Source organism: Pinus tabuliformis, chromosome 2_1, assembly GCF_031772625.1.
Source record: "Pinus tabuliformis cultivar Carrire ecotype Pingquan chromosome 2_1, CPIR1, whole genome shotgun sequence".
NCBI classification, from domain to species: domain Eukaryota; kingdom Viridiplantae; phylum Streptophyta; class Pinopsida; order Pinales; family Pinaceae; genus Pinus; species Pinus tabuliformis.
The window spans coordinates 745,403,871-745,475,959 of record NC_142299.1 but is presented as its reverse complement, the minus strand read 5'-3'; the positions used below and the strand labels follow the sequence as shown (position 1 = coordinate 745,475,959).

Sequence of the window (72,089 nt, the reverse complement as noted above, 5' to 3'; positions counted from 1 at the left end):
TCAAATATACCTTTGGGATAAGATCTGGTCTTCTCCAATTTATTTCTAAATTAAATATCCATATTTCAATTCCCAAGGTGTCTTCTCAAATCTACCTTTGGATAAGATATGGTCTTTTCCAATTTATTTCTAGATTAAATATCCATATTTCAATTCCCAAGATGTCTTCTCAAATTTACTTTTGGATAAGATATGGTCTTCTCCAATTTATTTCTAAATCAAATATCCATATTTCTATTGCTAAGGTGTCTTCTCAAATCTACTTTTGGATAAGATATGGTAAGGAAAGTTAAGGGCATTAAATTAAAAGGATGAGGGGGTAGTCATGGAATTAATGGTAAGTAGTTGAGGTAGATGAGAGGAAGAGACATAAAGGGAAGGAGGATGAAAAGATAAGAGGGGAGAGAACCTTGTTCTTTATTTTTGGCATTGGAGGAGTTTTTTTTTTTGGAGGGGTGTGGAGGAGGAATGTGGAAAAGGAGAAGGGAGTGAATGGAGAGAAAAATGAGAGAACTATAACTTGGATCCATTGGAGAGTTTTGGTTTTAACTTAGACACACTACAACTGGTTGGACTTGGGCTTGGAGGGCTAGGGAACCTGTGGCTAGGAAATAATTCCTAGTTGGCTAGGAGGTAAATTCAGTCGGGTAGCCAGGAGGAGCATCCCCACAGAGTCAGGTGCATCCCCACAACCAACTTGAACAAATATTCTTCCATTTGTTGATTTATTTATGTAAATTGATGCAAATGATTTTTCTTACATGTTTAACATGTCATTGATCAATTTTTACTTGTATGTTTTTATCAAGTAAATGTAGAGTTATAAACATGTTATTTTATTCTTATTGTAATTAAATTAAATGATAATTTTGATTTAGTTAGAAGACCTAGGTTAGGTCCTCACATATGTTGTCAGAGTCAGATTCAAAATCTGGACCTTAAACCCACCAATAGTCAGTACTCGACCATCTTGACTTAGAAGATGTGCTAAGAGTGGGATTTTTGAATTCTTTTAAGGTGATATTTTTGAGGCAATATTACTTTTATAGGATGAAAAAAATATATATCTTGAAAAAAAAATCATCCTCTTGTCATAGAGGATTCTTTTGACCAGAGTTTATGCTATTCATCTCCACATTTGAACAAAATCCATACTTCTTAAGCAAGAATAAGAGTCCATGGGGCTCCCATTAGATCACTTATAAATTCCTTTCAGGATCTAACTTAATTATGTTTATCGCTTCTCCATCAATTCCAATATAGTGGTTCCCCTTCACTAGTCTACAATGTATAACAACATGGTCAGCTATAGAGCCCAATGACACGAAAACCTTGTCTACAAGAAACCAAGAAGAAGAAGAATATTATTTGAAGAAGCTCATGAATAATGTGAACTATGGAATGCCCACTAACAGCCAAACAAATAAAATGAAATCGATAAGAGTATAGTTATGTCTTTCAAAGCTCCTATAAACCCAATCAATGATATGGAAAAAAAAAAACCAAACCTCCAATGGCGAGGATGAGTAGGGTGAGGAACTTCTCACATTCATTATGGTGCTTTATGCCTAGGTATATCCCCATCCATGCAACCCCACATAATACACGAGAGTGAAGAGAGATTGACCCATAAGACAAGGAAAGTGTTGGAACGTGACCGATTGACTCATTGCCTCAACACTTCTTCTTTTGGTGCTTTCCATAGTCAAACTCATTCATCATATTCATGCAAACACTTACATTCATCATTAAACTTTGTTGTGAAGACAATGGAAACATAAGCAATGGAATATAAGCATAATTAAGTACACAAACACTCTATCATAGGTGCCGATGCTTTAAATTTTAATGAAAATAATATCTAAGGGAGCAGCATCAAAGGGATTTGCCAAAAATGATGAGAACCCATGCTTCAACGCAACGAAGAGGGTGAAACCAGACCCTTTGGATTTTGATCCATGGTCGAGTCCTTCCCTTAGATATTATGTCAAGGAAAATGATTATTTTGCATATGATGTGGAGCTTGTTTCACTTATTTTCAGACTCGACATCTTTAATTTTACTTATTTTGCTGGTGTAAATCAGGGTTCTAGTGCATTTTCCATAACATCAAAACTCCACTTTCCTGTAAATTATCGAACTATGTAAGTGCTCGAGCTTAGGGAATGTCATTCAATAGTAACTGCAAAGGTTAACACTATGATAGAATGGATAAAGGCTAAATGCTTTTGACTATTGGATACAGATGTTGCAACATATGCCAACAGAAATGAAAGGACCTACAGAAATGAAAGGACCTCCATCACTTCATAATCTAGTTTGTTGTAGAACACTTCAATGGCACATTGTAAAAGTATGTGTGCCAGACTTTTGAGAAGCCATTTTTGTTTGTTATTCTTTAATTATTTTAAATGTGCATTACCATTTCCGTTAACCTAAAATAAATTCGTACTCAACCCCACATGTATTAACTTAAATTTGGGCTTTCAAAATAATAATAGTGAAAATGTGATTTCTAGTTCCACAAAAATATGGTTAGGATCATATGAATTAAACGCTAAGAAAATAAAATTTCGCAAAAAAAATCTTTGAAAACATAGTTTCTTACATCACGGCTTCTATAGTCCAGATAAAAAGTTAATATGTAATTGACAAACATTGTGGAGGTCAAATTAGGTCTTTGTCAGTTTGGTAGCTTTTAAATCGTTTAATTTCATGTCAAAGTTTCAATATTCTCATATTATATCTCGGAAGGATCATGCCTTAGACATATTATCTGAGTTTTCAAGTAATTAAATATTATAGAGATGGCCATATAATTGTAGGCTATATTAACAAAAATAAAAAAAAAGGGAATGCTCAAAATTATTTTTCTATTTAGCAATTTCAGAGATTGGCAACAGTTTCTCTAAATCTATTAATGAATCAAGTTTCATCGAAGTTCTCAAAAAGGCACATGGATGTAGTAAGGGACTTTAGTTTTCTTTTCTTTGTAGGACAAATCCTTCTTCATTGATTAGTTAGTCTAAGTGTATGGATAATAGGCCTTGAAAAGGTTTAGTTTGATATGACTTAGCCCTTGAGTTTCTCATGGATTTTGTTAGAATATGCATTAATATTGTGATTTGCACGTTTTACTTTATTTCTGTTATTTCTTTTTTTAGAACTTATACAACGTTATCTCATTGTTATAGAGGTCGTACAATGTTTGATCGCACTTCATTACCCACCTAAATATGATATTTTATTGTAAACATAGAATCTTTGGTTACATTAAATAACTCTTCAACAATTCTATGCACTTTTCAACAATTATATGTTTCTGCACATACTTATGATTAAATATTTTCAAGAACTTCGCTATTCTGGTCAATCAATTACATCTGAATTGGTAAACTGAAAAAATGACTAAACCGGTCTATAGATCAAAACGTGGGGCACTACACTAGGTGATAAAGATTCCTATGAATTTTCATTTAATTTCTTGTTATATTTTGTTGATAAATTTATTTTCTATTGTTATTAATTATTTTAAAACTTCTTTCTTACATAATTTTTGCCTGGACAAAATTATTTTATATAACACATCAAAGTTGATTTTCCAAATCACTACTTCTGATAATCCCATAATACCCATCGATGTTAAATTATTATCTTCACATGGGAGAATGATCACTTTTTAATACCCATCTAAGATAGGGAGTGGTTGATGTTGAATTATTACCTTCACATGGGAGAATGATCACTTTTTATCTTTGCAGGGGAGAATGATTAAAGATGGATAATTCTTTCATTGCAATGTTCAGTTCAGAAAATCGTTACATATGGGTAATTCTTTTAGTGCAATGTACACTTTAAAGAAGGACTAGTGATGGATAAATTTTTTCTATTTAATGGCATCTTGGGATGATAGTTTAAAGTTATATTCCATTTTAGAAAGAAACAAAGGCAATGCTCGCATTAGTTTAATGTGAATTTAAAGCTATCACCAATATCAGTGCAGTGCAATAACTCTTTCATAACGAGTGGACAGAAAGCTAGCTATCCCTAGTCCACAAAGATGATATAGGATTTGTTTTTATCTAGTTTCCAAGGGACCAGGAAGGATGGTTAGGAAAGATAAACTATTTTTTTTTAAGTTACTATTATTAATCTTTTATTTGTTTAAATAATAATCAATTTGTTTTTTTATTTTTGTTGTTATCGTTGCTAGTACTAAATACATCACTATCGGATCTAGTAATACATCTACCACGTTCACTGTGACCATCTTTACTAAATATTACTATGTTTACTGTGATAATCCCTCCTAAACTAAAAAATTCCATTGAGGACTGTTGCATGTAATTTATCTTCCAAAAATACTTATCTTCAAAAGATTCTATTGAACTCTATAGCTTATAGAATATTCAGTGGATTTGGCTCCTGAATCGATATTTGCACAATTTTATTTTTGCTAACAAAAGCGTTTCCTCAGAACTTCAAGAAATTGCTTCAAGCTAGAAGTAATTTATGGTAATCACGTTCAAAGGTTACCTTCATTGCTTGCCCTTGGAATAACTTGGAATAACTTTATTTAATCAAGTAGCCAATTGTTGTGTTGAAACAGTTTTCTTATTAGAATTGTTGGAAGCATTTTCTCACCAGAATTGTGGGAAATCTATTGGCTTCTTTGATAGTTAAAGTTGTAATTACATTTGATCCCAAGGATATCATAAGTGGTGTCTTTTAATAATTGTTTTCTTATTTAATCAAACTCTAAATACTTATATATTACCAAAAGAAAAGTCATAAATACTTGTATACTACCAAAAGAAAATTCATTTAGTGTTTATGGAATAAATTATTTTAATGTTAAAGTGACTAATTAACGTATGAAACTGATTGTTTGAATAACAGTAGTAAGTTGGTTGCTATTTGTATATTATCTTTGGACCTTATTACTGTATTATATTTCCATGATTACATATTAGTATTATCTTTGGACCTTATTACTGTATTATGTTCCCATGATTGCGTATGCATTTTTCACAATCTCATTTGATTATTAATGCTTAGTAAGAATTAAATTTTATGTGAGCTCCCTATCTCTCAACAATGATACTTCATACCAGCAGTTGAATAAATACGATAGGTGACTGCATTCACCATGATCAAAGGAGACACCATGGTTATACAATGTATATTATTTTTGATTTTTATTGGGTTCAATAATTGGCAATGAAAATTTGACAAAAGGTTTTAATTCAATTTTGATATATATGTTTTATTTTTACTCTATAAAACATGTGCTTCAAAATTTTTGAAATGTTTTAATTTGATCTTGATTTTAAATAATAGGAAAAAAGGGAAAGCAAACAATCTATTTTTCACACTTTTATTGATCAAACATCCAAAAAAATTCCAAGAATTTAATGTTTGTACTTTAAATAAATAAAATAATATTAAATTAAGAGAAATTTAAATTTAAATTTTGTTTTACGGGAAGAGAAAACAATGGTCGAGTAAATTTTAAATAATTCATATACTACGCCTTCCGGGTTGTTTTGCATTGGTGGTTGTTTTCTTAGTTAGCTTAACTTGATAAGCAAGGTAAAATCTTCCCATCATTAAAGAATGTTTATGTGTAGCTTGCAATGAGACATGCAAGTGACATAAGCAAAAAATTAATGGTCAATACGGTATATTGCTAGTCTATATATATATATATTTTAAAATAAAAGTAGGGTAAAATTGAAAGTATAGGTATCTTTCTTATTAACTATAATTTTTAATGAAATTTGTTAAGTTTTAAGCCAATTGTTTCCTTGGCCACATTCTTTAATGAAATCTATAAAGGTTTTAATGAAATTGGTAAAGCTTTTTGTGCAATTATTTTATTGATTACATTTTTTTTTAGTGAAATTTACTAAGGTTGTGGAATTATTTTTTTCGGATTTTCCTCAACTAGTATTTGTTATTGGATCTTCCTCAAATAGTTAAATATTAGTTGATTAAGACCGACCAATGCAACTTTACCTTTTATTCCAATTGCAATGATGGTTCTGATCACCAAGAGTAAGTCCCCCTCCATGCAAGAAACTGAATTCAAACGGGAGATATTTTATTCATTTTGAATTGGAAAAAAAAAACCACCCCAATTTTAGAATTTTGAGCTCGGGAGAAGCTTTCATTTAGATTTAATGACACTTCCATAAGTAATATCTAATTAGCTTTAACCATTTTTTTATTACTTAATATGCTTAAAATGTTTTATACAAAATTTTAAAACGTCATCATTATAAATCATGTAAACTTCAATTTAAATGAATTTATAATCATGGAGTACAAATAAGTTAGATATTAGCTTTAACCATTTTTTTATTACTTAATATGCTTAAAATGTTTTATACAAAATTTTAAAACGTCATCATTATAAATCATGTAAACTTCAATTTAAATGAATTTATAATCATGGAGTACAAATAAGTTTGGAATGGGTTCTTTGTGCACTCTTTACCTGTATTTAAGTTAATTGGTATATTATGATAGTTATTACACATATTTTAACATAAACATTAAATTTAAATAATGTAAAAAAAAACAAGAAACAATTAAGAAAAATTTATTTCATTTAAGAAAAAAAAATTTCCCTCTAATTAGGTGATCTTATTATTTATTTTTTCCTTGAGCTTATGCCACTATGAAAAGCATCATCATCTTCTTTTCAAATACTAAGCTTCCTTGGTTCAAAATAGTAATCACCATAAGCTCCCTTTGTTCAAAATAGTAAAAGATTAGAAGACCCCCAAAAAAAGAAATAAAAAAGAAAAAAAGAAAATGAAAAGAAAAGTGTTCATTGGTCGGTAAATTTAATTTTAGTATTATAAAACTCAGCATTATATTTAAACTTTTTATATAGAAACAATAAACTTGGCATTCATGAAGACACATAATAGATAATTAGTAATTTGTTTATATATATATATATATATATATATATATATATATATTTATTTTGCATGATGTTAATTACAAGTGAAATAGAATAGCATGGAATCAAATGAATACAATGAAGACTATCACCACATTGAATGCATGTGTATTTTTTAGTAGAAAATATAAAATAGATTTATTAGAGAAAGTGTTTATATAATAAAAAATTGAAACTCATAAATGATTAGTAATTAATTATTTTTATTAATTAAGAAAAAATCCTTGCACTTATTCATTCAAGATTCATGTGTCTTGATCACAATTTATGGTATAAATTTCTACTTATATATAATATTAATAGTTATTTTGAATTTTCAAACCACCGTTAAACTAGCTACCTATTTGTTTAAAGAAATATTTTAAGAAAAGTCCACTGTAATATAGTTGATTGTATAGATTATATAAAATTTAGGTGTATGTAAAACACACGTTCAGTTTTATATTTAAATCTTATCAAGTTTAAAATTTTGATATTAATTCTACATTACACGGAACTTAGAAACAATCACGTTATGGTTGAATATATGTTATATAGATACGCTATAAGACAAAGTTTTTATTTATTTATTTAAATGTATAATATTAGATGTTGATGAAATATTGGGAAATTTTGAAGTAGTGGAAGGTTGAGACGGTATTGAAGTGTTTAAAAAATAAAATCATCATCTCCCACGTGAATAGGTTTGATTATTCCAGTGAGATACTAATCATTAGGACCTACAACAACCAAGTGATAAGAAGCTTTCCAAGTTCATTCATATGGAGAAGATTGTGTGTTTTGTGGAATGATGATTACTAAATGACAACCCACTAAAAATGATGTAAATTGGAAATGAGAATTTAGTATTGATGGGAATGAGAAAAACAATAGATATTTTATCCATAGTGATGTGCTTGTATTCCATTAGATAAATATGTGTGGATAAAGGTTTATCACTGATCATATTTTTCCATTCACCTAGCAGAAAATATTCTATGTATGACATAATGTGTATATAGAATTGGGAGTTGATGTGTAAGATATTTAACCTCTCTGGAAATGTTTATATAATATATTTATGCATTCAATAGTTAAATGAAAATATATAGGCATGCTTTTTTGTTCCTTAGTTAAATTAGGATCTCCTACTTGGGAGGATGTGGAGACTATACACCGCAACTACCCCTCACTTTTCACCATTTGTGATGCCCATTTTGAGTTAGATAGCTACCTATGATAAGGCTCTATTTGTAGTTTCATGTTGTTTTATTTATAAATGCTATGTAATATTGATGCATTTCAATTGGATAGATGAAACTACTTATATAAATCATTTGATGGATTAGTGATTAAAATATTTGATGTATGACTTATTTTATGCATGATTTACTTGATGCACAACTTACTTGGTTACGACTTCTGTAATGAATAACTTATCGAAGTTATGATTTATCTAATGTAAGATTTATTTCCAATATGTTGTTATGAAGTACAAAATTGGCATGTGGATACTAGACTTAATAACATGATGATTAAGATCACTTATCTATATATATTTTGTTGTTATATTTATGCATGAATGCGAACTAACCTGCAAATTGGAAAGAGCTATATGATAAACAAGATCTATGCTTTCAATTGGGGAATGTTGAGACATCCAATGAGGAATGGTATGATGTACATTGTTCTATTACATTTTGTATATACATGATATACATTTTTATGACATGGGTAAAGTGTAAATGGAAGGTGACATGATTGCCTAATTAGATCATTCAATGACAAGTATCCAACCAACATTGTAATGTGGTCCATATTAGGGTATTGACCCTAGTTTTGAGGAGGGGTGGAGGCATTTCCCACCATGTAACCTCCAAGCCTAGAATCGTGGGAGGGCAGTGATGGACACACTCCCCTAGATGTGAGATGACGATTTATATTTGTTTGCTAGGAAATTTAGGTCGATATAGTCGACGTTTCCACCATATTGGTTTTATGAGTGGTTAGATTGGTAGAGCCGATGCCATAATATATTGCAGCAGAGGATGGATAGGAAGGGAGCAAAAGTAGGTTAGGAAGGATAAGAGGCTATAATTTAGTTGGATACTCTTGATGGGAAGTGGTATCATTGTTTGACTTACTTAATTTTTCTACTATATCTCTCTCTATTTTGTTATGCCTTATTGCCAAACTTCTTTCGAACTCCTTTTGTCATTTTCACTCTAACTTCGAGACAAATTTTTTGAAGGATGGGTGTATAATTCCCTACTTGATCCTCTCATGCTAATTTTGATTAGTGTTTAATTAACCTGAAAATATTAACTTATAATTATTAAGTAATATGTGTATATACTTACACTTGTGAATCTGTAATTTTATTTTACTGATATGAATTTTATTATTTGTTATTATTCAATTCCCAAGGTGTCTTCTCAAATCTGCCTTTGGGATAATATATGGTGTTCTCCAATTTATTTCTAAATCAAATATCCCTATTTAAATTCCCAAGGTGTCTTCTCAAATATACCTTTGGATAAGATATGGTCTTCTCCAATTTATTTCTAAATTAAATATCCATATTTCAATTCCCAAGGTTTTTTCTCAAATTTACTTTTGGATAAGATATGGTCTTCTCCAATTTATTTCTAAATCAAATATTCATATATCTATTCCCAATGTGTCTTCTCAAATCTAATTTTGGATAAGATATGGTAAGTGAAGTCAAGGTCATTAAATTAAAAGGATGAGGGGGTAGTCATGACATTAATGGTAAGAGGTTGAGGTGGATGAGAGGAAAAGACATAAAGGGAAGGAGGATGAAAGGAGAAGAGGGGGGAGAACCTTGTTCTTTATTTTGGGCCTTGTAGGATTTTTTTTTTTTTATTATTTTTTTTTGGGGCGGGGGGGGAGGAATGTGGAAAAGGAGAAGGGCTAGGAGAGAAAAATGAGAGAACTCAAACCTGGATCCATTGGAGAGTTTTGGTTTTAATTTGGACACACTACAACTGGTTGGACTTGGGCTCGAAGGGCTAGGGAACCTAGGGAAGTTTCCTAGGCTATGAAATCATTCCAAGTTGGTTGGGAAGTAAATTTAGTCGGGTAGCCAGGAGGAGCATCCCCACCAAGCCATTGGCATAGGTAATCTTCCATTTGTTATTTTATTTATGTAAATTGTTGAAAATGATTTTTCTTACATGTTTAACATGTTGTTGATCAAATTTTATTTGTATGTTTTTATCAAGTAAATGTAGAGTTATAAACAAGTTATTTTCTTCTTATTGTAATTGAATTAAATGATAAATTTGACTTAGTTAGAAGACCTAGGTTAGGTCCTCAAACGAATAACAATCATTTTAGCATGAGCAACTAGACTTCTATAGTAGTGTGAACCTTGGGATCTCTTGTAAATCATCGTATTTGAGAAGTCAAGGATTCGTTGGGAACTTCGGGTCAAAAAAGGGGTAGATCTAAATATGGTGCAAAAATACCCCATGCTCCAGTATTTCCTTCATTTCCCTCTTCAGTCACAACATACTAATCTTCCCTAAAGAGAATTTTTGGCTTAATCTAGTAAAAGTCAAGCCCCTGTAAGTATTTTTCTTCTTACTATAGAAAGTATAATTTCCAGTTCAATAATGAATGAATTTTGGAGTGCCCCATTAATGGCATCAATAATATATAGCATCTTTACAACAAAGCGATAGAAGGTAAGTTACACAATTGGATGATGGCTAGCTAGCCCACATGCTTTAAGCCTTGTCCATGGTGCTCTGCAGCTTAAATTGTGTAGTTACATAGCCAAACATCCTAAAGTCACTTTGAATTGCGATGGGCAGATTAAAATACAATCATTTTAATGTTTACATTAATATGGTTTCAAGTAGTTTAATGCCTTCCCTAAACCTCCATTTTCTATTTTTTGTAGTCATTCGATCCTCTATCAAGTAGAAGCATAGGATTTTCAACGAGGCATTTGTGAGATATACTAATTTAGTGTAGAATTCAAATTAGGGTCGTAAAAAATTTAACTACCCTATGAATATGAAAATATTAATACAAAAAGAAAGCCTATAGAACCAAAATATAAGAATAAATGAATTGTGCAAATTATGCAAATTAATATTTTATAAATTATGCAAGTTAATTTTCCTTTATTCGTATAGAATTCACAAATTAAGCTATTCATAATGGCCAACAAGCTGATTGTGTAAATAGAAGAGATGTTGATTTTATTGATGTTCAAATATATTCCTCCAATATAGAAATTTTTTGCAAGGCCCTCTAGTGTATGCTAATATAAACCAAACTAGTTATATTTGTACAAGTACAAACCTAGGAAAAAGCATCAAAAACATAATTGTTGGGTTAGATTTGTTTTCATGACCAAATCGATGTCAAACATTTGCAAGATGAATGTCGATCATTTCGAAGATGGCTATTGTTGGCACAAATATGGTTATAAAGCAATCAATAATAACTTTTTTCCTAGTTTAATTATCCCTCTCAACTTTTTACACACTATAACTAGTTGGACTTGGGCTTGGAGGGCTAGGGAACCTAGGGAAGCTTCCTAGGCTATGAAACCATTCCAAGTTGGCTAGGAAGTAAACTTAGTCGGGTAGCCAGGAGGAGCATCCCCACCAAGCCATTGGAATAAGTACTCTTCCATTTGTTATTTTGTTTATGTAAATTGTTGAAATGAATTTTCTTACATGTTTAACATGTTGTTGATCAAATTTTATTTGTATGTTTTTATCAAGTAAATGTAGAGTTATAAACAAGTTATTTTCTTCTTATTGTAATTAAATTAAATGATAAATTTGACTTAGTTAGAAGACCTAGGTTAGGTCCTCACACGAATAACAATCGTTTTAGCATGAGCAAATAGACTTCTATAGTAGTGTGAACCTTGGGGATCTCTTGTAAATCATCGTATTTGAGGAGTCAAGGATTCGTTGGGAACTTCGGGTCAAAAAGGGGTAGATCTAAATATGGTGCAAAAATACCCCATGCTCCAGTATTTCGTTCATTTCCCACTTTAGTCACAACATCCTAATCTTCCATAAAGAGAATTTTGGGCTTAATATAGTAAAAGTCAAGCCCATGTAAGTCTTTTGCTTCTTACTATAGAAAGTATATTTTTCAGTTCAATAATGAATGAATTTTGGAGTGCCCCATTAATGGCATCAGTAATATATAGCATCTTTACAACAAAGCGATAGAAAGTAAGTTACACAATTGGATGATGTCTAGCTAGCCCACATGCTTTAAGCCTTGTCCATGGTGCTCTGCAGCTTAAATTGTGTAGTTACATAGACAAACATCCTAAAGTCACTTCGAATTGCAATGGGCAGATTAAAATACAAGCAGTTTAATGTTTACATTAATATGGTTTCAAGTAGTTTAATGCCTTCCCTAAACCTACATTTGCTATTTTTTGTAATCATTCAATCCTCTATCAAGTAGAAGCATAGGATTTTCAATGAGGCATTTGCGAGATATACTAATCTAGTGTAGAATTCAAATTAGGGTCGTAAAAAATTTAACTACCCTATGAATATGAAAATATTAATACAAAAAGAAAGCCTATAGAACCAAAATCTAAGAATAAATGAATTGTGCAAATTATGCAAATTAATATTTTATAGATTATGCCAACTAATTTTCCTTTATTTGCATAGAATTCACAAATTAAGCTATTCATAATGGCCAACAAGCTGATTGTGTAAATAGAGGAAATGTTGATTTTATTGATGTTCAAATATATACCTCCAATATAGAAATTTTTTGCAAGGCCCTCTAGTGTACGCTAATATAAACCAAACTAGTTATATTTGTACAAGAACAAACCTAGGAAAAAGCATCAGAAACATAATTGTTGGGTTAGATTTGTTTTCATGACCAAATCGATGTTAAACATTTGTAAGATGAATGTCAATCATTTGGAAGATGGCTATTGTTGGCACAAATATGGCCATAAAACACATAAATATGGCCATAAAGCAATCAATAATAACTTATTTCCTAGTTTAATTATCCCTCTCAACTTTTTACAACATATTTTTTAGGCTTATAATACATCTGTAATCAGTGTTAATAAATATGTAAGTTCACATATTTGAATATGTAACAATTACCTCGCCTGAGTGAAACCAACCCATGTTCTTCAACTGCATACACCTTCTTCCTCACAATTAAAGAAAGTAAGTCACAAAAAAAACAACTAGTACTTGGAGTAGTTGCTTAGATCCATCGCTTATTGAAGAAAATAATCGACTTTCATACCCGCCCCTGTGCACTATTGGTTATGCTTCTTCTCAAAGAGCTAGAAGGGAGGGATTTTTATCCACTTATTTTATTCCTTGCAAAGCACCAAACAAATTCTATTAAGTTGCCTATAACCATATATATGTCTTGTTATTTCTTCATTATGTTAACTTTGCTTCATCCATGGCTACATGGTTAGATTTTCCCTACCATGTTTATTGTAGGATGGTTGGTTATTGTTGTAAGTGGTCTTGCCATGCCATGGAGCATGTCCTATATCATTCACATGCCCACAAATCATTTTGTTGCATTTTTCTTTGGCACTTTTGTTAAATTATTATATAAGGAACATTGTTATGTAAGCGAAGCAATGTGGTTATTTAGGCGAAGAGGTGGGAAGATGATGGGTGAGATGTGTCAAGTGGGTTGAAGTAGTAGTTAACTAGTTGAAGGGGGTAGTGACACCTTAACAAAGTACATGAAATCATGCCATCAAAGTGGGGCAGAAAAAGTTTGTTCAAAGCGTATTGTAAGATGTATAATATCTAACATTTAATATTAGAAGACTAATGCTAGAATTACTTCTAGCATTAGTTCAATCATAAGAAATGTTATTGTGAAAATTTGGTTAAAAGACACATACTTTGTCAAGAAACTTTGGTTAAAGAGACAACATTTATCTTACGAAGAGGCAACTATGCAATAAGACTTCAAATGTCATTAGTGAATAATCTCTCAAATAAATAGTATTTAAAATTTAAATTTAATTAATATTTATTGAAACTTTGGTTTAAAAAGTGGTCATGACTAAATTAATAAGTGGTCAATGATGGGTCAACAATCGAGCGATCGCTATAGTCCCTGCTTTGCCGAAGGTAGGGACTAATAAGAGACAAATCTTTAATGATTAATACACAATTAGTGAATACCTCAATGAAATAATACCTATATATTAAGTAGTTACAACAGTTTTATAAATTATTAAAAGATTTCATATAACATTTATTCTTAAAACTTATTAATAAAAAATTATATTTATTTTTACTCTTGGTACAATAATTTTAGAAATTAGTAAAAATATAATATTTATTTCTATATATATATATATATATATATATATATATATATATATATATATATATATATATATATTAAAAGTCATAATTTCTCTGTTATATGTTTTGAAGTTGTTTTTGCAATATTTTTTGGTCGAATTTGCTTAGAATTCGACAATGATTTGTTGACATCACAAGTTTGAGTTGCGAACTCTCCGCAATATATGTGTCCTAGTGGTATTTCAAGGTTTTGAATCCATAAATGCAATCAAAAACACATTTTAAACAACAACATATGAATATTCCACCAAAAATTGTTTTATTGGATTTCAACCAAAAACTCCAAAACGTATAATAGTTAGACAACATCTATATAATAACATTAACATATTGATATTGATATTATAATTTTATTTTATGTTTAAGAATAAGGTTATATGTTATTTGAAACTATATAACCTTTCTATTGTTAGAGTCTCATTTATGATTAGTATGGAACATTAATTTCCTTTGTGGATGTTATCTTAGTTGAAGAGGTTATTTGGCTCTAGAGCGTGCTCTAAAAATGCTTCCAATTAGCTAAGAATTTTTCATCATATGTAAGGAAATAAGTTAACAACCCAATGCCTAATGCACCTAGTAGGAGTGGAAGTCTACCCCCTTATGGGTCACCATTGATGTATTTCAACTCGCCAAAGTTTGCCTACACATAATTATGTTGTTGTATGTCGAGGTCTTGAGATTGTATCAATATAGACTAGGCTGGTAGCCTTAAGTATTGTAGGTTATTCCTTCATGGGAAAGAGTAAATAACACTAACATACCTTTAAAACAAGGGAAAAATAACGTTGAAGTGAATTAGGGTGGTTGTGCTATCTTTTTGTGTTGTTTAAAATCGACTTCTTGGACCTTTGAAACACCTAGTAAGTAACATAATATTGATGTGGGGATTTTGGCCATAGACAACCTTAAAAACAACCATGTGAGTGGCACCATGATGAGTAGTACTATATAACCATTTTTCTATGGACGACCACCATTAGGACTATTATTCAAAAGTTAAGCACCTAAAATATGCTTCCAAAATCTTATTGATAACTTTAGTCAGACATTAGTCCAGGGGTGATAAGCAATGCTAAGATGTAGTCGAGTGCTAGAAGCTACTAAGAAAAGTGGGATCATGGACTGTGATATTAGATTGTGGCATACCATGTACTTTTAACATTTTATACATGAATACTTGAGTGATTATGGAAGTTTCAAAGGGGTGTTGGAGGGGAAAAAATGAACATATTTGGAAAGGTGATCAACCACATCCATGATCAAAGTTTTATTGACAAATTTAGGCAACCTCACAATGAATTCTATTGAAATGTAGGTGATATAGGTAAAGGTTGTATTGCACATGGAGTTTTCATTGTTTCTCCCTTATAACATTGGCAAAGATCACATTCAACCATGAAAGTGTAGATGTCCTCTTCATTCCTTCCAAGAAGAATGAAAGTTTGATCAATTTATATGTTTTATAAAGCTAGAATGACATCTTGTTAGCAATACATGAAATTCATATAGCATGGTTGGTATATAATTGGATGATTTGATTAAATACAAACACCCTTTGTAGTGAAACTCATCAATATGTCAAGTGTAGACTAGAGATGCATTAGATGTTAGAAATGTGTTTTCATTAATGTAAAAGGTGATGAGGATGAAAGCAAAAGAAGAGATGATTGCAAGAAGTATGAAGATCAACTCAAGGATTGTAAAAGACAAAGATGGAGAAGGTGCAATGAATTTAAAATCATTTTCATTTCAGAAGATCACTTAAAGTGTATTTGGAACCCACTTAGATGGATACAACTTTGAAAGAAGCTTTTAGTGGTATATAAAAGTTCCAAAATGGCCTCCTAGATGACAAGTTATTACCAACCAAATTCAGGTGCCCAAAGTAAAAATTATAGAGTTAATATTGGTGAAGGACCCTTTGGAGCAAGATAAGTTTGGAAGTTTTTGCAAATGCAATGGTGTTTTTAGCGGAATGGATAAGTGATGTTCCAGGAAAATGTGGCCTGACAAAAAACTGACTACAACAACATTTATTGGCCCAACAGAGCTCCCACTATACAACTCACCATGATGGAGTTTCCCTGGATGATATCAAAAGTTGAACACAAAGGACAAGCTTGTGACTCAGCGTCGGACTAGTGTGGTAGATTAGTGGAAGCAAAAGATCCAATAGATGGCCACTGCCTAAGATAAATGAAGGCATCCATAACTAGTAAAAAATATAGCTATAAGAAAAATACTAAGCCATAAAATAAACAAGGTTGAAGTTGTTAAGTCCCTATACTACTAGTGTAGCCCCTTATTGTTATTAGTGCCACCCCCTTGTTGTATTTTTGTGCCCATGTAGTCCCCATATTGTTATTATTGTGCCCCATAGAAGCCCACCATTGTTATTATTGTACCCTTACAATATTATTGTTATGTAGGCTCTAATTATATTGTGACCCCTTAGACTCCTATATATAGAAAGGAGGTCTTGTCATTTTTATTATCCAATAATTGTTCATTTGTGTAATGTAAAGGAGGTATCCCCCTCAAAGAGGCTATTTTTGAAGTCGTTGATCTACTTATTCATCTATTTTGTGAGTTGGTTGCATAACATTTGGTATCAAAGCTTTGGATTCTACAGTTTTGTTGCTGCAAATAAGACATTGTGGAATATTCGTTATAAATGTTTTTCTATGAAGCTTCAGAAGCTGAAATTAAGTCCCATTTGAGATGAAATATTGATGAACCTCGTGTCCAAATTTCATATCTTGTCTTAATGTATTTTTGGAGATATGAACTCAGGAAGTTAGGGTTTTTATGGGATCCTGAATTCCATCTCAAACAGGCGACCTTTGGAAAATCGTCATAACTTTCTCTCTGAGCATCAAATTCAAATTCTGTAAAAAGTGATCGAAATAGGACGGACTTTAGCTTTTTTGTTATCTTGTTCAGGGCCGAAGGTTGAAACATTGACACATGGCACATCATACAATTTCACTCTATGAAACCTGTATATAATCAAGTCATCGCGGGAGATTTGGCATAAACCTTTCTTGGGGAATCAAATATTGATCAAACTTATGGGGTTGGAAAGAGGGCTCAAAGAGATAGCATAGGACAAAATTTTAAACCTTGAAGTTCTAAAATTACAAATATACAACATATTTAATATCAAGCTCCTACAAAACGAAAAAATTTGTGTAGTCTTTTTAAAAATTTCCATAAGTTTTGTTTAAAAAAATAGTTTGAAGTGATTAAAAGGGAATAGTAAAGCATAATTATAATTAATTGATACCCTAAAGAAAGAAAATGGAAACACCTAGTAAGCAACCCAAAATATCTACTATGACTCATGAAGAAATGTAACATGATATATCAAAATTACGAGACCAAGTGCAACAAAATCTTCTCTCACAAAAAGTATCAGAAACTATCAAAGCTATGATCAATAAGATCAATGGTATAGAAGAAAAATGTAATGTAAAATTGGAATATTTGAAGAAAGACATGGAAGGTTTGAAGGAAGGTGGGAGAAAGTCGCTACAAGAAAGGCTTCCTAATGGTAGAAAGGTAGTAGAGGAAACTCACGACGAGAACAAAATAAATGTTAATAATGATTTCATAGAACCTGACATTGGATTAAAGACTCACCATTCCAAATACTAATATGAGGAAGTTTGATGGCAAGGATCCTGTAACATGGATACTATAGACAAAGAAATAATTTGATCTCCATAATATGTAAAACACACAAAAGGTACATATTGCAACATTATATTTAGAACCCAAATAGTTTGTATGGTATCGATGTATTTTCTTTCGCAAACAAATTTTCACTTAGTCCATTTTTATGGAGGAAATGATAGCACATTATGAGGATACAAAGAGAAACACCTTCTTTAGCCAATTGATAAATGTCAAACAAAAGGGTTCAATGGCAGAGCACATTTAGGACTTTCAAAAATTGAATATAAGAGTAAATGATATTCCAAAGGAGCATAGGATTGATGTCTTCATAGGAACTTTAAAGGATAACATCCAACATGAGGTTTGCCTTTGGTAACCTGATCTATTGGATAAGGCATTCAGGGTGGCCAGAAAAGTGGAAAGAAAATTATGGCAACAAGGAAGTCTACCACTCACAAATATAAAGACAGAAGTGTTGTTGCTCCTATCCCTCCACAACCTACAATGTTGACACCACAACAGTTGGAGGAAAAAAGAGCAAAATGGCCTTGTTACAGTTATGATAGCAAATGCACTAAAGTTCATAAGTGCATTGAGAATAAATTATTTTACATAGATTGTGAGGAGAAGGAAGAAAAGGATCAATAAATGTCAAAAGAAGAGGATCTACACCAAGAACCAACCCCAGAGAAAGAAGAAATGAATATGACCATATCTTGTAATGCATTGGCACTTTATGGATATCATCCACCATTTGTCACATCATCTTTAATAGAAAATTATAAGGTTCAAGCATTGGAAGATCACATCGAGCATCAACAATAAGTTCTCCAACTCTTAAAGGATAACCAAACTTTGACACATAATCAAATGAAACAACATGCATATCAACATCACAGTGAAAAGAGTTTTGATGTAGGCAACTGGGTATTTTTATGGCTACAACCATACAAAAAAATGTCCTCAAGCAAGCAAAGAAGGATAAAAAATTATCACAAAATTACCATAGTCCTTACATGGTGTTGCAAAAAATTGGAACTATGGCATACAAATTGGAGCTTCCTTCATCTTACCAAGTGCACCCAATTTTCCATGTTTCAAGCTTAAATAAGGTTATAGGTAACAAGCTTCCATTTCAAACAAGATTGTTGGAACTTGATAAGGAAGGAAAAATCATATTGGAACCTGAAGCAATCATAGAAATAAGAACCCGACATCTACGAAATCGATCAATTTCAAATTATCTCATCAAGTAGAAAAACTTAACCGCTAAAGATTCTATATGGGAGGATGAGAATTTTTTATGGAAGCATCTAGAACTACTCAAGCATTGAGGAGAACACTTTTTTGGAGGAGAGGGGCGTGTTAGGTCCCTATACTACTAGTGTAGCCCCTTATTGTTATTAGTGCAACCCACTTATTGTATTGTTGTGCCCATTTAGTCCCCATATTGTTATTATTGTGCCCCATATATGCCCGCCATTTTTATTATTGCGCCCTTACAATATTATTGTTATGTAGGCTCTGATTATATTCTGACCCCTTAGGCTCCTATATATAGAAAGGAGGTCTTGTCATTTGTATCATCCAAGAATTGTTAATTTGTGTAATGTAAAGGAGGTTTCCCCTCGAAGCCTCGAAGAGGCTATTTTTGAAGTCGATGATCTATCTCTTCTTCTATTTTGTGAGTTGGTTGTATAATAGAAGTTGACACATTAATTGGCGTAGCGAGGGTGCCTGGACAAGCTAGTCCCTTTCTCTTAGAGAGTAGGGCCTCAATCCTATCGAATCCCAATGTCATACCCCTATGCACAAGATACATCAGGGGATTCTCTATAAGTAGTATGTTGAGTTGTAGAGAAATTTTACTTTTATTGTCTTCTTTCTCCTCCAAAGCTTTGGTAAAAAGTGTTTTGAGATTCCAATAGAGCTCAATAATGGATAGATACATATTTTTTTAGCTACGTGTATGACCTAGATCAAGGATCCAATCTTTTGCAAGACCAAGTATATCCTCATCAATGTAAGCCATATTCCACTCTTCCATAGCTTCCCAGGAGGCTTTGTCCACTACAGATTGAATGTGCTCTGGAGTTGAATCCCTATATCTCTAACCCATTGATTGTGCTCAAGAGTGATCCCAATAAATTCCCTCACTTCTACTAGCCAAGACTCATCAACATTTCATTCTTTGATGAGACATTATGGGAGGTTTGGTAGAAAGGATGATAAAACTACTAGCTATAAGGGTGCACCAAAGGAATTCACTATTCACCAAAGTATTATGTTGAAAGGAAAGATTATCAGGAGTGATTACAATGGATTTAGGGTGCGGTAAGGTTCTTAGACAACCATGTAGGTGTTTATGTCAGGGGCACTAAGTGGATCTCATGAGGATTCCTCAGAGGGAGGGGCCACACAACTAGCAGTGGAGCGGATAAATTCATAAGTTGAGTGCAAGGAAATTGGTGGTATTGGGTTATTGAATGCCAAGAAAGGACTTAAATATTCATCCTCTGTCAAGTTATCCATTAATACTATAGAATAATGCAAGAGGAGCCAAGGAGAAGCTGTGAAAAGAGTTACTTGACATCCTGCATCTGTTTTGTTAAATGAAACCAAACACCAAGAGTTGGAGTCCACTGCCTCCCCACCATCGAATACTAACCAAAGTTCGCTCCCCTTGACAAGTTGTTGGGCACTCTCATGGTCCTAAGAAAAATTTTCTATTATCCACTTGAAAATGGTGCAAACACCCACCATGTATAACCAGGGCGAGGCCAGGTCACAGGGACATTTTCCATCCCTTCCGCTGAAGATGAAAATAACACTCAAGGAAAGGATTTTCAGAGAGTCGGTGGATAATTAACCAGTGAGTTGAGGCTTAGCCACATGAAACTAGTGCGGCTCAAAGGCGCTAAGTGTAGAGATCACCTGAGCATCTCGACCCATATTCACAAGGTGGTGACACATGTGTTCAATGTCATGTAATGTCGTTTTCATGTCGTTTCAATTGGCCTCGTCAGGTGGAAGGCAAAGCGATCTTGCCTCCCCCTTGTGAGAGTAGAGTGACAATAGAGAGCCTATTTTCCTCCCCCTTGGAATGCTTTCTTGTTAAAACACCTTGATTGAGGAAAAAATCTAAAAGTATCATAATAATTAATTTAAATAATTAATTTGAAAATACTTAATATATAGTGTTGTTTAGATAATAAATATATCTATTCATAAATAGTTTAAATATATCTATTGATGTATTTTATTGTGTCGAGAAGTGTTCTACGTCACAATATAAGAATATATATGTAGAGGTAAATGTTTAAAAATAAAAATAAAACTTTTATATATTTATTACAAAATATATAAATATAAAACTTACCACTGTCATCAAAAATACAAATAAAATATTTTTCATTTTCAATATATTTAAATAATATATCATTAACCAAAAAATTTATAAATAGTTTTAAAAATACATAATAATAAATATATCTATTAAAAAAAAAATTTATTTACACTAGGATAAGTTACCACACACAACTTACATAACCCGACTATAATTATTTACAAACATAATGATTCCCACAACCAAACTGGAATGATCCGTCATCATAATGATTCCCATATTCTCGCAATCTCCATATGTCATTATAATGCTTTGCCTCGGTTTTATTTGTAAGCCTAAACCTAAATTTTGATGGTGAACATATATCTCACTATGTTTTTATCACTTTTTATTTTACTTGTGACAATATAAAAGTGTAGGGTGGAAATGTTGTTGTGTAAACATTTAAATTTTGATTTAGTTAATAATAAAAGTAATAAAATTTAGTTTGTTATATTGTAATTTTGTTTTGCAGGAAATTTGGCCTCTTCAACTTAAGCTAGAAATTATGTTGTGGGAAAAATTGCATAAATAATTATAAGTTGTATTGGTCAATGCTAAATTAATAATGGTTGATAGGCAAATCATCATATAGTCTTACTTTGGTAGTAATTAATAAATTTAAATGTGAAGTGCATAAGTAAATTGATTCCTCAAGCAGAAGAACTTGCATAAATTTTGGTGGGTAGTAGCCACTAGTAAATCTACACATTTACAATTTTACTCTTACATAAGTACTAAAGAAATAATGGTGGGAATTAACTCCTATAAGTATATTTTTTACATCTTATTCCTATCTATTGTTTTTTACGCAAAGACTTGCTTAAATTATGGTGGGAAGTAATTGATGGTAGATATGTTATTTACTTGAGTATAAGTTATATTCAAGTATTTTATTTTTCCATCATTTTGCTCCTAAGCTTAAGAATAAAAAATCACTACACAAATATCTAAAAATCATGCATGAATATTACAACCATATCCATAAATTATGATATAAAATATGTAAGGAAGTTATCCACATGACATTATATTGTACAAAGTTTCCAATAAGACCTTCAAGTTATGGTCCAATCAAATGTTTGAAAATTATTATTTTTAATAATCATTGAAAAGTAAATATTTATTTTTCAAAGTTAAACATTATAAACAATTTTTTTATTGTGAAATGAGTTATGTTTTTTTAGCATGTGGTATTGATAAGCCATGATATTGTGTCAAAACCTATTTACAAGTTAATAATATCCATGTTAAAGTGGGGGTGGATATCCATGGTTAAGAAACTTGTTATATTGTAAGTTTATTGTAAGTATTAAGTTTTTATGTGTTTATTAATTAAATTTAAATATGGTTATGGAATCATTATAGTCCTTGCCAAGACAATACTATAATAAAAAAACAAAACGTAAAATATTTTAGAAATTATATATAACATTGATTATGTTGTAGATCCTAGAGACAATCTTCAAGTTGAGAGAGGTCAGTGGCTAGGACATATTAGAGTGTTTGTAGGATTTGTCCTTAACATTTAGCATTTAAAACACATCATGAATTAGATTTGGTTCATATATTTCTTCCAAAGGGCAGATTAAATCATTAGCATGTATAGAAAACTCTAGAGATGAATTAACATTCAGATTTGGTGGCCAAGTTATGGAAACACATAGTTCATTTGGTCATTATAGTATGAATGAAAGAAAAACACGAGGAAAATAAATTTAATACATAGGGATGATTACAAAATCCCATGTATCAAATTTCAGTAGGAAAACAATGAAGTGAAAACTATAAATGAAGATTCAGAGGGCACAAAATGCATATTAAGGACATTAAACCTCATACATCACATGCATCTTTCATCATAATTAGTCATGGGAGCAGTTTTCAGAAGCATTTGAGCATTGTAAACATATATTTTTACACTTGTCAGCATAATAGAGAGGCCCAAACCATTGGAAGCTGGACCAAGGAGACGTAGCCCAGGAGGGTTGAACTCCTTTATCATGTGCTTGTTGTAATGTGTTTTTGATGATGTTCTGTACATGTTTATGTTGTTGTTCAGTTTCTGGTTTATGTTAAGTTTCTCATAAAATTAACATAAAAACTCTTCATTTCACTTGCAAAAATTGATGAATCTTTAAGCACAATGAAAGAATTTTGTTTATAATTTGACGAAGATCTTAGCACTACAAACTAATATTGGAAATCAGATCAAAGGAGCAAATTGGATCAGCGAAAGTTCATTGTAGTAGAAGAGACTTGCAGTAGTGATAGGTAGCAACCCTCCTGGAGTCTCTATGTGTTGTTCCTTGATAGGCTAAGGAGCAACTAGTAAGCATATTGGGAGCAGAAGGACCAACGAGTTATAGGGTATGACAAAGCAACTATGAGGTGCACTACATCAGCTAGAGTGTCAGATTATCTTGTATTTGTATTCTTTTACTTGTGAATATTTGAGAGCCATTATCATTGGTACGAGAGCCCTAGATTGTTGTATTATTCAATTGGATTAATATAATGAAGATTGGATTATTGTACATAATTTTTGCAAAAAGTTGTGTATATTTTGTGCACTAATATATTCATTATTGTTTACATTCTATTGTGGAAAGTAGCTTCGTTTTGATTCTTGGTTTGGTAGCGTCGGAGATTTATGATTCTATCCTAGACACCAAGGTCGTGGAAAAACAATAGGAGAGTGGAGGGGAGGAGAGAGGGAGGGGGATAGTGACAGAGCTGGAGGGAGAATAGAGAGAGAGAGAGAGGGAGGTGTAATAGAGGGAGAAAGAGGAATGAAGAGAGAAAGGAGGGGATGGAGAGAGAGAGTTGGATTTAGAGGGGGGCAGAGAGGGAGGGAAGAACAAGACATAGAGAGATAAAGGTAGAGAGAGAGGGAGTGACAAGGGAGAGATGGAGAGAGAGGTAGAGACGAGAGAAGGAAAGACAGAGAGAAGGAGAGGAGGGGGAGAGGGAGATAAACGGAAGAGGGAGAGCGAGACATAGAGATGGAGGGGGAGAGATGGGGAGTGAGGGAAGGAGAGAGGGAGGGAGATAATGACAGAGTTGGAGCGTAAAGAGAGAGAGATGGGGGGGTGAGATAGAGAGAGGTAGGAGAGAAAGGGAGAGAGAGGAAGGAAGAAAAAAAGGACTCGAGAGAGAGGAGAGAGGGAGGGAGAGAGTAGAGCAAGAGGGAAGAGAGAGAGAGAGAGAAAGATGAGAGTGATAGGGAGAGATGGATTCAACGTAAATATGGTATCTGTATATAAAAATCAACCTAGATCCATCTTAACCCCGGATCTATCAAGCGTCAAGAAAGATCAAATCTCTTTTCACTTTAAAAGAGGTTTGTATCTCAAGAAATTTGATCTCTCTCAACACTTAATAAATCCAAAATTAAGATAAACTAACTACTTTAAATAAATAAATAAATATATAAATAAATAAATTCTCTTTTAAATAAATTTATAAATTCACAAACACATTTGTTTTTTTAATTTACAAAAGATTTATATTATTTTAAAAAATAAAACAAATCAATATAAAGCAAAATAATAAATAAATTAGATTATCTATAAATTTCACAATATTTTACTGATCTTAATTGAGGAAATTACTTGATTTATTCATAATTGAGACCCTTATTTCCAACCCAAGTTCATTCAAATATCAGTTGAACATTTAATAAATCATAAACAATTTATTATGCCATATGAACATTTAATAAATCATAAACATTTTATTCTGACATATGAACATCTAATAAATCATAAACATTTTAGTCTGCCATACGGATTTTCATTATTGGTATATTTATTTTTTCCTTGTTAGGTAGAAATGGAACATAGAAGATGTATGGATAGAAGCATCATTCATATATATAATAGATATAGTTTAACTAAAAAAGAAAATTACATGAATTTTATCATACAATTTTAAGTAAAATTATGATGTTATGTTATTTAAAATATATTTGTGAATATATAAATAGATTTAACATTCTCAAAAAAATTTGAGACAATCAAACAACTTAAATTCAAATTTTAAAAATCTTTGTCATATTTTACTTAAAATTAACTGAAAAAGATACTCTAAAAATATCATTTTATTTATAAATTAAACTACACCTATATTAAAAATAAGTAAACAAAATAAAAATATTAAAATAAGATTTTTTAACGATTAAAACATTAATATAATAATAATATAATTTATTATTATATTAATAATATGTAAATATATAACAAATTAAATATTATACTATAATATAGAAATCATAATTATAAATTAAAATTTTTTATTAAATTATTTAATATAATAAAAACCAAAATATATTATATAAATATTAAGCCTCTAATATTATAGGTGGATGGAAATACTAATAGCAAGTATAAAATGTAATAACTATAAATAAAAGAATATTATAGCTTTATTTTTTTATTAAATTATTTAATATAATAAAAATCAAAATATATTATATAAATACTAAGCACTAATATTATAGGTGGAAATATTAATAGCAAATATAAAATATAATAGCTATAAATAAAATAATATTATAGCTTCGTTATGAGCAAATTTCCTTTTATCTTTTATGTTAAAATTATCAAAATCACCACCACTACTCTTATACTCTCCACCATCCTCCTTTATATTTAACTCAAGATCTAAATTAATAAATATTTTAGATATTCATAGTTGTTGATGAATATTAAGTATTTCATGTCAATGTAATGTTAAAGCGACACGACATGGATGGAACGCCGACATCGACATCGACATCAACACGTGTCAATATTATATTTTATCTATATCCTTAACGAAGGGTCCATTCTTGTTGCCCTCTTTTCCATATAAAAGAATTATAAATTAATTCCTTTCGCACTTTCTATAACTTCAGAAATTGTAAAAAAAAGGAGCCGTCGTGGGCAGCGATAGTCCCCGAGGATAAACATAATATTTACCGAAACCCTAAAAGCACACTTGTTTGATAAAGGATCATTTTTATATTTCTAAAAAATTATTTAAAAAATGCAGTCATATAAAGTGTAAGCACAGATAGTGAAAGCATAAAAATGTATATCTTTTTCTCCCACACTTCTTTTGGTTTTTTCTAGCGCCCTATTTCACAACAGAGTTGATTAGAATTAGTCGTTAACTGAACAATAAGAATTTTGACTCTACAAGAGATATTGGTCTCTATGTATGGTTTTGGTTGATGATTATGAGTGGGATTAAACACTTCAATATAGTAATTTTTCTTTCTTCGTAGCTCCTTATCCCATGTACGTTTGTGGAACTTTTCCATAACAAAACATTTTACCTCTTTGTTGTTTATGGGACATGCGTTCAAGAAAAGACCCCATTTACTAAACCATTTGTTATTTTGCTGCATCCAAGTTTTTTTTGCTCTTGCACAATCTATCATTAAAGACAACCTTAGGCCATCTACCCTCTTCCATTTGCTCAATTTTTTATGAATACCTTATGACTCGCACCATAGCAATTGCTTCAATAAGAGTAGTCCATGTTTCACTTAACAAGATATCATAAGAAACTGCACTTTTAATCTTAAATTTGTTTGTAACCAAACACTTCTCGATTTTCTCAATTTGTCTTCACTGCATGTCGAGGTACTGCTAGCCCACATTTCACAACCATAGAGAATCCCCAGAATCACTAGAAGCCAAAAAAGAGTTTGAGTGGTCTTCCAGTCCCATAACTCTGCCTCTCTACACCTATTTTGAAAAGCATAAAATGCTTTCCAACCCCCCAAAGTTCTTTTCTTTTTACAACCATTCCAGCTTAGATTTTTGTTGAAGTCAATTCCGAGGTATTTGTAATTCTCAACTTTTTCCAGAATATAGCCTTCAAAATAGAACTTATGTTGGTTATGTTTTCTTTTCTTTTCTTAGTATGGAATCGAATGGCAAAAACTTTTTTCCATCACATTTTATTTACAAATAAATAAAAAGAAAAACACTATTTCATGTAATTTTTATATTAGTTATATAAATGAAAATAAGTTGATTTATCACTGTTATTTGTAGATATAAATTGATTTATTATTATTATTTAAAAAAATCACGCTATTTAAAATAATTTCAATAATAATTTATAAAAAGTAAATTTTCATTCTTATTAAATAACTTTGGATGTTGACAAAAAACAGTTTCACTTTTCCTAATTAACTTTGGATATTAGGGGAGGAAGACAAACTACCGGCCAAACAGAACCCAACAAAATTTATTAACAATACTCCGCTGAAATATACGTTAGATTTGGTTAATGCTTTATTCATTCTATTTCTTTCATGCTTTTCTTTGCCTTTTCCGCAATAATGTTCGATGTAATATAAGAACCTCCACGAGATGTTAATGTTCCCAAGTTTAGGAAACGCTAATAGTGATAATTTATTGGAAAACATTTCACTTTGGTAGCCAGCCAATTTGAATTTTTGATGAATAGGTAAAATTAATTGTAAGAGATATGTAAATTAAATGTTATATGTATGTGAACGATACATTGTGAAATATAAATGTTTCATATTGGTATGTATTTTTAATGAGATATTTTTTTAAATTTACGGAAAATTTAATATATTATAATTAAATGTAGAGATATTATTAATTAAAACAAGATTAATTGTTGCAATGTAATATAGTTTTTGTTTTTTTTTTGATCAAATGATTAAGGCAATGCAGGGTCTATGTTTTGTTGTTTTTCAAGAATGTTCTTTACAATTGTCTCTGTAATTTTTCGTTATTCTCGCCTCTGCATGTACTTCCTCTATACATCTATATTTCGCACAATGAAAGTCACCTCTACATAGCTCTCACTTTCACACACGCTTCCTCCACACATATGCACTCCACATAATGAATGCCACTTCTGCAAAACTTTCACTATTCATGCATGCGAACACGCTTCTTTCACACTCTGTACAACTCCTGCTTGCGCACACGCTTCATCTACACATCCACAACCCACACAATGAAAGCTACATTCTCACAGCTTTCGCTATTCCCGCCTCCAAGCACACTTCCTCCGCACTCTGCACAATGAAAGGAACCTCTACATAACTTCCTACACAAATGTACGAAAATGAAATTTAAAGATAATAAAAATAGCAAAGATGCTATGAAGTGTAGAGAAGTGCAATTAGCAATACAAAAATATTATTGTTAGATGTTGCAGTTAATGTAGGTATGGATGTTAGTACTATGTGTAATGAAATAATGTTTATTGTACAAACGAATCAAGTGAAGAACAATCTAGCATTATATTTAATTACAAATAATGTTGAACTAATTCGAAAATGTTGTGATGTTGACTTTGAAAGAGATGCATAAAACTATGGACATACACAAATCTTGTCAAAGATGTTTGTAGTGATGTGCATATCTAAACACAATGTTTACACCGGTGATGAGCAATATATATGACATATTCTATTCAAGTAGAAATAGTTTTAAATTAATATTTACATGAGCGGAGTGCAAAGAAAGCAAAACCAGTTATGCAGAGGAAGCTTTCATTGTGTTTCATCCACACTCCCGCAGCAATGCTATTTTGATTCGCTTTAATATGCGGTGCATGCATTTAAAATTGCTTTTACTAAAGACAACTTTATATAAAAAAGTTGTCCCTACATTCAAGATGAATCTCACAAATCCTTCCTACTTTTTTTTGGCCAACCAACAATGCCATTCAATCACGACATGAAAATTTTATCGCTCAAATAATAATGTCATCCTTCACATCAAGTGTTTTAATCACACTACAGAGTATAATTAATTGCTAGTCCATTCTATGCAATTTTGCAATATATTTAATTGTTAATCCATTCTATGAATGTTATTTGAAGAATTATTTTCACGAGAAAAGGATTGTTTGGTCATTGTCTCAGCATCACACCATTAATTCTTCCAAAACAACTTACTATCCCCATGCTTCACTCGTAAAAAAAAAAAAATCTAAAAGAACTCTAAATATAGATGGAGAAAATGCTCACCAATTATGTAGAGTGTAGAGGAAGCACAACCAACTATGTGGAGTAAGTTTTCATTGTGCTTTGTTTGCAATCCTGCAACAACTCTATTTCGATTTGCTTTAATATGTGGGATAGACATTTAGAAAATCAATTTTTAGCTCTTCTTTCACACAAACTTTACTATCTTCTTTCCAGGGGCCAGTGCTATCAAATGGTTGGGGGCAATGGCCTTAGCACTCATTTTATTCCGACTTAGCTGTTTGAGGAATAAGTTTTGATTTCTGTCAACCATTACATCAATGGTAGTTGAAAATGGAAATGTGAATGACAGTTATGTGTGATGATGGGGCAAAGACTCAATACAATGTGAAATATGTAAATACACATGTTACCCACACAAATTTACCCATTTCATACTGGTCAAATGCAAATGGCATGGCATGACCTTGCAAAGTATATTGTTACCCACACAATTTTTTTTGTTTTGTACTTCTCAAACACAAATGGCATGCTATGGAATTGCAGAGTACATTCTCCTATTTGTAGAGGTAAGGACAACATTTACATGCCATTTTTTCTTGCTTAGTCCTCTAGGATCAACAAATTATTTATTTATAATAGATATCATCTCTTTCTCATTGTCACAAATCCAAATTACGAAATGTCGACCTTTTCTCAACAACAGTCACAGTGAGGTATTCTTTGTTCGCCTTGCCCATTGTTTATCTTTCCATTTTCATGCGGAACAGATTATTTATTTTTATTTTTCATGTAGTAATTGATTTTCTAAGGTATGGAATGTATTAAAATTAACACAATTAGTATGTAATGTTTATCTTGGACATGAGACACAAAAAGTAACATGTTGTGGCATGTAGAGTGCAAAGAGATTTCTTTGTGCAAATTTTTCTTCGTACAATGACAAAGCTTCTACATAATTCATACACACTCTATTTTTTCTTGCTACAACATTGACCTGTCTACTACTACAATAATTTCTCACTGTTGTAGTTATCAAGAGTAATTTCATTAACATAAAGACTACTTGGAGTATTTTTGGAGGATGTCAATCATTTTTGAATTGGTCATAAAATTATTGTTGAGTCAACAATTCGTTTCCAGTTACGTGAGTTCAACCTTTCAAATTTATAAAGTTTTCAAATATTCATGTTCCAATTAAAAATAAAAATAATAGTAGCCGACAGTCAATGTTACATCATGAACAAACAAAGCATGTATGAATTGTGTGAAATCTTTGTCGTAGTGAAGAGTGCAGAGAAAACTATGCACAATGAAATCTCTCCACACTCCACACACAAAAATGAATTAACTAATAAAAAATAAAAATATAATTTAGATACTTCATGTAACCTCAACTCTAGAGGCCAACTGTTTAAGTGCGTGAGGATGTGTTTCTTGGTTTGGATTGTGGAGGCGAATGACTAGTTGTCAACTCATATAATTCACAATAAGAGCGATGTTGAAGACAATGCAAATGACTAGGCATTCTAAATCTCTCAATTTCACATTGTAGAATTGCCCTATGTCCATTTGCATCCATCAAATGATGCAAGACTGATCTGGATTCTCTCAACTACCGGAATTAACCAAAATATTTTACTTCTATGATGTTAGTATAATTGCAGGTGAAAGAGTATGAAAAACCACATGTGCATACTCATACACATATACACTACAACAAAACCAATGATTTGTGCCAGATTTAGCACCAAATTTTAGTGCATTTTATTTTACAATTGGGATGAGAAACTTGGCGCTAAATCCGACTCTATTGTACAATTTTTAAAGTGTCTTTTTTTGGCTCTTGATTTTGCATCATTTTTCACACCATATTTTGCATCCTTTTTTACACCAGATTATGCACCATTGTTTGCGTCAAATTTTGAACCAAGATTTGCAGATGATTTTATGACAGGCTTTGCTTCTACTTTCATGCCAATTTTTCATCATTTTTTGCTTCCTATTTTGTGTCATTCTTTGCTTCCATTTTTGCACCATATTTTTCATCCAATTTAGCGTCTTTTTTTGCATCCATTTTGTGCCAAGTTTTTCATCTAGTCTTACGCCAAGTTTTGCATCTAGTCTTACACTAGTTTTTGCTTCTAATTTTGTACCTAGTTTTGCACCAACTTTTGTGCCTATCTTCGCACCATGTGTTGAATTTAATTTAGCACCAAATTATGCATCCATTTTTATGCCCATTTTCGCATCTTTTTTTGGACCATTTTTTACATCCACTTTTACATTTGATTTGTCTCCCTTTTTCACATCCCATTTTGCACCATATTTTGCATTATTTGCTGCATCCAATTTTGCATTGTTTTAACACCATTTATTGCATCCAATTTTATATCATTTGAGCATCCAAATTTGCATCTATATTTTCATCTTATGTTAAGCCATGTGTTGTGTCCAACTTTGCATCCCATTTTGTGTCTACTATTAAATTTAATTTTGATCCATTTTTTACGTCCAATTTTGCATTTGTTTTGCACCCAGTTTTGCATCACATTTTGCATACAACATTACATCTCAATTTGCATCCAATTTTGAGTTAGTTTTATGCCATTTTTGCACTGTTTTTTGTGTCTACTTATGTTTCCAATGTTGCACCATTATTTATGTCCACTTTTTCATCCAATTTTTTATCCTTTTTGGTGTCTAATTTTACATAATTTTTTCCATCCAAATTTGCATCATTTTTCTGCCTCATTTTGTGTCCACATTTGCATCTCATTTTGTGTCTAAGTTTGAGTCTAAATTTTCATATGATTATGCATCATTTTTGGCATCCAATATGGCATCCTTAGTTTCACCATTTTTTAGCCCCATTGTGCATCTTGTTTTATGTCTTTTCTTACATATTTTTTTCTTTTCGCCCAAGTTTGCATCCCAAATTTGCAACAGTGATTTACCATGATGGAACTTTCATGACCCTCAGTATTGATGCATATATATGGAGACATTCATTAATCATCACCATTTCATATAATAAAAAAATGACTTTTAATGATGGCCCTTTAATGACCCTCACTATTGATACATATATATGGATGGATAGTGATCATCACCATTCCCCATGAATATTAGGGAATGATGGAATCGAAGCACCAACCACCTACTTGTAAAACAAGTGCTCTTCCATTGAGCTAGCACCCTTCAAAGAATTAGACTTTGAAACTTTATAAATTTTAAATTCTAAAACTTTAATTAAATTATAAAATAATCAAATCAAAATTATAAATTTATATGCAACGCAAATTCCAATAGAATCTAATTAAAGTATCTTTGCACTAGGATCTCATAAATTGTCAATAGAAAACTTATTATCTATGTAAAGCAGTTGATATACCAATTGAACACAATATATCAGAGTTGCAACCAACATCCTGACCGCCCCTCCCAACCCACCCCCCCCCCCTGCATAACTATTGTAGTCATAATTAAGCTTCTAATATAAGTTCACATTATTCTTCTTCTTAAGCTTCCTCCAACCATTTCACAAAAGGCTCCAGTGACTTCACAAAGGTTTGCCTGAAATGCCAAAAATCACATCAGATCTTATTTTCACCCTGACAAAACTCAAACTATAAGAACAATATTAGCTTTATGAAATCCCAAAAGTTGCTTAATCAAGCATTTCAATTCTCATTTTAATAGAGTTCAAAACTCTCTAAATCATACAATTAGATTTGTCTAAACCTAAATTAATTGCATTTCCTCATAACAAAAAGGTAAAAAAAAAAAAGAATAAAAAAATGTTAGGTTGTTAATACCTGCCCTTTGGGTTACTGCCTTTGCAAAACCACATCAAAATAGTATCTTTAGAAAGAAATTCCTCGTCATAGAGAGACCTCACAATTTCAGGAAACAATTTCATGAGTATAGCATCCTCATAACATTGAATTTGAATCTTGTACATTATCTCCAACTGTAGTTTTGCAATTGTACAGAAATTGTCAAGGCATTTTTCCCATCTCTTAACTTGATAATTCAATAAAGTAGAGAATCATTTTAGTAAAATATGTAAGCTTCATACAATTTCCAAAAAACCCATATACAAAACTTCTAATAACTGAATTGTTAAGACTCGAAATAAAATAACCAGAAAACTAATGAATTCCAAATGCCAACCAAAAAACAAAAGATGTTATCATTTTACATGCAAAAGGAAAATATCCATGTCAGATGGATAACCATCATTAGAAATATTGCACACAGAAGTTGATAAGTACATTATGGTAACCCAGTGGGTTAGCTCAATTGGTTTGAATCGACCAACTTTAAGGCAGAGAGGTCATGGGTTCAAGTCCTGCAAAGTCCCTCTGGGTTAGGAGTACAACATATACACCAGCAACATTTACCATGGTTTCCATTCACAGGAATGTGAGGAATCCCCTCAAGGATTTCCCCAAGGAAATTTTCCATGGGAAAAAAAGTACATGCTCAATGGAAAGCCATGGATACAAACATTGCATGCATAACTAATCCCCACATACTACATACAAACAATGCAATTGCAAGATAATAATTCCCTCAAACCAAAGGAGATAGCTCTTGACATTAAATGCATGCTCTGATTGTTAAGTTTGATCCTTGTAGCACCTTTGATGGAAAATGGAATTAACATCCAATCTAGCACAAGCATGAACAAATTATTGACTTATGAATTCCAAGTGAGATAAAATGAAAACACATTAACGAAAGACTTTAAAAAATGTATCATATGTTAGAAAAGCCAATGTAACCATATTTATGGACAAGAAAATACACGCACACTCTTTACATTAAATGAAACCTTCATGGAAATACAAGTTGAAGGATTCAATACTACATCTGTATACATTCTGTAATTAATTTCCCAAAAAAATATCTACTGAATTAACAGTTTGATAAATTTTTTTATATATACATCAATAAAACAAAACAAACATGTGCAAAAAGCAAAAAATTGATATCTAGAGCAAGAAACAAAGTATCCACAATTGCATTATATTTTAAAAAATGTTGTCTATGAGATTGGCACATTCTATTTTCTCATTCATATCAATGAAAGGATCAAAGTGTGTAACAAAACATGATTCTTAAAAGTAGCAAAATGCAAGCCGTGAGGATGACCCTTGAAATAGTTATTCATGGACCCATTTTCCCATTAGATTCTAATATTGACTAAAAGTTGTAAACATATTAAACAATTAACAAGAAGAAAATAATTATCAAAATTAAGGAAAAATCCATAAAAATTTTAATGATATGATGAGGCATAACACATATGGTAAAACCAAAAGATAGTACACATTCAAAAAATATTAAATACTAACTTGATGCAATGCCAAATTTGAATTTTGTTGTTGGTTTTTGCCAGACCACTACAACATCCATAATAACATCCCATAAGATACACACTACTTCAATATCAGGTAACTTTGACTCTTTATGGAATTTCTTTACAGATTCAATGACTTCTGAAATATCAACATTCTCTGTAATCAAAGTTGTTAATGCACTCTTCATGTCCTTCAATTTCACATCAAACATTTTATTTTCATTATATTTGAAAAGAGCATCCAAACCCTCCTTACTACCACACAAAAAGTAAAAAAGACATATGTTAGTAACAATTGACAACAAAAACATGTGACTTTAAGTAGACAGTTTGGTTCCAACAAAAAAGTCTTCCCACCTGAAGTGTTTTGCAAAAGCTTCAGTGTTGTGTTTCTGTATTGAGAACAAATCAAGAAGATTATCTTCTATCTTCCCTCACTTCAGCAATGCTATGAGATCATCAAGACTATTTTCAACCAGATACTCCTTGAAAAAATATGTGATGAATGAAAGAACAATCCCCTTCGAAACAATGTTGTCTTTGAGAAACAGTTGAAAAACGGTTTCTGGTGAAATCCCATAGAATTTCTAAGAGACTGAGTGCAGTAAAAATTTCAAGTGTTTACCTTTCATTGTCCTCAAAAAGCTCAAGGGACTCCAAAAACCTTCGCATAACATTTTCAAGATTCTTAATGAGGAAAGGCCCCCTGTGAAGTATCTTTTGTATATTCAAAACAAAGGGCACGATATTCTTCCTTGCAATCTCACAATTCAAAACAACATAAGGATGTTGATCTACTTCTTCAGGTTTTACGGTACCCAATTGTGTGTGACCTCCAAAGAAGACCACCTATCAATGAACATTGACATTAATAACTTATTATAATTTTACAAAAATAACTTTATCGAACAACTAATAGCTAAATTGATGATCAATTATAATCTAAGACCAAACCATGCATATTTAGTGTGGGAGATATATATTTCAAATGTAAGCATATAATTCAAGATTGAGGTAAAAATGTCTCAACCTACCTCTTTTGAGAAAGAAGGGCCAAGGAAGAGGGAAAGCATGGCATGCCATAAATCAAAGACCAAGGAAGAGGGAAATAATGACATGCCACAAATCAAAGCCTCTACCTATCATCAACCAACCCAAAACCCTCCCCATCAAACCTATGTTGTAAATTCTCTAGACCCTAGTTTAAGGGCCACATTTCCAACACTCTAAAACTTTTTATGGAAACAACCTACACCAATTCAACTCTAAATATGAACATGCAGAGGAAACTCATACTCTTCTTGGAAGAACAAAATAATGACTCCAAGGCACAAAACCTATTCCTTCCATCATTAGAAACAATAGAACCCTTGGTTTCCCTTGCTACAATCACTGGTTTGGGTAAAGTTGATACCTTCAAGTTTCATGCACATAAGAGCAGAAGCACAATGTAGCATTAAAATGTTGAACAAGAACATAAACAAAATATTATGTTTAGCATTCTGGAAAGAAATAACACACCTACAACTTCTTAAAAGCATAGGGAAGAAGAAATATGCTTAATAGTGATTCCATCCTTAAAATAAAAAGTAATAGAGTTAATCATTATTCACTCTACCTTACAAGACCATAGGAAAATATCAACACAACATTTATCATTATAACTAGAGTAGAAGAAAACAAGAGTGCATGCAAATATGAGGATGTACCTTTCCCTTTCAAGGTTTTTGAATTCTACCAAAGTAGAGTTGTGTCTTTTCTTTTCTTCCTAGAGTTCAGTTTCTAGGTCCTTACATTCCCTCTCAAGAACACATGCTTGGCTTTGAATTTTTAATACCAACCTCTTACATGCAGAAAGTTTGATTGCTTTAACTCTTTCAAACCTGTTGCATATTCCCGAAACGTAAGTGCCTTTTGTCCAAATTACAACACAAAAAATTGATAATCTTGCCAACACACACACAAGATGCCAACAATTACAATTACAGATTCTTATTCTCTTGAAATCTGACAAGTTAGAACTATTTAAATCACCTCCATGTTTCATAAGTACTAAAGCTAAGTTGCATAGAAACATATACACATGCAGATACTGATACACCATATTTCTTAAAACTCAAGATCTGGATAAAGGGAAACTGTACACACAATAAACGAATACAACAAATTTTTTTTTCAAGTGAAGATTTGGATACAAAAAAACGGTATTAAAAAAATATGTCCACACTTATTAAAAACATAGAAAATTCACATTTTCAAATGTGTTTCACTACAAATCTCTATTACAAAATTTAGAAATGCAGATTGATATGAAAGGCTCAGATTTGTCTATTTTAGGATGAGGGAAGGGTTGTTTTATAAGGAAAAATTAGGATTTTAGGTCCCCATACTTGGCCTTTTTAAAATTTTATTTTATATTTTATGTTACATTTTGAAAAAAAAAATTAAGGATCTAACCATTGGACATTTTTTACTAGAAATAGATCCTGAGTGAATCTCCAACACTTACAAACCAAAAACATATCTTGAGTGGATTCGAACATGCAGAAAAACAAATCCCATAACTATGGTCAAAATCTTATTAGATTCTAAGGATTAAATAAGAAAATATATATCCTTCCTCATATTTTTTGTTAATGGTCATTATGTTAAAACTTTGAAGGAATTTCCTCCTCAATAGGTTCTGCATATTCTTACAGTTGTCTTGAAAAACACTACAAAATACCTTGGTTTTGTAAAGAGATTAAATTCATCTTTGAGATTAAAAGGGTGATTGAATAGGAAATTCGTTCAAACATTTAATACGCAATCCAAGTCACAACTATATAATTGTTTTCACAATGTTTGAGGCTGGGATGATGGAAGAAATGGAATTGAATGACTCCTAAAAACCCATGCACAATATGTAAAAGTTGAGATGACCCCAAAAACAAGAACAAGAGAAAAAGCCAAAAGGATCAACCCTTTGAAATGTTGCATTTCCTGGTTTTTTGACATGTAAGCTTTGCTTGCTGTAATGTTGTTGCTAAAAAGAGAATAATTAAATCACCAGAACCCCAAATTGAATCCCATCATACAAAACCAATGTTTTGGGCTACAACTTGTATAGAAAATTTAGATCCAGTGTAATATAAAAAAATGGGAAAAATGTTTATATTGTCCAATCATCAATGTCCATTGTCAAAACTGAAGATACATTATACGAATAGAAAATAGGATCAACCCATGGTATTCATCCACCCATGGAATTTACTCATGGTATTGTAAGTGGCATCCACCCATGGTATTGTAAGTGGCATTCACCCATGGTATTCATTCACCCATGGTATTTTCCCATGGTATTGTGACATCCACCCATGGTATTCATTCACCCATAGAATTTACCCATGGTATTGTAACCGAAAAAGGCTATAAGTAACAAGTCGCACTTTGTAAAAGGACAGATTGTCCGCCACAATGTAGCCTTTACAGTTATTCTCCATTTTAATAAAAAGTTTCTTTGTGATTTTATTTACTGTGTGTTCTCTCATTTTCTTTCTAGCATTGCAATTTTTCAGATCTTGGGGGTCTTCCCCCATAAGATCCATTTCAATTTTTTAGATCTTCCCACCCCCCCCCCCCCACACACCCCCAAGATCCAGATCAATGGAGAATAGAAAATGGGATCAATACATGCTCAGAATATTCCTAGATTTGCCCAGAACATCTTTGAAACCTGCCAAGAACATCCCCAAAATCTATCTAAAACATCCTTGTAATTTGTCTAGAACATCATGGAGATGGACAACAAGTCTCTAATAAATTCCCCAGTTGTTCAAGGACATTTCCTAGGATTCCCCATGTCCCCAAAGTGCTGAAACATCAGGTATGGGATTTTTTTTCATGGGACAGGTCCCTACACATCCTAGTTGAAAATAATGTAACCATAATAATCTACAAACTACATTCTTACATAAAACTCAAAAGGAGTAACATCCTTATTTTGTAGCACGACATCACCAATTTGTGGAAATAAAAAGATCAATCAACCTTATGGCATTCCAAATACTTCTTCCCAATCAGATCCTCCAACCACCTTTAGAAAAAAATAACTTTCACAGTGAAGGGGAGAGAAAAGAGAGCATTGAATTCAACAATAACCTATTCCTAGTGAAGGGGAGAGAAAAGAGAGCATTGAAGTCAACAATAACCCATTCCCATAAGACTAGTTTAGTCAGGGTTTATAATTTTTGGAGGATAGAAATTCTTCGAGAAACACATCTCACAGAGCTGCATTGCATACTTCCTCTCGCTTAGGTGCAACTATATTTTATCCAAAAATGGAAATCTTGCCCAAATCAAATGGTTTTAGGTGTAGCATCCCATTATGTGGAACAACCTCGATATTTCAGCAAAAATTAAAGACTAATCAAGTTTACAACATTCCAAATACCTTCTCCCAAACTATCAGACCATCCTACCATCCCCTAGAGTGACTCCTTTCCTAATGAAGGTGATCGAAAAAAACATATTGAACTTAATAATAACCCAAATACAGAAGATTCTGGCAGGATCAAATTTGAGATTTTTCTTTTTTGGTTGGAAGTTCTTAAAAACACACCCCCAAGGAGTTGCACTGTATATTTCCTTTAGCTTAGGGGCAAAAAATTCTAATCCAAAAGTTACAATATCACCCAAACCAAATGGAGGAACATTCCCATATATGGCACGATATTATCATTTTCACAAAAAAGAAAGCCTAGTCAATGTTATGCCATTCCAAATAATATGTTAACATGGTTTGGTTTGATGGTAATGTGGGAATATTTCATATCCTTTACTGATGTTCAAATCCTTTAGAGAGATGTTCACTAAAATGGGAATAGATTCTGAGACACAACTAAATTAGATAAAGAGATCTTCCTCAAATATTATAAGCAAGCTACACTATATTGTAATATTCTCAAGTGGACTATTTCAAGTGAATGTACAAGTCTTAGGTGACTTTGGTGAAATAGATACCCTGCCCTTGGCGACTTCACCAAAATGGATACCAAGGCATACATATTTTTAGCTAAATAGATTTAAAAAATTAATGTGTAAATGTTATACTTGATCCTTATAGCACACTGAACATTCCTGATGAGAAACGGGTTGAGCATTTGGGATTTTTGAACACTTCTTCATCAACATTAAGTGTGAAGGGCCAATGCACAAGGTGGAACCCTACCATGGTAGACTCACAAATGTTGGAGTAGATTTTTTTTAGGTATAAAACTATAAATGGACTATTTCCATATGGACCTACTCCACTAACCATAGTGAGAAATTGATCTAAAAACCAATATGATAATTAATTCACTCATAAAGGGCTCGACATACTCAAAACATGTCCAAACCTTTGAAGAAGGGCCACATTGGTTCCACATCTTGTACTATATGAAGGCAAATCCTTGTCAACAAACTTATACTTTAGGGCTCTCCAACTTATGGCACAATCTATCAGGATATTTGTGTAAAACATCCAACATACAAGGGCATGGAACCAAATAGCCAAAAAGGTAAGGATGTCTAACTAAAAATTAAAACCCAACCTTAAAGACAGTACTCAGACATTATCATAGACATTGGATCCTTTTCAATTACCCAAGCAACCAATACTAAGGTTGACCCATCTAATCAAGGCTATTAGGAAATAGAAAGGCTAGGCTGAAGAACACAGTCAAACCTGGAAAAACCCATGGCATGATAGAAAAGAACCACATGCAATCCCATGCAAGCCAAATCTAGCAAGGACAATACACATTCAAGTCAATATCTACAATGAATCCTATTGTAGTTACTTGATCCTGCCTTTCCATTCTTCATCTTTGTTTCCTCTTTGCCTTCTTTTCTTTTCTTGCTCCAATGCCAAAGTGCTCCAAGAAAACTCTAAGTGTCCAAGAGTACAAGAGAGAGAGAGTGAATAATGAGATAGTTCAAGACCTCAATTGACAAAAGGTTACCAACTGAGCCTCAGAAGCCTTTTTATGAATGAGGCCTCCATTTTCTTCATTTTCCATTATTTTCCTTCAATTCCCTCCTCACATGCAACATATGACCTTTCACCTTCCTCTTATCCTAATTTCCATTATTTTCATAAATAATTGTGCCAAAAATGCCATTTTTCCTTTCCAAAGCCTTAGCCATTGCCTTTTTCAATTTCCTTAGTCATAAACAACCAAATGAACACACTCTAGGATGTTTTTCCAAACATTCAGCTTGTAATAAGTGTCCCATCGATTGTGGTTATTGTTTTTAACTTTTATTACATGGAATTTTCACCGTGGCGGTTACATGATTTTACTCTCATTTCATGCATGGCCAACACAATGATGGAAAGTATGTGGTATCTCGACAGCGATGCCTCATTCCATATGACGGGGAACAAATATTTTTTTAGTGATTTGGAGGAGACAGATCTCCAGATGCACATTAAGATGGGAGATGATATAAGTTAAAACACGACTGAGATTGGTACAATCACCTTTAAGAGGGAATCGAGTTACCCTCTCAGGCTCAAGGATGTGATGTTTGTACCGGGTCTAAAGAAGAATCTTGTCTTTGTTGCAATTTTGGATGATCATGGCTATGATGTGATATTTAGAAAAGTAAAGGCATTGTTGAGACACATAGCCACGAGACATGTGAAGCAGATCAGGGTTCGGGTGAAGAACCTCTACAAGCTAGATGTGGCGGATTTTGCTACATCGAGCACAAAAGCAAAGAAGGTGAAGAGTCATGATGCCAATAAAATTTAGCATAGAAGACTTTGCCATTTTCATTATGGTACTTTGAAGATCATGCAATAGATTACCATGGGCCTCCCTAAAGGAAAACTAGAGAAAAAACATACATGGAAAGGGTGTACCTTGGGTAAGTACACAAAATCCACTTTCCATGATTGGGATAACAGAGCACATGTAGTCCTTGAAAGGATCTACTCTGATGTTTTGTGGACCTTTCTCGACAGCCTCCACTACTAGGCACAAGTATTTTGTTATCTTTATTGATGATTATTCGTGAAATTCCTAGATCTTCTTCATGCAAAAGAAGGATGAGAATTTCTCCAATTTCTTAGAATTCAAGGCACTGGTGGAAAAAGAAATGAGTAAGAAGGTGAAGGCTCTAAGGAGTGATAATAGAGGTGAGTACGTGTTGAATGAGTTTAAAAAATTTTGTGCAAAAGAAGGCATTCGTCGAGAGTTGACAACACCCCACAACCCACAACAAAATGGGGTATCTGAGAGGAAGAACTGAAGCATTGTGGGAGAAACACAGGTGACATTCTATGACCAAAGCCTATCTCTGCACTTGCGGGTTGAAGCATGCAATACATCAGTCCATTTGCAGAATAGGAGTCCTCATCAGATTCTTGGCATGATCACACCAGAGGAGGCTTACTCGGGGAAGAAGACAGATGGGTCACACTTCAAGATATTTGGAGCCTCTGTCTATTGCCATGTCTCGAAAGAGTCAAGGAAGAAGTTGGAGCTAACAATAGATTTTGGGATATTTGTGGGTTACACATAAATTCCCCACAACTACCGTGTCTATTTTACTTCCCTCGGAATGACAGTTGTGATGGGATGTCAAATTTGATGAAGATAAAACCATGTGGTGCTCTCTTGAGAGGGAGCTACAAATACCACAAGAGGAAGAGCTTTTAGCTCCAAAGGAGGATCCTCAGGATGTTATGGAGAAGCCACAAGTTGAGGACCAGAGAGTGGAGATAGCCACTCAAGCATAATAATCTAGAGAAGGTAGGAAGAGAACTAGATAAGTTGAGATACTTATGAAGGATGTGAGGGAGAAAGTGCGTGCTCCTTCAAATCAACACAAGAAAAGAAGGTCACAATATTGGTACACTAGCTACATGGCTCTTATGATTGAGCTAGTAGAGACTAAGACATCCTATTTTGAGGAAGCAATAGAACAAACAGTATTGGTTGGGCCAATGGTGGAGGAGTATGATTCCATTTTGAAGAAAAGTGTTTGGGAGGTGGTCCCAAGACTAGTAGACAAATCAGTTGTGGGTTCAAGATGGATCTTCAAGGTGAAGCATGCAGCAGACAGAAGGATAGAAAAGTACAATGCCATATTTGTGTTCAAGGGGTACTCTCAAGTGGAGGGGATTGACTATGAGCAAACCTTTGCTTCTAGAACAAGGTACTCATCCATCAGATCAATCCTTTCTTTGGCTACGCATATGGGGTGGAAGATCCACCAGATGGATGTGAAACAACATTCCTCAACGGAGTTATTGAGGTGGAGTTGTATATCGAGCAACCAAAAGGCTTTGATACTTTTTATCGAGAGTCTCGTGTGTGCAAAATCAAGAGAGAATTGTATGGTCTCAAGCAATCATCCCATGCTTAGTACACCAGGATCAATAGCTATCTCACCAGTTTGGGCATCACCAAAAGTGAAGTGAATGCAAACCTCTATCTATTTTGGTAGAAGGTAAATTGTTGATTATTTTTTTATATGTTGATGACTTGATCCTTACTGGTGATAAGCAACTAATCAGATCTTGCAAGGAGGACCTTGCAAGAGAGTTTGAAATGAAGTACATGGGTCTCATGCACTACTTCCTTGGATTGGAAGTATGGAAAGGTAAAGAGAAATTGTATGTCTCTTAGGGAATGTATGCCAATGAGATAATTCAGAGTTTCCGCATGGACAGGTGCAAACCCATGGAGAATCCTCTAGTGACCAACTGGAGGAAAGAGGATGCCACTTCAGGTGAGGAGGTGGATGTGACTATTTAACATCAGTTAGTGGGTTCACTCATGTATCTTGTGAACACATTACCATACATTTTTTATGCATTCAACCATCTTAGCCAAGATATGGTTAGACCAACCAAACTATTTTGGAGGGTAGCTAAACATGTTCTACGATACCTCAGAGGCATTACCCAGTTTGGACTTTGGTACATACGGACATAGGGTGTGAAGCTATGTGGCTTCACCAATGTAGATTGGGAGGGAATTCCATCAGACCGGAAGGGTACATTAGGTGGAATTTTCAGTGTTGGGTCTGTAGCATTTTCTTGGTATAGTAGGAAGCAGAGATTAGTGGCACTCGTCTCAGTAGAAGCAGAATACATGGCTGCAAGTCAAGCAACATGTGAGGCGATTTGGATGACAAAGATACTTGTTGGCTTGTTTGGTTAGATGATGGATCCTACTATTATTTATTATGATAATCAGAGTTGTATCAAACTCTTTGAGAATCTTGTTTTTCATTATTGATCCAAGCATATTGATATCCGGTATCACCATCTACAGGATTGTGTGCCGAGGCAGATTATGTTGTTGTATTACATTGCAAAAGAGGAATAAGATGTAGATATTTTAACAAAGGCTTTGTCAAGAGGAAACATTGAGTTCCATAGGTTAAAGATAAGGCTGGTTGATAATCCCTTTCTTACTAAGAGGGAGTGTTGAAAATACAACAAGAAAATCTAGTTTTGACTTTTCCTTGTTCAAACTATATTAAAATTTGAATTTATATTTCAGCAGAATACTTGAAGGTAGTTAATTGAGGTGACATGGAACTTGCCACTCAGTCAACTCAGTAACTTCAATTTGGGGAAGCTTAAGTTCAGTTCTACATGATTGATTGCTAAGTTGTAGCAATATATTTCAGTCAATTTGAGTTATTGTTAGTTTAACTAGTTCTAACTGTCAGAAGAACTAGTGGAGATCAAGTTGTGGAAGTGGAACTTCAACCACACTCAATGATCAACCATTTAACTAATCAATCAACCCAAAATAATTGTTTCATGAAAAAAATTGATTTACCTAGTTGAGATGGAGATTCCAAGGCAGTGTACTATTAGTTGTAGCATATTCCAATGTGTACAAGCGGTGCATGCAGTCAGAGATTGACCTAAGGCTATTGCACAATTCCAGAGTGTGAAATTCTTCCAAAATAGGGACAATTTCCCAAGGGAACAACACAAGGAAATAAGAGCTTGGAAAGGCTTCAAATTGGCTAAGTGTTGGCCAGGTTCAGTCTGTTAGGCAGAAGGATAGACTATACACTTGCAAGGTGTGCTCAAGCTTGAGCAAGCATTGTATTTCTTCTCTATTCTCTTATTAATGTAATATAGATAGTAAGGGGTTTTGAGCAGTTTCTTTCCCCTAGATAAATATTTCTGCATGTGTGATGTTTCCTTTTTCATATCTATGATTCTTGTTTTAGATAGTGAATTGTTGGGATGGGGTCCCTGGGGTTAAGTTTTGGTCAAATTTTGTATAAAATGTACAGTCTCCGTGAAATGTGGAAGTGCAGTGTGAAAATAGTATAGGTCAAAGGGGCTTTAGTCACCTAGGTGGGTGGGTGATGGGAGGATTTGAGACCCGCCCATGGTCTGCAGACCATGGTATTGTAAGAAAAGTGCTATATAAAGATGAGTCATAGCAAGTCTAGGAATGGAACGAAGATAGAAGATCATTGTTAAGGGCATGTAAGCTAAGGCAAGAAAGGTTTGTTTCTTGTACTTAGGCAAAATGGAAAGGCTCCTACAACTGAGTCCACGGAGACTTTGGTAAGTCCGAAGGTTGAGTGCGTGGGCCCCTGCAGCTGAGTGCACAGGGAAAAGAAGTCTCTACTTGAACGATTATACTCAATAAAAAAAGTTTTGAGCCAATTTTGATGCATCTTTGTATTATTTCTTATTTATGCAAGTATCTATAATTTCGCTCTGTGTTAAAATTTATATGAATTAATGCTTATCTGATGCACACAAGTACTAGATCAGTAATAATTATTCATGTTATGAATGATTAAGAACCTCTGCGAAGATCTGGAAGATGTTTAAGTGAATTTACAGTAATTGTTTGTTCGAAAGGGTTAAGGGTTCGCAAAGGTAGACCTGTGCCCTAGGACTACAGAAACCTACCACACAGACCTCTGGATGTAGAAACCTAGTTCTGTCATCCCCCAATACTACTTCGGTTGAGACTACATCCTACGCTACACAGTTTGTTGCCGAAAGGGCCACCATTTAGGGTTTTTTTGGTTGGAGCAGATAACGTTGAACCTGGGTCAGGCCCCATCAAGCCAACAAATGTTTCTGTTGCCGGGACCAGGATCTGTCTGAGGAATGTGTGATGTTGAATAAGTTGTTCCCTACTAAGAAATAAATTGAGAAGTGGATTAATAAAAAACTGCACGTGTTTGCAGCACAGAAGAACAAAAACACACACTTATCCAAGGAAGACTGGCTGAACAGATACCTGTACATAGACGAGCTAGAAGCCTTCTTTTGTTTCTTTCCTTGCGAGTTGCACAAGTGTCTGTCCAGGTTATCGGATATTTAGGGTATGTGGAAGCTTGACAACCCTATTGTGTCGACCCCAAAACTTGTAAAGCACTTGGAAGCTTCAAAAAATAACATCGCAAGGGTCGTTAATCATTGGATTGATCGTATCTTAGGAGGATTCTTCGCTGAGCTTGTGATCGATATGACCATTAGCTAGAGTGAAGTAGAGTTAATATTCTTCAAAGGACCAAGAGGTAAGTACTTAAAATCTCTAAAGACCTGGATTAAGATGTTTTTGTGTGAAAAATGGGTTATGCCATTACATTGATGTTTGGGACTACGCGAAGTGGAAAACCCTTCAGAACGAAGAATCAGGCTATGAATACAGTTTTCTATTAGGATCTTCTGATAGTGATGACGAAGGAAATATTTTGAGAACACTGTGAAGCACACTGCAAATAGTAAGCCAGGGTATCCCATGGATACCCTATCCATCCACTCCACCACGACCTCCACCTCCACATGCCTACATCTCCACCTCCGCCTCTCCATCAACCATTCAACATGGCGAACACAATGAAGATTCCAATCTTTAAAGGTGTGGGAAGAGAGGACCCTGAGCAATTCTAGTTCGTCATGGATGCTATGTGGAAGGAACAACAGATTACTGATGATAATATGAAGAAAGCGCAACTGGTCACAAAACTGTAGGACAAGGTATTGTCTTGGTATATCAAGTTCTGTATGGGTCAACCCAATGTGATGATGTCAAAGATTCAGTAGGCACTGAACAATGAGTTTAAAAATCATAAGTCTCAAGCGCAGTATGTAACGGAGTTTAAGGAAATACAACAGAGGGTAAATGAATCCGCATGGGACTTCAATCAGAGGCTCAAATCCCGATCTAGCAGGATAATATGAAAATCATGGATGATAAACACAAAGACTGGTACATTGCTTCACTATTGCCTCATCTAAGATTGCCATTATCATAGAAGAAAATAGGAATGAAAGTAGAAGCTGTGCAGATCGCGATGAGGTTGGAAGCCTCACCAGTGCACGATACGAATGTTGGAGTACAACAAATTCAGTCACAACTGGCAATCTTGCACATGGAGTTCTAGAGCTTGAAGATAGGAAAGGAAGTTGAGTCTAAGGTGCGTGCAGAATTTTGGCGCATAAAATGTAAATATAAGGGACATGATAAGGATCACTATCATGTTTATCAAATTTTCCTGATTAGAGGAGGTCTTGTTCCTTTGAAGCCAAAGAACATTGAAGGACTGAGCACAGGAGTACCCTTATGGTGCGTTATTTTCTAGATAGCTGGGAAGCATGCAACTGACCATTGTCACCTCTTGTAAAAGTTTGTACATACTTCGTAACAGTTGTTTTGTACCTTATGTAAACCAATGGGGTATAATAAGAAAAACTATCGAAGCTACGAATTAATGATGGAGCGGACCCATACGTATTGAATGCAGGCAAAAAATCGAACTTAGGATTAGGCCATAGGTGCAACACATTGAGGATTCCAGGGCTGCAGAAGAGGAAGAGGAGGAGGGGATGGAAGAATTCATGGACAGGTTATTTGCTACAACTGTGAAGAAGCAGGACCTTTTGCACACGACTGTCCAAACCCAACGTATCCATCCTATCAGTATTGCAGACAATTTGACCATGTGATAGAGGAGTGCCCCGATGCTGATAGCCAAAATGCAGGAGAAAAAAACTCAAAAAACCACACAAAATATACAAATGATGAGGGTGTAGCCTTGTGAAGAAGACCATATCGTCAATACAGTGACACAAAGTGGTATTTCTACGGGATAAGATAAAGGAAAGAAGCCAGGAACCGAGGGCTAGGTGCGTAAGATTGCCGAAAAAGAGGTCAGAATTGATCTCAACAAGGCTAAAGAAAATTTTATGGAGGCCAAGAAGAACTTCAATAAGGGTTCTACGTCAGGAAGTCAGGAGAAACCGACTGGAAAAAATGAAGCGCATGACATGGATCCCTCGCTATTGGCTACTTTTATGAAAACCTGTATGAAGTTGTTGTAGGATAGGAAGGTAGTGGAAGGGCTCCAGGAGCTAATTGACAACTGTACAAGTAAAATCAAGACTCCTCCCGAATAGTGTGCTATGAGGAAATTGGGTAAACACAAGAAGCAGACAGGGTGCGAAATGAGGTTGACCGCGCAGATTGGAGAGTACGAAATGGATCAAGTCATCCTAGATCTAGGATCTTATGCGAACGTGTTTCCAAAGAAGACGTGGGAAAGGATGGGGAGACTTGTGCTACAATGGTCTCCTATACATCTACGCATGGCCAATCAATAGAAGATCATTTCTATGGGGCGCCTATACAGTAGACATTGAGGAAGAAAGCACTCTGGTTGAATTTGAAGTAATTGAAATAGTGGATGACAACAATCCTTACCCTATGCTATTAGGAATTGATTGGGCCTTCGACATAGATGTAGTAATTAATATGAAAAAACGAAGAATGACATTTGAAAGGAAGGAACTTTGGGTTATTGTCCCCTTGGATCCCATGGAAGGAGCGTGCTACACTGAACCAGTCTACGACTACGAAGAAGAAGACGACTTGGATCAAATATACAAGATCATCATGAGCAATGGATATTGGATCAATCCCACTGCAGATGAGTGATTACATGGGATAAATATAGTTCTTGTACCTTGGATTCAGATGAAGAACTCGAACATTGGAAAAATAGGTTGCATGAAGTTTCAATGCTACGTTGCAATATGATGACAAAATCACTTAAGTGTGTATCCACGAAGGTAAGAAATCTTCCTCATTATGATGGCTTAGATGATGTTAGTTTTTTCTAGATAAGTTTTAAAGGGAGGTACCAAAAGAGCATCAGTTCCAGGCTCTTGATTTGGCATTGCACGCTATGCTTTCCTGTTGGTGGGGTACGCATAAGGGTAGCTTGGTTGACTAGAAAGAGTACAAGAAAATGATGAAGATAAGGTTTAGGTACGTGAATGCCCTCCTGACAGAGAAATATTCAGGCAAGGATGATCCGCACAAGCATTTGGCGCGATGGACTAAAGCTTGGCAGGATGAACCTCAACTGGAATGGGTATATTTCTTCTATCACATCCTAGATACTATTTCGATGAAATGGTACTTGGAAATGGAGCTACATCATGGGACGACCGAGTGGGATATCTGGAGGGAACGTTTGTTGTTAAATTTCAGCTTTGAGGATGGACTCATGTGTATTGATGAAGAACTCCAAGAAATTAAGGCTGTGATCTTCAGGATGCCTGAGGAACTGGTAGAATGGGTTCAACCGCATTGGAATGCACAACTGTGCCATGCACTACAATTCTACAACATGACTGCAGAAGAAGAAGAGGATCCACGAAGTATCAAACTTCCAGAGTCTGAGGGACAATGCAAGATTTAAGGGCCCAAAGCAGCAAACCCTGGTATAAAAGAACCTTTGAAGACCATGCAAGTGAACATTGGATCTGATGTGCAACCTAAGTTTGCAAACATAGGTGATTATTGGGATGAATATATAGTCGATAAGGTTGGCGAACTACTGCGTGAATACCAGGACTTGTTTCGTACCAATTTCTCGGATCTAAAAGGAATAGTAGGGGATTTGGGTGTAATAAAGATCACTCTAAAGCCCGATGCGAAGACCGTGAAACAGAGACCCTACCGTATATATCCCAAGTATAAGGAGAAGGTGCGCAAAGAGCTAGACAAAATGCTGGAGGCTGGAATCATTGAGCCGGTGTAAGAGTTTGATTGGGTGAGCCCTATGGTTGTTCAGGAAAAGAAACAACAAGATGAAATCAGGATATGCATAGATCTAAGAAAGCTCAATGATACATGCGTTCATGACCCATTTCCAACACCATTTACAGATGAAGTCTTAGAGAAAGTTGGTGGGCAAGAAGCCTAGTTGTTCATTGATGGATTCTCAGGGTACCATCATATTAAGATCACACCAGAGGATCACAGCAAGACTACCTTCGCAACAGAGTGGGGATGCTTCCAGTACACAATGATGCCATTCAGGCTGAAGAATGCGGTCGCGATCTTCTCAAGGGTCGTAATTGCATATTTTAAGGAATTCATCCATAAATTCTTAGAAGTCTATTTTGATGACTGGACTGTGTTTGGGTTGGTAAAGAACCACATTACAAGTCGGTGCCTTATGTTGGTTACTTGTCGCAAATACCATATTTTCCTCAATTTGAAGAAATGTATCTTTTCTGTGCCCTATGGGATATTGCTAGGCCATGTGGTCTGCAAGCAGGGACTAATGGTAGACCCTACAAAGATAGTTTTTATTGTTAACTTAGAGGTGCCAAAGAATGTAAAGAAATTGTGTGCAACTCTAGGCCACACCAGATACTATAGGAAGTTTATCAAAGCTTATGCGCAGATAACTGTGCCAATGGAGAATTTATTGAAGAAGTACGTGACTTTCTACTGGGCTGAGGAGTGTTATAATAGTTTGTATGTTTTAAAGAAAAAGATGGTAACTACACCCATTTTGGTGTTCCCAAACTGGAAGAAAGAATTTCATGTTCATGTGGATGCCTCCTGTATTGCATTAGGTGCGGTATTAACCCAACCAGGTGAAGGTGATATTGATCACCCTATATCATTCGGAGCAGGAAATTATCAAAATCCAAAAATAACTACTCAACTACAGAGAGAAAAGGGTTGGCGATCGTCTACATGCTAAAAAATTTCTACATTACCTGTTAGGTGCGCACTTCAAAATGTATACAGATCAGTCCACTCTCAAGTACCTGATCAACAAGCCTATGTTGGGGGGGATTATCTGTCAGTACTTGTTGCTCTTTCAAGAATATGATTTTGAGGTGATTGTTAAGCCTAGAAGATTGAATGCAGAACCAGATCACTTATCCCAAATTAAGACAGGCGAAGAGCCCACTAGTTTGTAAGATGGATTTCCGGATGCGCAACTCTTTACTGTACGTGTTGTAGACAATCATTTTTCTGACATAATCTAGTTTTTAACAACTAGCATAGCCCCGAAGGGATATTCTACCCAACAGAAAAAATGAATTGGTGGTCCATGCAGCTGATTTTTCTATGATCGCTGGACACTTATATAAGATGGGCTCCAATGAAATATTGCATCGATATGTTCCAGAGTTTGAACGATCCAGCATCCTCACTGAAGCACATGGAGGAGTGGTGGGAGGACACTATGCAGGCAAAGCAATTGCGCAGAATATTTTGTGCACAAGATTATGGTGGCCAACGATGCATAAGGACTCTAAGGCATACCGCAGGTCATGTAATGCTTATCAGAGGATGGGGAAGCCATCACAGAAGGATGAACTACCCTTAAACCCACAGATTTATTTGCAGGTATTTAACAAATGGGAAATTGACGTTGTAGGTCCGATACAACCACCAGGGAAAAAGACAGGCATGCCATACATTATTACTACAATTGAGTATTTTATGAGATGGGCAGAAGCAAAGTTGGTCAATGACTATAACTCTGTTATAGCCGCGAAGTTCCATTTCTAACTTTTCTTGACTCGGTTTGGGTGTCCTAAGATATTGATGAGCGATATGGGTATTCATTTCTTAAACGAAATGATTGTCGCGATTCTTGAAGAATTCCAGGTTTATCATCAGAAGAGTATGCCCTATCATCCTCAAGCTAACAGAATGATTGAAGTGTTCAATAAGTTCTTGGAGAGTGCGTTGACGAAGGTCTGCAACGTGAGAAAGAATGATTGGGATTTACACATACCAGCAGTCCTATGGGCATATAGGACAACGTGTAAAAGGTTGACAGACCAAAATCTGTTCAGGTTGGTCTATGCGAGAGAGGTTGTGATGCCCATGGAGTATATTGTGTTGAGTCTGCAAATTGTAGCACTGACTGATATGGTTGATCATGAGACTATGGAGAAATGCCTCGTGCAACTAATGGAATTGGAGGAAGATCAGTTTTTAGCAGGATTTCACCAACAGGTGAAAAAGGAGCACGAGAAGGCATGGCACGATCGACACATAAAGCAGCGAACCTTTCATATGAATGATTTTTTCTTGTTATATGACAACAAGTTTACCAAATTTCTCGAAGAGTTTAAAATGCATTGGATGGGACCCTATGTAGTCAAGGAAATTAGAGATGGTGGTGCAGTTCAGCTCGTGAAGCTGAATGGAGAATTGTTTTCCGGAAAAGTCAATGGAAGTCGATTGAAGTTGTACAAGGTTGATCCCACCCCTACACAATGACTATATGATGGTGGGATAGCCTTAGTACTCTAGGCAACTGCAAGGAAGTACGAGACTATAAACTACACTTCCCAAGAAGTGAAAAGACGAAGTAAGGGGTTGCGCGATGGAAGCAAGAGAGGCACCAAGAGGAGCTACACCAATAGGGTTGTGCCATGGAGGTTGGTGCCATGTAGCCGAGTCAAAAAGTAGTCATTGGGTGCACTGTAGATGATTGGATGGCTAAATTTCCATTAGGAGGAGTGGGGAGGCCACATTTATGGCACAAATCTTTGGAAATCTGCTGCCAAAGATGCATTAATGATAGAAAATTGGAGGGAACGGTTGGATTTGAATTCAAATTCACCTATAAATCTAGTAAGCTAACCAACATTCGAACACTTTGCTTTCAACGAGTTTTCCTTAATCTTTGCTACCAGAGAGATTGTTGTATGACCGAGAATATATAGGAAGACATTTTCGCATGGCCAAAATTCGCGAGCTTACCTGAGTGGTGCTGAGAGATCATATTTGAGAGAATAATGACCACTCCTCCCGTAACAGAAGCCACAAATGAAATCATGCCATTTGAAGCCATAATATCTGAAGCCATAGCTGCTGAAGCCATAACCGCTAAAGTCTTTCCCCTTATTCCAATGATGCCTAGGTCTCCTAGACCTAAGCCACCTGCCACTGAGAAGAAACAAAAGAAGTCATAACAAGTTCCGGTGAGACAGTCACCGCGGAAAAACCCCATTGAGGTTCACTAAAAGGCGAAAATGGATAATTCACAACAACCACATGAGCCCCTTCATCTTGATGAAGAAGAGCTTCACAAAGGGACTAAGGAGATGGAAGCTAAAGAGGGTGAGTCTATAACTCGGCTCTTGAATTATATCCCACCACGAAAAGACAAAGCAAAGGTGCCAAAGGACCTAGATACTACCAAATTTATGGTCTCTACAACACTGCTGCGAGAGAAGGTGGTGTTTGAAGGCATGTTATTAAGGCTCATTCCCTCACTCATGCTGGAGGATTCAGAGTTGGAAGACCATGAGAAGTTCCCACAGCTTGAGTCGAAAAAGTATTTGGTGAAGATTTATTACGAAGAGATAGGAGTAACGTGGTTGGAGCCAATGAAGTGGGTCGCGAGGGTTGAGAAAGTAGGCCCCTTGAACATGCTCTACATGCTGCATTTCAATAGAACCAATGTCAACACATTCTGTGTTTGACAACTACTAACCCTGGTGCATGATGGGTGTCTCTGGTTGGGGGAACCCATTCCTATTACGAATATGCTGATCCATTGGATCACTATGTTTCCCCATCAAGGGGTGGATCCAGTAGAGGCGTTTAGAGGAAAAACTAAATAAAATAAGTTCGTGGACAAATGAAGAGCAAGTTCATCTTGTTGAAGAAGTTGCATGGATATTCTAACTGCTCTATTACCGACAAGATGGTGCAGTTTTCCCCGTACATCTTGGCCTGCAAGATCATACGGAAGTGTCACGTGGAAGAGTTTCTGGCGCCGATGATTTCGTTAGTTGCACAATGTGCTAAGGATGTGCAGTACAACTGGGCATAATACCTCTGTAAAGAGTTTTTGGCAAACTTTCGGTAGGCCCAAGATGAGGGAAAATCATTTCACTATGCTTGGTTGCTGTTATTGATTGCACTAGTCGCATGGAGGCTACCAAAAGACAGTCAATTCCCTCCACAAGAACCTGATTTACCAGAAGTTGTGAAGTTCATTTCGCTATGGGCGATAAAGGACCCTGCGTAGGTCATGGAGACTAAAATGTTTTGAGTGATGGTCGATATGGATCTTCGCATGGTGATCACCTAGAGGCCAAGGCTGTCAACAACTCTATATGAACAACTGGAAGCTTATGCAGAGTTCAAGGCAGACTTTCATAATGTGTGTATTTGCATGAGATGAGATTCGAAGAAAATATGGTACAAGTTACCCTACTTGGTGAGTGAGGCAGGTGCACAGGAGGTCATTGGGAAATGGCTGGGGGAGTAGCTACACCCGTCAGATATCAGTGCGGGTACAAGAAAGGTTGGGGAAAGTTCCTCCACGCAAGTCACAACAGCACAAAAGTAGAAGGCAGTTGATCAAGCTACAACTCAAGAGAAAGTTGCGCAGCAGAAGAAGGAATTTGCTACCAAGGCAGTTGCTACTAAGGCAACTGCTGAGAAAAGAGGGTCGCCAAGGAGACTACTATCAATGTTGCAGAGATTGCTTCTCAGTACACCAAGGACCAGGAGGAGTCCGATGTTGAAGGAGGCAGGGGCGCGGAGCAGGGCACCCCCTTTAGTGTACAAAAACGCTTCAAGGAGACAAATTCAGGACCTAAGAAGAAATAGAAGTCTGGCAGGCACACGCATGTCGATCCAATGGTCCTCACTGAGGGGGACTTCAATGAAATTAGAGATAAGGTTTATGACACCACAATAGAATTGTGTAAGTAGTTCGAGAAACACTACCAACAAGCGCTAGGTAATGTGCAAAAGGATTTGCATGATCTGCATATTCAAACGAGGCGGCTGCAAGCAAGCGTGGGCCAGGTGAGCGAGATTCATGTGAAATGGTCAAGATCTCATAGTCATTCAATTGCTAGAAGGGTCCCTGTGTGCATAGTCAGAGGAAGCGAACACCCAGTTGTCACAGCTCAAGGACCTAGCTTTCAGTCTCGCAACACTCCATATCCAAACCCTCCATGAACTGAACCAAGGTGTATCTAATGAACTAAGGGCCAGGAAGCAGTGCGTGGTGCTTGTGATCAGCGAGGTCAAGGACCAACAATGAAAAAATATTCATAGAAATGGCATAGGAACTATAGGAGAAGGAAGAAATGGCCACACACAACCAAAACTTGGAAGAAGAAATTAGACAGGCATGTAATATGCTACTAGAGCTCAACATTCCTGAACACGCGAGCCAACAACAAATATTTGGAAGTTAGTTGTAGTGGTCAGGGAATCCAAGGATGAAATCAACCGAGTCTGATTTGAACTTCAGCTGCAGATCTCAGAATTATAGTTCAAGTTGCAGCCAACCACTTCGCCAGAACTCCTGGAGTAGCACATAGCAGCAATTAAGGAGGAGATGGCCACATTAGACACCATAGTCAAGGATTGCACCAACTTATTCGAGCAGGCCATGGAACATTAGACATCTCTGCAGGAGGACCCCACGCTACATAATATCGATATTAATATTAGGGAGAACCAACAGTAGTTTGATGAAATGAGGTCGACTGCGTGCACTTTGGTGCCATTCCAGTGCTTCGCATGACTACAAGAAGGAAAACAGTTGCAGACAAAGATTGAAGAGTTGCACTGTAAAGAGGCCAACTTGAGGGCCAAAACACAACTGTGGACAGAGGAGGCAAGCCAGCTCACTCTATCAGTTCAAGACAAATTGAAGACCATCTATCACACACAAAGGACAATGGGCCTCGTGGTGGAAGGCCCTACTACAATGACGCTGGTCGAAGAAGTACAACAGGTCGTGGTGCAGGGTACAGTGGAGTTGGAGGTCTTGAATATGGAGTTCCATGAACTCCAAAACAAGATTGCAGCACCAGTCAAGTGACTCGAGGGCGAGTCACCTAATTTGTGTTGGGGGGTTGTTGGGATGGGGTCCCTCGGGTTAAGTTTTGGTCAAATTTTGTATAAAATGTAAAGTCTCCACAAAATGCAAAAGGAGAGGGCGAATATAGTATGGGTAAAAGGGGCTTTAGTCCCTTATGTGGGTAGGTGATAGGAGGTTTTGAGACCTACCCATGGTCCGTGGACCATGGTATTGTAAGCAAAATGCGATATAAAGACGAGTCATAGCAAGTCTAGGAATGGAATGAAGATAGAAGGTCATTGTTAAGGGCAAGTAAGCTAAGGCAGGAAAGATTTGTTTCCTGTACTTAGGTGAAAGGGGAAGGATCTTGTAGCTGAGTGCGTGGAGACATTGGTAAGTCCACAGGCTAAGTGCATGGGCCCTTATAGCTAAGTGTGTAGGGAAAAGAAGCTTGTACTTGAATGATTATACTCAACAAAGACAGTTTTGAGCCAATTTTGATGCATCTGTGTATTATTTCTTATTTTTGCAAGTATCTATAACTTCGCTCTCTGTTAAAATTTATATGAATTAATGCTTATCTGGTGCGCAAAAGTAGTATATCAGTAATAATTATGCATGTTATGAATGATTAATAACCTTATCGAAGATATGGAACTTGTTTAAGTGAATTTACAGTAATTATCTGTTCGGAAGGGTTAAGGGTTCATGAAGGTATACCTACACCCTAGGACTGTAGAAACCTATCACACAGACCTCTGGATGTAGAAACTTGGTTCTGTCATCCCCCAATATTGCTTCAGGTGAGACTGCAGCCTGCACTACGCAGGTTGTTTCTGAAAGGGCCAACAGTTAGGGTTTTGTTGGTTGGCACAGATAATGCTGAACCTAGGTTAGGCCCCATCAAGCCAACATGAATTAACTTCTGTGGATTAGTAGAGTAGCTTCAAGTCTTGTGACTTAGAAAATTTCATGAGAAGTATTGAATCTACACATTAATTTCTACATATGGTTCTTAAACATGAAGAGTGGCACTATTTGAATCATGCGGCTATATCTGTCAGTTCCCCTAAAGAATTTCAAGGTTGTAGTGATGACATCATGTTAGATAGAGCATGAGTGAAAAAGGGCTTGGTGATATTGTGCATATTCAAGAAAAATAAAACTATTTCACCCTATGTTCTACAATATTATGTAGAGACATTTCATTTTGGGTGCAAAAACTAGAACAATGTAGAGGATAAGTTGATGCGTGTATTTCTAGTATTATATTTGAAACTTTTAATGAACATATTTATTCTTATAGTTGTTTAGATGGAATACGTAATTTACTTGCAAGCATTGACATCTCTAATTTTTTTTTGCAAAATGTTAATATATTATGATTTTCTATGAAATTACAATCTGGATAGCTAATTCCTAAAAGGAAATTCTGAAGCTAACTAAACTATCATATTTTACTATTTGTTAGAAATTTTGTTTTCAAAAGGTAAAATATATGCATATAACTTAGTTACAAATATCCTCATCATACTTGTGCTATGTACCTTGGGTTGGTATTGAGAACTAAAAGGATTGATTAATCATTTAGTTATGTTGAGTAAAATCGATGCAAGATATGTTTCCTATGGTTGAGGTCAAACCTCTCTAATATAACGTATCCATTTATAGAAATTATATGCTCCATACATGTTCAAATAAAAATTTACCTGCAATCATGACTGATCCTGATAATTTGGATCACCATATAATTTTTCATCCATCTCAATGTTTTTAGAGTGGAAAAGTTGAAGGGATTAGCTTACATGAGCGAATTTTAGTAGCAGGGCCTAGTTTAGAAAATTGGGATTTGAAACCTTCAAGGGCCAGTTTGAGGTCTTAAATGGAACCTTTTTGGAGTAAAAGTGTGGGACCCAATGACACTATTCTACGCTCAAATAAATTTACAATAGTGTAAGAATCATGTTAATCAAAGTTTGGATGCAAAAGTTATGCCTCTTGGAAGTTGACCTATCATGATAGACCACCATAATTGGAGGGGATGCCACATTAACCCCATTACTCATGGAAAAGGGACTAGACATGTGATTATTATGAATAATAATCTAGAAGGATCAAGTTGTAGCTCATGTTGAGGGTTGAATGGGTCAAATCTAACCCATAGTTGGTTATCAAGTTGTGTTATAAACATACCACTAGGAGGAAAAGGGGTTCCATTCTCTTTATTTGTTCCATAGTATAGTAGAATAATCGAGTATGGATAGAGATAGAATATAAAAAAGGGGGTTTGTGTGATGTATTATCCCATGGCCCATAGGTTTTATGAAACTCGATAGAGAGTTTCTTTTCCTTTGTACTTGCATCATTTCCATTCTAGACAAAACAAAATAGGGTAGCCTCACCTTCTAGTTGAGTTTTCTATCGCAAGTGTTCCCAGAGAATATATTAGTGTTATTTGTGATTAATGTGTGTGTTTTTTCTCTATTTTCCACATATTATCTATTGTATGCATAAACAACAAAACAATAATAACAAATCTATAATCTAAAAGGAACTAACCATTCATGGTATAGATTTTGATTTATTTTCACAAATCTATTGTGATGAATTGTCTAGTGGAATATCTCTGGCAATTTATAGATAATAATAATAGCAGAGTAATTTTCTTTTGGCATTTTGTTGGAATTCGCAATGGATTTGTTTGGAGGACAAATTTCTCTTATAGACAAAAGTGATCTCTCTAGACGTACAAATAAAATCTAGAACAAACATGGCAATGCATACTATCTTTCTCTAGTAACTTTTGAATGGGATTTACTTATTTAATGAAATAGGTCTTCACTTAAATCCTCTTCTTGCTTGATTTCCCACTCCACTTCAATTTCTGAAGGCCGAAACCTACAATAACAGAGCCAGACGAAAGGATCAAACCATATTATGGATGAATAAGTTTAAACAAGTACAGATAATAAGATCAAGGAGATCTAATACAATGAATGTGGATAATAAGCAAATCATGTGAGAAAATCACCATATATTGTATTAACAAATAAGAGGGAGATATTTCAACCTAGGCCTTGATGTCATAATCTTCCACTCAAAGATCTCTAATCCTTCCTTTGCAAACAAGCCTTCAACCTCAATCGGACAACATAAGGGCATAAACCAAGTAATATAAAATCCAACCCCTTCCCCTTTGATATTCACTATATTTATAGGAGAGGATAAGAGGTTGGAGATCCATTTTCCATGGGAAAGGTGACTATAGATAGAGCGCGTGGAACCAATTACATTGATAACCTACTTAATGGTCACATCCTAGTGAAATTACCTTCACATATACCATCTTGTGTGAAGTACCCTCCGAGAAGCCCCAAGTGAGTCTAGCTAATGTATGTTCCAGGTACAACCGAGACTTCCCCCCCACTGTCACCTTGGGTAAAATCCTTAAGATTATGGTCACTAATATTACCACATACAACAACTTAACTTGAGGGGATAGTCGACAGTCAGATGTACACGCAAGGGTAGGAAACTGTAAGGCCCATAATCACCTTTGGATTTTCCTCCCAAGTGACCCATAAGTGTCTTTTGATACTGTTTGTAATATGTGAAAATCACGCTACCTTAACTAATGAAGCATGGTTGATTACTTCATTGGGTGTCATATGACCTTGTTCTTGACTCCCTTTTTAGAGGAGATTCCTAGAGCTAAACTAGAATAAATTGATTTACTCCCTACCACAATATATTATTGTTTGTTTGCAGCTTTGGAAAGTTATTTCACTCTCCTATTCCAAAGCCCTACAATCTAATCTAATGTAGGTGTAATGAGCCCTAGAAATATAAAATTCTAATATATTTTATTAACATTGTTTTTTAGGTTGTTTTTACTCAATATGGCGGTGAAGATGAATTTGATGATATTTCAATGACCCACATGCTAATGAAACAAATATGATAATCCAAAATCTTTCATTCAATGACTACTAACTAAAGTAAGGATTGAGAGGTTTCAAGCAAAGAAAAATGTGTAAGATTCAAAGCAAGAAAAATGAACCATTTTTTTAAATGAAAATTGAAGAAAATACAGAATACATGAAAAATGCATCTTATTTTCCTTAAAATCCAAGCCAAAAACTGCTTCACCAATGAACCAAAATACAATATTTTTTTTATTTTTGAAAAGAAAATATCCAACGGAAAGGAATAAGAATTTTTTCAAAAAAAAATCTAACAAATAGATCTTTGATAAAGTAATTCCAATGCAAAAGAAGAATGTAAATACTTCAATCAACAAGTAGAAACTAATTACGTCAAAGGAATGTAAACAAGCCAAAAAATAAAAAAATCTCTAATTAATCTATCCTTTTGTGAAAACAATATAAAATTATTTACCATAGACACAATGGATTCTTCGATCAAATCACCAAAAGAAGACAGATCCATACAACCAGTTTCCAAAAGTAAGAAACTGTCTTTTGATATATCAAAGAAACTGATCAATTCCAAAAGCCTAAATATGTAAAGTTAAACAACTTTCACAAAAATACAATTAAACACGATAATTGAAGCTAAGGTTTAATCTTTCAGATACACAAAAGATTTAGGAAACCAAAGGGAAAAAATTAAAACCTAGCAATAAAAAACGATAATTTTTTCCCTTTTCTAAGGTTGTCACAAGTAGATTGTTCACACCAATGTAATGTTGCAGTTATAACAAAGGCGAGATGCAGAAATTGTTGCTCTGTTGCTAAAAGAAAAGTGCAATGACTACGATATGCAAAGAAAATAAAAAATGCTCAAAAGGTCCAAAAAACCAAGTTTTAATAATCAAAATAAAGTCACTAGAGGTACTGGAAGGAAATTGAAGGCAAAGGAAGCCACCAAAGAACTAAATGTTTCCCAATGGAGTTGCCAAGTTTGATTGGTGGACAAATCTCTCTTATAGACGAGAGTGATCTCCCTAGACTTACAAATCAAATCTAGAACAAATAGGACAATGCATACTATCTTTCTCTAGTAAATTTTGAAAATGAATTATTTGTTTAATGAAATAGGTCTTCACTTAAATCCTCTTTCTACTTGATTCCTTGATCCACTTGAATCTCTGAAGACTGGAACCTTGAATAACAGGGAAAAATAAAAGTATCAAAGCATACTATGGATGAATAAGTTAAAACAAGTACTAATCAGAAGATCAAGGATCTTTGATACAATGAATGTGAATAATAAGCAAATCATCTAAGAAAAACAATATATATAGTATTAAAAAATAAGAGGGAGAGATTACAACCCAAGCCTTGATGTCATAATCCTCCACTCAAAGATCTCCAATCCTTCCTTTGCAGACAAGCCTTCAACCTCAATTAGACAACATAAGGGCATAAATCAAGTACTTCAAAAGCTAGCCCCTTCCCCTTTGATCTGCATTGTATTTATAGGAGAGGAGAAGAGGTTGGATATCCATTTTCCATGGGACTAGATCCAAAAAGGTGGGGGATATGTTCCATAACGAATGGGATTGGATCCATTAATCTTGGGACGAGGCCTAGATAGGTAAGGGCTCGAGTCCATGTTATTGGGATAAGATTCCTCAACAAGGCTTCTAGATTTTACTTTTTATTTTTACCCATGTAGAAAGGTTGTCACACCTTTTCATGTAGCAATGTGCGACAATGCTCGTAGGTAGTATTGATTCAACATGAATTAGTGTAGTTTGTTAATGAAAAAATTGTGACAATGACTGAAATTAGGGTTTTTTTCATAAATTAATATAGGATTATTGTATTTCTCATAATGGTTTTTCTTCCGGATTTGTAGGGTATTATTAAAAAGGGTTCATCAGATAGTGAGAGATCCATATTTTTGTTCATTTTCCTAATGATGACAAAATGATGTGTAATGGGATCAAATCGATTTAAATAAAAATTCATGAAACCCTAACCATGGTTGATGGATCAAATTATGATAACATTTAAGATTTGGTAGAGGATAGGTTTGAACAGTTGGAAGCACAAGTCATAGATATAAATCATAATGTGAACCTCCTCATGGAAGCCCTACACTCAGGCTAAGTGGAAAATATGGGAGTTGCAAATCAAAGGTCATATTAGAGGGAAAAACGAGGGATCAAGAATATCCAAAGAAAGAGTCCAAGAAAGAACCTAAAAAAGAGTATTCAAGTTTGAGTGCCATGAACCATTCATAGTCCCTCTTCAAGATGGAAGTAAAGATGGAACTCAAGTTGTATCAAGGAGAGATCGATGCTTTGAAATTAAACCACTAGTTGAAGTAGTAAGAGGTTTATTTTAGTGTTGACCACATAGATGAGGAACACAAAATTTATTTTTCTCATTTCAAAGTAGAGGGCCACACCTTGACCTGGTGGAAAATCCACATGGAAACCCTTAGGCTAGAGGGATATCCTCTAGTAACTAGGTGGGAGGATTTTAAAACTCTCATCAACTCCTAATTATACTCTATTGATTATGTAGAGGACTAGTGGATCTGGTGGCATTACTTTAGGTAGAGATAAGGGAAGAGTATATAGGATTGCACCACAAAATTTAAGAAGATAGAAATTGACATTGGGTGTCTCTCCCAACAACCCATATGTAATTATGAAGTATATAGGGGATCTACATAGTCATATGTGAAAATTAGTAATGTTTTTCGAACCAAGAACAATGGTTGATGCTTGTGTACAAGCACAATACCTAGAAAACATAGTCCAAAATAAAGCGTAGTTTGGTGTTACAAAGCAAAAGGAACACTAGGAAGTTTCCAAGGTGGGGAAGAAGAAAATATGGGGAAAGGATAAGAGGAAATTAGCCACATTCACCTACAACCATCACAATTTTGATGGTAACATAGAGCAGAAGTGTTGGAAGTTACATCCAGGGCTCAACCCGGAGAACCAAAAGAAGGATGCAAAGAAGAAAAATATCATAACTACATATTCAAGAAAGCAAGTGAAATAATCTTTCATGTGAATGAGAAGGTTGTCTATAAATCATTGTAGAAGGGGGTGAATCTAAGTAGCCTTCAATAATAGGAAGAGAAGGATATGTCCAAACTCTTCCATATAAAGATACAAGTCAAGAAGAAAAATGTTGATGTTTTTTTTACTCAAGTTCAAAATAAAATATCATAGCAATGGATTTGGTCAAAAACCTTGGACTAGAGGTTCAATACCATCCCAACCCATATTCATTGGGATGGGTGAATAAGGGGGCAGAGATAAAGGTTAGAAAATAACGTAAAATTAAATTTGTTATCAATGTTGATTTTATTAATGAAGTAGAATTGGATGTAGTGTCACTTGATGTATGTAGAGTTATGTTTGGGAGTCCCTATATATACATGCAGGATGAAATATTCATGTGGAGAGGAAACTAGTATTGCCTCATCAAGGATGGAAAATCCTTCATCATCAATGCACACAAGGGAAAATCAAATATTTCATTGCTAAGTGCCAACAAAGCTAAGAAATTGATTAGTTCTAGTAATAAGTATGTCTTATTATTCTTAAGAAAAAATTAGTATATAGAAGAGCCAATGAGAGCAGATGCATCCCTAGAGGAGTGCACTATGGAACAAAGACATCAAATGGAAGAGTTGTTGCAAGAATATAGGGGAGTGTTCTAGGAACCTAAAGGGATACCACCCAAGGGGGAAGTGGACCATGAAATTCAATTGTTGTTGGACTCTCCATTTCCAAACATTAGAATATACATGCAATTTATTCTAGAAGTAAACAAAGTGAAGAATTAATTGCAACAGTTGTTGGATTAGTGTGTCATTTGACCTATTACTTCACCTTGTGGGTCACCCATTAATTATACCAAAGAAGGATGTGACTTGGAAAATGTGCATTGATTATATGGCATTAAAATAAAATAAGCTCAAGAATGAGTACCCCCTTATACCCAACATAGATGATTTTTTGGGCCAATTACAACAAGAAAAATAATTCTCCAAGTTAGATTTAAAAATAGGGTATCACTAGTTCAATTTAGAAAAGAAGATACCTGGAAGACCACCTTCAAAACCAAACAAGGTTTGTATGAGTAGTTAGCCAATGCCATTTGGTCTATGCAATGCCCCATCTACTGATCCAAATTGGATAATTATATTATTTTTCATCCATATCGATGCTTTTAGAGTGGAAAATGTTGAGGAATCATCTCATGGGACTATTTTTACCAGTGGCAACTAGTTTGGAAAAACAAGGTTTGAAACCTTCCAGGAGGATTTTGAGACATAAAACTATGTTTTTTGGGGTTAAAACTTTGTTTCTTTAGTGCATCACCTTTTCATGCTAATTTACATATGGAGTCCTTTCCAATGACACAAGAATTGTGTTAATCGGAGTGTGTACGCGAAAGTTATGCCACTCAGAAGTTGACCTTCCTGTTTTCACCACCATAATTTGAGAGGATGCCATGTCAGCCCCCATTATTCATGGAAAAGGGGCTAGCCATGTGATTATGATGTAGAATAATCTAGAAGAGTCTATATTGTAACTCTAGTTAAGGGTTGAGGTAGTCAAACCTAACCACCAGTAGGCTATTGGGTTGTGTTATAACCAGGCCACTAGGAGGAAATGGGATTCCATTCTTTTGAGTGCATTTGTTCCATAACTGAGAAAAAATGGCCAAGAGGGATAGGAGGTAGAGTACATTGGGAGGATTTGTGCATTTTATTATCCCATGGGACACATGCCATACTTCTTTATACTCGCAACCATATTTTCCATCCATAGAAAAAGAACATAGCGACCTCACCTTCCAACTGGGTTTTTATCTCGAAAGGGTTTCCGAGAGCATATCTTGTGCAATATATGTGTGTGATGTTTTACATTTCCATTCTATATTTTCTACGTGATTTTAAATTCACATGCATGCACTATTAACTTTGAAATCTACATATCCATAAATCTAATAAAACTATAATTTTGTAGAATTTCAAATTTAAAATATAAAGTCATCAGATTTGTTGTGATGAACTGTCAAGTGGAATATATATGACAATTTATGGATCATATTGGTATCAAAGCAAGTTTCCTTGGGTATTTTTGGATATTTGCAAGGGATCTAGACCGGCTGGGTGAAAAGTTGAAAAACCCTAATCATGGTTGACGAATTTGTGAATAACCCTTATGATCCTACAGAGGAGAGGTTTTTATGGTTGGAACAAGTCGCAGATATAAGTCGTAATGTAAATATCCTCATGGTGTCTCTAAAAACTAAGCTTGGGATATTTGAATAAAATGGGGGTTCAAATGTAGAGGACAAATCAAAAGGGGGATCAGGGGATTGGGAGGAAACAAAGAACCAACCGAAGAAATAACCCAAAAAAGATCAACCTAGTTCAAGTGTCGTGAATCAATCATAGCCCCTATTTAAAATGGAAGTAAATTTTGACATCAAGTCATACATGTCGATATGGGTGCTTTGAAGCTGAATCACTGGTTATAGAAACTGAAAGTGTATTATATAATCCATCAAATTGAGGAAGAATAGAAGATTTCATTTGTATGGTTGAAATTAGAGGGTCATGCCCTGACTTGGTGGGAGAGCCACATGAAGACCCTAAGTTTGGAGGGAGAACCTCTAGTGATTAAGTGGGAGGACTTCAAAACCCTCATTAAGTCACAATCTTACCCTATTGGGTATGTGGAGGACCAGTGGATCTCGTGGCACTACTTCAGGCAAACGTCAAGGCAAAGCGTGCAGGACTACACCACAAAGTTCAGAAACATGGCCATAATGTTGGGTATCTCCCCAAATAACTCATATGTACTCCTCAAGTATTTTTGGTGTCTACATCACCATCTACAAGATCAAGTGATGTTGTTCCAGCCCAAATCAATGGACAAGGCTTGTGTACAAGCATAGTACTTGGAGAACACAGGCCTAAAGAGAGTGCAATCAAGTGGATCAGAGAATAAGGAGAAATTAGATTCTTCTAAGGATGGGGATAAGAAAAAAAAAGGGGGAAATATAAAAATATGACAACCATAACACATCAATGCAAATATCCCAACATCCACTACAATCATTGCAACATTGATGACCATAAAGAAGATAAGTGCTAGAAGTTGCATCTAGAGATAAACCCAAAGAACAAGAAGAAATAGAATAATCTGATGGCCACAAATTCAAATAGCCAAGTTGAAAGCAGGTCAGATGTGGATGAGGATATTTTCTATACATAAGTGCAGAAGGAGGTGAATTTGAGTATCCTTCAGAAATAGGAAGAGAAATAAATGACCAAACTCTTCCATATAAAGATATAGGTCAAGAATACAAATATTGATACTTTGTTTGACTTAGTATCATAGGAGAATCTCATTGCAACACATTTGGTTAAGAATTTGGGGTTGGAAGTTCATGATCATCCAAACCCATATCGACTGGGATGAGTAAATAAGGATGCAGAGCTAAAGGTAACAAAGCAGTGAAAAATTATATTTGGTATCAATGTTGATTTTCTTGATGAATTTGAACTAGATGTGGTTCCCCTTGATGTATGTGGAGTCTTGTTTGGGATTCCCTACATGTACATATAATATGCATTATTCAAGAAGAGATCCAACCAGTACTAGCTCTTTGAGGATGGAAAAATATTCATCATCGAAATGCACAAAGGAAAGTAAAAAATCTCACTGTTAATTTCCAACCAATCCAACAAATTGATCAGTGTCAACAAGAAGTATGTTCAAGAAGAGATCCAACCAGTACTAGCTCTTTGAGGATGGAAAATTATTCATCATCGAAACGCACAAAGGAAAGTAAAAAATCTCACTGTTAATTTCCAACCAATCCAACAAATTGATCAGTGCCAACAAGAAGTATGTTCTGTTGTTTTTAAGAGAAAATCAATCTATAGAAGAGTCAGTAAGAGGCAAGGAATCCTTGGAGGGGTGTACTAAGAAACAAAAGCAACAACTAGAAGAATTTCTATAGGCATACCGAGATGTGTTCTAAGAGCCTAAATGGTTGCCACCTTTATTGCCAAACGTTGGGTTGTACAAGAAGTCTATTATAGAAGCAAGTGATGTGAAGAAACAATTGTAGCAACTGCTAGAAAAAGGTGTCATTCCACCTAGTACATCACCATGTGATTCACCCATCATCATTGTGCCAAAGAAGTATGGGACTTAGCATATGTGTATAGATTGCATGGCATTGAACAAGATCACACTCAAGAATAGGTACCCTTTTCCCAAGATAGATGATCTGTTGGATTAGTTTCAGAAATAAAATACTTCACCAAGTTGGATTTAAAGTTTGGATACCCCAGTTTCAAGTCAAAGAATAAGATACTTGGAATATCACCTTCAAAACTAGGCAAGGTTTGTATGAGTGGTTAGTCATTCCATTTAGCCTATGTAATGCACCAGCTATATTTATGAGATTAATGAATGATTTATTGCACCCTTTTATAGATTGATTTGTTATTGTTTGTTGGGATGATATACTGGTATAAAATGCTACCTAGGAAGATCATATATCACATTTGATGCAGGTGTTGGAGACATTAAAAAATAATAATTATTAGAAAATGGCAATAAGTGTGAGTTTGCAAAACAATATTTGGTGTATCTGGGGTATGTGATAGGTGGAGGAGAGATGAAGATAGATCCTAATAAGATGGAGGCCATCATGAAATGGTTGGTTTCTACTAATGTTTATGAGGTTAGGAGTTTCATTGGGGTAGCATAGTACCTAAAGAAATTCATAGCCTCATTTTTAGTGGTAGCAACACTGCTCCACACCATAACAACCACTAGTACCAAATGACTAATTAATTACTAAAAAAGTGACTAAAATTTGCATATAAACGACTATTTTTCAGTCGGTTGCCAATAGTAACTAATTTACAGTATCTTATAACACGACCAACTTTTAGTCATTTTTAGCTTAGTCATTAATTGATTGTCTCAATTTTATGGTCTAGTAGTATATTTAGTCATTAATTTAGACATTAATTTAGTCATTAATTTAGACATTAATTTGGTCATTGATTTGGTCATTAATTTAGTCATTTATTTGGCCACTAATTTAGTCATTAATTGTCACAATTAATGACCAAATATACAACAAATATATTACTAAAAGATCACCCGAAAAACCCAATTAATGACAAAATGTTGGTTGTGTTATAAGATACTATAAATTAGATACTAATAGTCATATATATGCAAATTTTATTCATCGTTTGAAACCAATTAATGACCAAAAATATATGACTAAATTTTAGTCATGTTATAAGATACTGTAAGTTAGCCAATAATAGTCGTATATATGCAAAATTTAGTTGTTGTTTGTAATCAAAAATTTATCATTTGCATTAGTCATTTCTATTTTTTGGTAGTATCATATTCATTATATAAATTACTACTTTAGTAGTTTATATTCATTTCATTTATTTTCATTAATAATAATTACAAGATACTAATTTAGTCGTATATTCATTTTATGTTTTCATTATTAATTAGCACAAATTAATTAGTATGATTTTGCAACTAAATATAAAAAAAATAAAAATAAAAAAATTGCATACAATGTACATGTTCATATAATATGAAAATGCAAATTTACATATGTTAATTACAATACTAAGTAATATCAAGTGCAACTATAAATAATTCCAACCACGTAAATTATATTATATAAAATGTCAAGTATTACAATATGAGTTTCCAGCTTAATATTGGTTGGAGTACAATTTACACATGAAATATTGTTTCATCACTTCAAAACATTATCATTGTGTTGCCAAGGCATTGCAGGTGAATTCACCAACTCTGAAAATTTGACCATTATTCTTTATGTGTGTCTTATGCGAGATATTGGCTTTATGGGTACCACTAGACCAGTGCTATTCTCTTTCTCTTTAATTTTCATTTTTTCATTCTAGTGTTATTGTTCTCCTCTTTCTTCAATTCCTGCTTCTTACCATCAATATTGAGTTCATTTCTTGAAAAAATAGATACAATTCAAAGTATAAGACACGAAAGTCGATGAACACTGGAATATAAGCTAAAGTAGACTATAAAAGATTTATAAGATATATACCTCAACATAAACAATATTGTTAATGTCATTTTTCCCCATAAAAGCAAGAAACTCGAACAAGATTTTTTTAGTTGGGCAATAGTGGCCACTATGTGGCCAAATGACCTATATAAACAAAGCAAATAAAACATCACCATAGAATAAAATTTTGTACCTACTATGTTCTTAGTGTACAACATTTGTTCATGAAATGTTATCTTCAACTAAAGTAATAAATGCAAATAGACGCATACATTTCTATCCCAATATTTTGAATTCCCATGCTTATGGCACATTGCAATTTTGATTTTATCCAACATAATCAAACACATTGGAGCTAGAAATTTCTATTAAGAATGTTTCATGCTTCACTTTTGTAGCTATATTGTTTCCTCTAGTTATCTTTAAGAAGTAGTGACACTTCAACAATAAAACTGGTCAGTAGAAATCTAATGGGTGGAGCAAAGTATTGCTGACACAAGATTATAACAATAAACTAGAAAATAATAAGACAAAACTTTGTAAATTGCAATACTAATCGGGAATATAGCTTCAACATAGTAATCTTCAATTGTCAGCGTACCATTCCGAGAGAAAAGGAATCCAATTCCCAAAAGCCAACAAATTATTTATGCCCCTTGTTTTCCCTGTAATTAATTGAGAAATATTAGCACATGCAATTTCCATTTAAAATCTCTAAAACTATTCTATAAATATTCAAAGAAAACTTAATGTGACTCATTCATTTTTCTCTAATACAGACAAAATTGAATATGCTAACATGTTTTTGTGCTGGAGAGTTATGTAATTCATTTGTCCAAAATCATTGCTTATTGTCATGACTGTTTTTTTAATGATCATGCAATGGACCTATATAATATTTGATCAAGAAACATATTTCTCAAAATATATTCCATTTTTCTAATTCAAAGCTAAATTTCCTTCCAGTTTATGGCATTGAAACAAACTAGAATATTTTTCCTTTAACAAGTCATTGTTGTAATATATTACTAAACGAGCAGATACGTAATGAAGTTATTAATGGTGGAATACTAATAAATCACAAATACATGCAAGAAATCACACCACTATGTCCTAGGCATGCCAAGTCTTTATCCTCTTGGTTGGAAATATTACTTCATGAAAACAACATATTTAACAGAGAACTTTTCTGAAACTAACCAATGCCAGTGTATCCAACAACAACGACATTTCTATTGGTATGCCCTCAAAATGTGTGGAAGTATCAAACACGTGTGCTGCACTTCCCTATACACACTCCTCTTTCTTTGTGTCTTCATATGAAGCCCTCAAGTTTGATACTCTTGCAAGTATTGCTACAAAGTTCTAGCTCTAAAGGCACTCAGATTTCAAATAGATGAATGTATTGTATCTTGGTTCTAAATGATAGACACAATGATGGAAGCATCCGCTAATCCTATGCTCGATTATATGTCTCTATGAAATGGAATAAAGGAAAAAATTTCTATAAAGCTTTAGGTCCAACTCAACATGGACAAAGAAAAAAGGGTTGACTTAAAATTGGGAAGACTTAAGAGTTAATTCAGGAAATTTGGTCAAAAGAAAATAACTTGGACAAAACTTTTATTTTTTAATTGTCAAGTTTTAATCGATTCTTTCCCAAGCCCAAGTTAGATCCTGAGATAGTTCAGCTCGAATCTGAGTTAGACCTTGGATTTTGTCCAAGTTAAGCTTTGACTCCATCTTATCTGCTTAGATTTAGATCCCAGCTTAGTTAGACTAGCCAAGTAAGCTCAGCTGAATCTGGAAACTATGGCTACAAGTATCTTTACCAGTTAAGGTAACAATTGCCCAAACGTGATATGAAAAATAAATACAATGTGATGAATCACTTCTTATGGTTTAGTATTGATACATTTCAGATGATGGAAATGTTATGTTGTCATGTATGGATAGGGTTGACAAGGATATGGTGAAATGTTCAAAGGTTACAGGCTATCACAAATAATGGTATGGTAATTCAAGACCGGTTGGTTTCTGTGATCAGTTTTGATTATACTTATAGGACCATTTATTGCATATGTGTTGGAAAAGGTATCAAAAGGTTTGTGTTAGGTCATTTTTTAGTTCAAATATCAACCCCAATGAACAATTTACTTTTAGGCATATAACAACATGAGTTTCCAAAATTACTATACAAAATTTAGGTGGTTTGATACTCACTGCCTTGAGATCTTATTTTCGACATAAAAGGACAAGTATAAATGCGTACTAGACAAAGCGATAATCTAATATGAAGCTTCCCATAAGTGTTGTTAGTTGCCATTGGAATTATCTTATCATTGATTTGATTTTTACTTTGGATGCAATGGTTTTCCAGCTTGAATGAACTCCTTTTTTATCAAATTTTGCATCTGCATTATAGCTGCGTAAAAGGTAAATTATTCTCATGAGTAAATCACAATGTAAAGTACTGAAACAAAATTCATAAATTTTCAGTTCAAAAGATGCTACACTGTGACTTATTGAACTGATTCATATATTCAATCATGGTCTGGCTTATCTTGATTTTTTAATGAGGCCTATAACCAGATTCTATAAACAGATATATTAGGATTTTTGTGGGTAACTTCCAGATCTATAGAACAAATGCAAGAGGAATTTAAGTAAGGTTTTTGTATGACTTTAAGATGGTATCTTTGCCTTTTATGTCCCTCGCGAAAATGGGGTTTAATAAAGTCTTGACAAGTTGTTTTATTCAAAGTATGAGGATGAATGAGACTACAAAATACAAGCTTAATTGTCACTATCCTTATTCAAAATTTCCATAAATCTATCAAGTGAGTTTTCTATCATAGACAAACTCTAATATTATGAGCTGTAGGTCTATCAAGAATTGATCATTTGTGTGTACTACCATGCATAGAGAGATACATAAACAAATATGATGAATCCTAAATAAATACAATGTGGTCAACTCCCTCCATTTCAAAATTATACCTTGTAAAGTTGTGATCACAAAGAAGAATGATAAGAAAATAAAAATGTTTGCTACCAAAAATGAAATGATTTCAAAATGAAAAAAATATTTTCAATTGAACCTGGAGGTAAAACAATAACTTATTGGTCTAAATATTGAAACTACAAACCCAAATTTATTAAATA

General features: G+C 34.3%; 1 pseudogene; it reads right to left on the bottom strand.

Moving 5' to 3' along the window:
• Positions 1–32,881: 32,881 nt before the first annotated feature.
• Positions 32,882–53,052, bottom strand: LOC149202733 (uncharacterized; annotated as a pseudogene).
• Positions 53,053–72,089: the final 19,037 nt, after the last annotated feature.